Source organism: Peromyscus californicus, unplaced genomic scaffold (assembly GCF_007827085.1).
Source record: "Peromyscus californicus insignis strain IS unplaced genomic scaffold, ASM782708v3 Scaffold_7__1_contigs__length_154581171, whole genome shotgun sequence".
Taxonomy (NCBI): Eukaryota; Metazoa; Chordata; class Mammalia; order Rodentia; family Cricetidae; genus Peromyscus; species Peromyscus californicus.
Window position 1 is genome coordinate 141,314,452 of NW_026294595.1, and position 60,948 is coordinate 141,375,399.

Below are 60,948 nucleotides of genomic sequence, written 5' to 3' on the forward strand. Positions count from 1 at the left end.
TGGAAGATTCTTACAGCTGCTTTTCCTGTCAGGAATGAGCCTGTCAATCTGTGGGTCACAGAGGTGCTCTGAGCCCCATCTGCAGATCAGTTAATCACTAACAAATGAGGGTGAGTTTTCACCCAGCACAGACCACAGGCCCCGTCACAGACACTCTGCCAAGCCATTTTGGAGCTGTAAGCATCTGGCCTGGTTCCAAGCTGAGTCTGTTCTGGCACACAGTAACCATGAGCCTTTGCAAGGCTCTGACTCCTAAGCTGAGAATGGGTTCATGGGGGACCATAAGCCATGAGGAGGACGGACGGACTAAGACTCGGGATGAAGGACTCCAGTTGTCACTGACCTTCATAATGACTTCTGCACCTCCAGAGGTGGGAATCGGGGTTTTCAAAGTGCCTTCTTCATTCGCTGGGCATTTTGCTTGGTGGGAGTGACACTGGTCATTTTGTCTGCCCCCATTTCCACGAGGTTAGTCCCAGGCATGGCAGGGTAGGAGACACCAACACACCAAAGAAGAAAAGCGACAGCTCATTTCTAAGTCCTTTCGTGATTCACTGATGCAGGGATGGGAAGATGTCGAGGAAACCCTGCCCAGCAGTGGCAGGAACTCACCTTCAGACAGACGTGAATTGCCATGACACCAGTCATGATGACTGGGACACCATGTCAGCACCTTCTGGTGCCCACACCCAGGTAAGTGTTAATGACGAGAAGAAGACCACCACCACAATTCGAGCTAAATTTGAAACAAGCTTAATTCTTTTGTTGGGGTTCACCCAAGAGCTGGCCAGCGACTGCCTCCCATTAAAGAGAGCAGCCCCAAATCTGTTACTTGGGCTCCTTTTAAGAAGTCAAATCCAGAGTAATTGTAAAGCAGGTTTACAGAAGAGAGACAATGGGGCGATATGGAAATACAGAAAAAAAAAATCTTAAAAAAAAACAAACCATCATGTGGTTGTAACTAGAGTTTTCCTGCCTGGCCCACAGTCAGGACAAATCTTTGTCACCCGCCAGTCCCACAGCCGCTCAGACCCAAACAAGTAAACACAGAGATTTATATTGTTTACAAACTGTATGGCCATGGCAGGCTTCTTGCTAACTGTTCTTATATCTTAAATTAATCCATTTCTATAAATCTATACCTTGCCACGTGGCTCGTGGCTTACCGGCATCTTCACATGCTGCTTATCATGGCGGCGACTGGCAGTGTCTCCTTCCGCCTTCCTATTCTTTCTTTTCTCCTCTCTGTTAGTCCCGCCTATACTTCCTGCTTAGCCACTGGCCAATCAGTGTTTTATTTATTGACCAATCAGAGCAATTTGACATACAGACCATCCCACAGCATGTGGTCACCATGTGGTCAGGAGGGTCAGGGAGGCCAAGGATATTCTCAAAAACAAGTCAAGGTTATGGGTTGGGGAAGGTCAGGTTCCAGGAAACAGAGAGCAATTCAGCTCTTACAGTAACTAGAAACTTATTTTTAACCATACAGCATAATGGCTCCTGCCTTCAAAATGGAGTCAGGCAGGTTTCTCATAAGTGCTCTCCTTCCCCCACAGTTCATGTGTCAGGGTAAAGTGGAACATGTGACCCACTCTAGCCAACCACCTGGAAAGTCCCCCTGACCTGGAAGTAGATCAGGTGAGCAGACGACAGGAGTTGGTTCAAGCAAGTGAATGTGACTCTTGAGCAGAAGGGCTTGAGTGGTGCCCTGGGGCAGGCGAGGTTGGATGTCCCTTGGCTGAGGGACAGTTTCCTGCTTCCTGTCCTTTACAATGAGCTCATTCCAGTCAGTAGAACCAGAAGAGCATCTGCTGAGGTGTGAGGAGTTCTGGGAAGATGAGAGGTGGGCCTGGCCAGTTGCCTTCCCTGGATGCTGCCATGTGTCCTGTGTTCTCAAGATACTACTGCCATGTGTCCTGTGTTCTCAGGATACTGTTATGTGTCCTGAGGATATTGTTATATGTCCTGTGGTCCCTGGATGCTGTCATGGTCATGGGTGGCAGTCATTTTTCATAAGCAAGAAGCCTCCTCAGAGTGTGACCTTTAAGTTACTAAATTACTCTCGGAGCCAACTACCTTCAGACTTCCTGTGGGGGGTAAATAAGTTTCATAATCACGTTACTTTTTGACAAGATTTTTTAGTTACACTCAGTCTCATAACCAGAGCCCCTGGGAACCTTGCTGCCAGCCCTCCGAGTGACACCCTCCTGAAGATGAGCAGAGCCCAGACAGTGCCCTGGTGGCTCTGTGGAAGCCCCTAAATGCTCCTGCCCGTGAAGCCTTGTCTCTGGCCTGTTCAGTCCCATGATTAGGCAGGAGGTTAGCATGGGACAGAGTGACCAATGGACCCCCCAAAACAGGACATAAGGAACAAAAGGTGGCAGTGGACTCTCTGGCAGGGCCAACTCAGGGACCCACAAACCAGGATATAAAGAGCAATAAGTGGTAGTGGTCGACTCCAGCTGGGTCCAGTTTTAGGGACTTTCCTCCCCAGAGGAGCAGACACTGAGGGCTGTCACCTTTCCCCTAGTGAATTATGCAAATTCAGGGGTACTTGGTTCCTATATATTCTTGCACCTGATACATTTATTTATAACAAACTAAATTCTAGGCTAAATGGAACTTCATGCAAGTATGCCCCTGTCCTGGAAGTGCCCACCCTAAGAGAGGCACAGGCAGGGGACCACAGGGAGAGGAGGAACTGAAGCCCTGTGCCTGCCAGGAACAGGGTCACTGCTGCTGGCCCCGGCCGCTCTTTAGACATTTCGAAGCTGTTCTTGCTTCGCGGCTTGCTCTAACTGGGCCTTTGACTGTTCACTCTACTCCTGTGTCCCATCTGAATTCTCTTTTGAAAGCAGAAGAATGGAGACAGCTGATGGGGTCGAGACCGGAGGAAACCGGAGACCTCCCCACTGCACCACAGCCTGGTCCACCGCCTCCCTCCGGTTCTTTGGGGTTAGCTTTCTTTCTTACATCAAAACTTCTAACTTCTGCCTGACAAAGGACACCGCCCATGAGGAGAAGGTGGGACTGACTGGCTAGTTCCAGCCTAACAAAGGAAAGATTTAAAACGTTGCAAGGCAATAAGAAAAAGATCTGTCAGTCGATAGAAAAGTGGATAAAGAATATGAATGGGTAGTCTTCAAATAAGAAATGCAAACAACCAATAAGCATAAGAAAAGATGAAAATGTGGTTTTTAATTAGACAAGCGAAAATGGCTATTAGATTCGCTTATCAGATTGGCAAGGCAAAGCGTGCCAGGCTGAGAGGAAACAGACGCTCCCAGGGGTCCTAGCTAAACAGGTGCAGACTCTCCGGCAGGCCCTTGGCAGCAGCTACCAAACTATCACAAGAGTGCTTTGCCTTTCACGTAAGTCGGCACCAGGCAGGAAAGAGAAAACTGCTCAGCTCGACAAAGAAGCAACCGAACGCAAGTCCACCCTGACTGACAGAAGGGTGGGGCCAGGAGCAGGTGCTGAGGTAAACCGAGGCAGAGGGACCACACCAGCGACTCTGGTGACTGGGAGACAACGGAGCAAAGTGAGAAAGATGTAGGCGGTCTGGGCTTTGGTGGCTCTGTCTTTCCTGGGTGACCCCAGCAGTCAAGGAAAAGGACAAAGACAGTGTTCTGATGTCACATCCAGGAAGATGGCACAGACACACGTCCCCTGCTCTTGCTATAATACAGCGCAATAGATATGCTGATTGTGAGGGATTATCTGGAGTAGGTTAACTGAGATGGGAAGATCGACTTTGGCTGTGGTTGCCACCATCTCATGACCCGGGGGCCCTGACTGAATAGTAGGAGAAAATGAGCTGTGAGCAAGAGCAATCATCTCTCTCCTGCTTCCTGACTGCAGGTGAGATGTGGCCAGCCCCCTCACACTCCTGCCATCGTGACTCCCCCACCATGATAGACAACACTCTCAATCCATAAGCCAAATAAACCTACCTTTCTTCCTTCCTTCTTTCTGTCTGTCTATCTGTTTGTTTTGCTTTCGAGATAGGGTTTCTCTGTGTGGCCCTGGCTGTTCTGGAACTCGCTCTGTAGACCATGCTGGCCTCGAACTCAGAGATCTGACTGCCTCTGCCTCCCAAGTGCTGGGATTAAAGGCATGCACCACCATACCCAGCTAAACCCATTTCTTAAGTTGCTTTAGTCAGAGTGTTTTGTCACAACAACAAGAAAACTAAGTAATACAAGCTAAGTCCCCTGAAAATGAGGCTCTGGGGAGCGGGGGGCACGAGACAACAATACTCAGAAAGTGAGAAGAAGGCAGGCTGGCAGGGATCTTAGGCAGGAGCCCATATCCAAGCAAGGCCTAAAACTACTAGATAATACCATGTGCTTATGGTCAACACACAGAAGGCCACGGTCCTGTGCACCCACTCCAGGAAAGCCCAAGGAAGGAACCTGGACTTCTCTCTCTACCTTGTAGCAGCAAAGCACCCAAGAAGCCACCAGGATGATGGCAGGGAGATCGGGTGGGGAGCCAGGTGGGTATCCTGGCTGTGTATCAACTGAGGCCAGGAATGGAGTCCTAAGGAAGCACACCTGACCCTCCCGCCATCAGCTATCCACAGAGACACAGACGAAGCTGAGTCCCCAGTTCTGCTCCACAGCACTCAGGGACTCCTGGCCCTCAGTGGAGCCACAGGAGAAACCAGGACCTCATCCCGGCAATGCCTGGGCATTGTCACCCTTCTCCACAGCATGACACAGAAGGAGTAACAACACTAGAGGTCTCCCGTGAGCCCCAGGCCCTGCCCCAGCCCAACGTCTATCACATGAAGGAAACATTGAAAACAATTCATCTTTCCAAGCACCAGGAAAACAGGAGCATGCATGGAAACAACCCTCCAAAGAGGCCAACACAAACACAGGCATCACGTGATCTCACCAATCCTTCCATCAGCATCGGCCACACTGGAATTAAATGACAGAGTAGTCTCTCTCAGCAAAGAAATGGGAAGTTCAGCAAGAAATAGAAAGCACAGTACTAGGGAGATAGCTGAGCTGACAAATTACCTTCATACAAGCATGAGGACCCGAGTTTGGGTCCCACCATCTATGTTACTGGGTAGAGAGTGCTCCCAAGGGGCCCAGGCAGTGTGGACAACATCTGCTTCACTTCTGCAGCACCCACGACTCTCTAGAGAGTCTCCTTCTTAGTCTCCTCTGTCCCCATCACTAGACATCCCTAAGTTCTCTCCGCCTGTAACCGCCTCTCAGCACATCCACTCAGGAAGAGGATGGTTTCCTGTCTTCCTTGGCAACACCCTGGGGAAGCACTGCTTCCGTCTCTGCCCCAGAGCTGGACCTGGAGATTTCCCACATACTCTTTGTCCTGGGGCCTCTGTCCTGAGTCTAGGATTCCACAGTGTTCTCTTCTCTGTCTCATTTAGGACAACTTCTCCTCCCACGGCTTACTGAGAAAGGCCTCTGCCCCTCTTCAGGTCTGCAGTGAACACACCCCCCCCCCCCCCCCCCCGACCTCCAGCAGGCTCTGCAGTCTACTAAGAAGCATGAGCTTTGCTCACTTCCGGCTTCCGGCTTGTCCTGTCAGCTCTGGTCCTGGTTTGAGCCCAGCTCCTTCTCTCTAGAGCTGCCAGCATTTTTCCAGTTCCCCCAGATCCTCATGAGATCATGGTGACATTCCCAGAGCTGCATCTTTCAATTTTAATTATTTAAGGATTTTAAGGCACCCAGAATGTGCATCCCCCTGTGAGTGATGTAATGAAACTTAGTTACAAAATTCCAAAACTGGCAGGAAGGAAGAGCCACCCATGCTATCCCACTGTTTGCTGAAAGAGAAGTCAAGTGAAGAGAAGTCCGCATGGCAGGGTCACCGTCCTGGATGGGACTCGGGACCTAGGACCACTGTGCTGAGAGCTCTCTCAATGCTCCTCCAACCCCAGCAGGCTCCCAGGAGACTCTCAGAACCCTGGGTCTGTCACCTGCACAGTGTGAGGTAGGCCAGGCCAGCACTACCCGGGCACTGAGGTTTCTGCCTGAGCTGACCTCACTGGAGCAGCCCTGGGGACCTGGAAGCAGAGCCAGCCCCTCAACTGTCACAGAAGGAGCTCACAGCCCCCACAGGCCTTGCACCCCTTCTGCCTGGGAACACCCCTGTTTTCCCTTCACTGCCGAGGACAGGGAGCCCTCCAGCAGCCCGGAGCCAGGACCAACTGACTGCTGCCATCTCTGAAACCACAGCCTCCCTGGGACAGACTGCCATGTGCCTTCTGTGTTCAGCAGGAGTTGGCCCCAGCAGGGCCTCAGGAGCCGGGTGTCCTAGGTGACCTGGAGTCCTCAGATCCATCGGCAACATCAGCTGCTTCTCCTGCAGCCTCAGGCCTGGCTTGAACTTTCTTTCCTTGAGCTGCAGAGCTGAGTAAACACAGTGTGTGTGGATGGATCCCTGATCCAGTTAGTCTGAGCACCATTTGCCAAGATCTACAGAGCTAAGATGCAGGAGAGCCAGGACCTCTACCAGGACGACTGGATAGAGCAGAGGTCGCTCACTGAAGATATTTATTTTACAATTTCTTACATTGTATTAACCACCTGGTTGCTGAGCTCTGGGCTCACACCCTTTGCCCTCCGTGGGATAGGCTATTGTCACTCAAAGACAGGTCTGGAGCTTTCTAAACATGCAGATTGTCAGGGCTGGGGAGATGGCTCAGTTGGTACAATCAAACACTGGGACCTGAGTTCGAACCCCAGCACCCACATAAAAGCCAAGTGGAGCGGTGCATGCCTATGATCCCACCACTGGGAAGGTGGAAGCAAGAAGACCCAGGGCCTTGCCGTCCAGGCGGAGTAGTCGATCACTGAGCTCAGGTTTCAGTGAGAGACCCAGGGCCTCTCTGTACAGGTAGCATAGTCGATCACTGAGCTCCATTTTCAGTGAGAGACCCAGGGCCTTTCCGTCTAGACAGTGTAGTCAATCGGTGAGGTCTCAAAAAATAAGGAAGAAAGAGATTAGAGAAGATACTTGATGTCAACCTCTGATCTTAAAAAAAAAAGTTACCACTTTCACAATCAAAGGGTTTTTTGATTCCTTAAAATTATTTAGCCTGGATATTGTATTATTTATGTCAAATAATTTGACTCTCTATATAATAGTACTATAGCCAAAGCTAATTTTTATTGCTGATTCAGGTATTCATGTTTAAATTTCCCATATACACATGACACATGCATGCACAAACACACATACCCATATATGCATGCCACACACACACCATATGTGTACACACAGAACATATATACACCAAAAACACACAGAGAGAACACATACACACCGATGCACACACACACATACATACATACCCCCCACACACACTTACATACATACATACCACACACACACACCCTTTCTATTCATTTATTACACATCATCTCATTGACAACCCTTTCTCCTTCTGCCAAAAAGCTCCATTTACTGTTTATTTATGCAAATCTGCTGGCTATGAATGTTCTAGTTTTGCTAATATGAAAGCATTTATTTCTAATTCGCTCTCAGATGAGATTGGAGGAGAGTTGCGGGTGGGTGTGCTTATGGAGCCCGAAGGTCAGTCATGGGTCTCATTCTTCAAAGCGTCTCAGGCTGTCTGAGATCTTGGTCAGCAAGTCCTGGCAGCCTAAGGCACTCTCCATTGCTTTCAAATAGGTCCTCTCTCCCCCACCCCAGCATGGTTATAATTATCCTGTCAGTCTTCCTTGGAGATGTGACTCTTTTTCAAAGCCGCCATCACGCCTAGCTCAAACACTAAATCCCCTCATTATTAGAGACTCCTGGAAGCACACAATGGGGACCCCCCAGGAAGCTAGCCTTGGAGCAGTGGTTCTCAACCTTCCTAATGCTGCAGTCCTTTAATACGGTTCCCATGTTGTGGTGACCCCCAACCATGAAATAATTTTCATTGCTACTTCATAACTGTCATTTTGCTACTGTTTTAAATCATAATGTAAATATCTGTGTTTTCGAATGGTCTACGGTGACCCCTGTGAAAGGGTCACTTTACCCCCCCCCAAAGGGGTAGAGACTCATGGGTTGAGAACTGCTGCCTTAGACCTTTGTTGAGCCTCCAGATTTTCAGCATGCGAGCTGTATGATTGCATAGTGTTTTAAACTCGGGCACCTAATTGCTTTTGAAACGATGCTTGAAAAGTGCAGAAGAATGCCAGAGTGTAGCTCGGGTGGTAGAATGCTCACCTAATGCGCAGGCCCTGAGTTCCAAAAAAAAAGAGAATCAGAAGCTCATGACCATGTTAGGCCACATAGTAAGTTTGAGGCCAGTTCAGGCCAGAGACCCTGTCTCAAAAAGAAAGGAAGGGTGGAAAGGAGGAAGGGAGGTACAGGGGGAGAGAGGAAAGAAGGAGAGAGAAAGAAAAAGAAAACTGGATTATTAAGGAACGTAGCAGAGATGTTAAAGCATACACTCTGAATCAGACATGCTGAATTCAAATCCTACCATTGCTCCCACCCAGCAGGCAGCCCTTTGTAAGTTATCTGGCATGCCTTGGCCAGAGTTTCCCCATCTGTAAAGTGGGAACGGTGAGGTCGCCTGTCCCATAGGACAGTTGAGAAAATCTGACAGTTATGTCCATATGAGACACAGACTTTGCTCTCACATGCCTGGAAAAGCATTTGTTCAATACAAACCAGTTGGCAACACAGGATCCTCCTTCAACCTGATTCAGCCCACAGTCAACATGTCTAAATGTCCATCTGGTCAACCTGCCTTATGCTGCTTGTGAAGTGCAGAAGTGGGTGGGGCCTGCTCAGGCACACAGGCAGCCTGGTGGATGTGAGGAGGCAGGCAGAAGGTGGAAGCTCCCTCTGATTATAGAGAATGTTGCTGTAATTGGCTCCCAGCTCTGACTTCCCCATAGTCATTAGCAAAGCCCCTCATGCTCTGCCCGTGAGGGGAGAGGACATCCTGACATACCATCCCTCATCTAAATGTTTAATAATGCCCCATCCTCAGCTCATAGGGTAACCAAACCCAAGCCAGCGGATCCTCAAAGCCACAGACTAACGAGGCCATGAAAGGGAAGCTGTTTCTGTAATGAAAATTTCATCAATGCAGACTTCACATTGAATACCAGGGTCTCAGCATGAGGACAGCATCAGAGTGGGCGCTGTTGTGACATTGACCTTCATCCCTGGAGACAAGAGCAGAGTCAGGCAGCTTCGATCTTCTGTGACAACACAGCCACAGGGAAGGAGGCTCTGGGGTGGGGGAGTCAGCGAGGCCCCACCCTGTTCCTTCTGAAGGGGTCTCTGCTGTTTGCGTCTTGGCCCCTCCCCCTGTCCTGTCTGCTCCTCCTGGGTGCCCCCACCCTCCATAAGGAGACCTGGGTTCTTGCTGCTGATCAAATCGCTAGGCATCCTCCCTGCCTACACAATTGTCCACAATCTCCTTTCTATCTGAATTCATTATTTTTGTCATGGCTGTGACAAAATGCCTGAGGAGACGCAGTTAAGGGCAGAGAAGGTTTTATTTGGCAGTTAAAAGGGGATGGTGGAGAAGGCATGTAGAAGTGTGAAGCTGCTGCTCCCATTGTGTCCACTCAGTCCCTACCTTAGGGCATCTCCCCCTCTGTCTTAGAAAGGGTACCATCCTGTTCTCACACGTAAGGCCCTCACCGCTTCCCTGGTGAAGAGTGTAATATGCACGGCCATATCTTTCCTGTGATCTGCACGCCCAAGGACTGGTTTGTTCCTCCAAGGAGAAAAAGTGTAAACTGATGACGGGCCTGTCATTTGTATATTTCAAGGTCACTGGGAGAAGGAGAGGTGAACGATTTTTCTCTTTAAGCATACTCTTAGTTCCCGGTAGCAAGTGGTGAGACATTATAACTGGAGGAGAAGGAAAATCACCCGCTTTTACAAAAGTCTGTAAACAATAAGAGCACACAGAGTGTGTTTATGGATTCTGAGTCTCACCAACTGGAAACAACACAGGAGGAACATTGTCAAGTGGCGCGGAATCCTTGAAGCGTCTTGTTCAGCTGGCTCTAGATGAGGGACCCCATGGACTTAAAGCCAGTCTTGAAAAAAGACATAAAAGCTGGCCTAGGCTTAACTTTGGATCTCACAGTAACGGAGAAAGGATTTGGAGGGTTTTCACTCACTTGTTTGTTTGTTAAGACCAAGACTGTGTGGTGGTGCACACCTGTCCCAGTCCAGGAGAGCCTGAGGCAGGAGGATTGGGAATTCAAGGCCAGACTCTGCTACAGATGCAGTCTTTGTCTCAAAAAAAAAAAAAAAAAACCCAAACAATAGAGTCTAGACAAAACAATATCCATGTTCAAGTCCCAAACAATGCCATTTCTGTGTCTTTTGCCAAATAGTAATAACTAAACACATAATGTTTACTATATGCATATTATATTAATAACCATATGCACAGTATTTATTTTTTTGTCTTCTAGGACACGATGAATGAGGATGAGACTAATAACTTGCAGGTGTGGTCCAGCTTCTGGAGTCTCCATAGTCACAGTGGGGCATTAATACAGATTTCTGCAAAGTCAGATGGTTGTCTACCTCACCGTCATCCAGACTACAGTCCAGAGTCAGCATCCAGACTACAGTCTGCAGACATGAGAGCACCCCCAAGACGAGGCACTCTCAGTCCCAGTGAAGAGACAGTGTTTTGTTCTGAGCAGAGCAGATGTTCTCTGTGGGGACTTCATGCTGGACTCTTTCATTAGCATCAGTGGACACATCTCAGACCTTTACTGAAGTAATCATCGTTGTAATCGATCCATCCTGATTACAACTGACAGACAAAATAAAAATTACTAGGAAGAAAGGATGGAAGGAAGAACCGGTATTTTGTGTGGTTAAGAAGTCCGAAGGTAAGGCACAGAAGGACCCAGGCATTCAAAAGACAGTATCAAGAAGCAAACCCTCCCCACCCCTCCCACCCCCCAGCCCTGCCCTCAGTGGTTCCCCCTCACAGGTTAGTTCGTCTGGTCTTGTACCTGTTTGCATTTTCAGGAGCCCTGGGAGAAAGGCATTTTTTTCCTACCCCAGAGTTTAAACCTAAGTCCCAAATATGAGTCCTACACGTTTGTCCCTAACCCAGTCTCTGAAGCCAAGGGTATGGCATCTGCCAAGGGCTCAAGCTCTCAGCTGTTGTTGAGAGAAAACCCAAATTCAAACTCTCGAAACACACGGTCTAGAAGGAGGAGGGAGGAGAGACAGCCGACCAGGTTCCATGTGCCCTTTGATGTCCTAGCCTTGGAGGTGACGTGGGCCACACAGATTTAAGGAAAGAAGACACATGCCCCTTTCACGGGCCACATATCAAAAGCCATTCTCTAAAATCACAGTCCGTGGTGGTCAGCTCAGAGCACGTCCTGATTGGCTCTTCGGTTTGCTCCCTTTCAGGCAGGATTTGTACTGGTTCACGATCTCCGCAGACATCCTGGCAGGAAAGGCGTGGTGGGACCCGTCTCCGGTGGGACCCTCGAGGCTCCTCACACGCGGCTGGTTCAGATGGAGATGAGTTCTAGGCTGAGAACTCTTTGCTTCTGCTTTGTCATTTGGAAAGCGAAGGAACCCACGGGGGCCGAGCTCCGGCAACCCACGTGCCCTCTGTTTTTCTTCCCAGGGCTGCTGCCCCGCTCATCATGGATTCCCCAGACATTCAAATCCTCTGGACCCGGCGCCATTTGGAAGAGCTTTTTAATTACTTTTAACTCTCTCAATTTTCTGATCCAACAGCATGTGTGGAAGAAAGGTGAGAATACCCCCCTCTTTTTACTGGGCTTCATAATCCCCCCATTCCCACTCAGCTGGCTCTGGTTTCACTCAAATCCTCCTGCATCTGAGCGGGCCCCATTAAAAGGAAGTTCCCTAGGAGACTGGATTGGCTGTCTGGGTTGTGAGTCACTCTGTCCCTACCCACCTCAACCATGTGACATCAGCACTGGAGGTCAAACCGCACACTGGTTTCTTTCAAAGCCCTGGCCGGTGACAGGGGTCATTCCGGGGGCCCTGGTTTTTCTCTCTTTTCTGAAAGATTCAGTCAATGACGTTTTCACCCTCAGGGACGATGAGCTTACTTGAAATCTCTGCTGACTTAGAAATGACTTTAAAAACACCCTTTGGTGGATTTAGCATGTCTTATTCAGGAGAAACAATTTTTCGTAAGTTAGTGATCATGTTATCACCACCCCACCCCACCCCACTCCCATCACAAAGACCCCAAGAATTCCCAAGTGGACAGCTAAGGACAGATATATGGTCACTGTGCTAGTTAGACTACACCACAGCCTCTGAATGGCCCTGTGGGTTGAGAGGGTCAACAGTCTTCACGTCAACAAGATGAAGCGTATTGTCCGTGTGAAGGAGAAGGCGCATCCTCCGTGTGAACCCGGCTTGTTCTTAGTCTAGAGACCCTCTGAGTGCATGTGGTGTCTTCACCCATTTTGCCCTCCTAATTTCCTCTGAGGAAGGGCCTGTTCTTATCCACCACAAGCACCTACAGAGAAACTGAGTCCCAGAAATCGCATGTCACTGGCCAGAGTGTAACCTCACCTTGAGCTCCCGCCATGCAACTCCGAACAGAACGGGACTGAATGAAATGGAGAAGGCAAGCCAGACACCAGCATTCACTTCTATCTGCTCTCTGACTGCAGATGCAACGTGACCAGCCACCTCACACCCCACTGCCGCCATGCCTTCCCACAGTGATGGCTGCATCCTCACACCCCACTGCCGCCATGCCCTCCCACAGTGACGGCTGCATCCTCACATCCTGCCACCATGCCTTCCCACAGTGATGGCTGCATCCTCACACACCGCCGCTGCCATGCCCTCCCCAGGGTGATGGCTGCATCCTCACACCCCACCGCTGCCATGCCCTCCTCAGGGTGATGGCTGCATCCTCACACCCTGCCACCATGCCTTCCCACGGTGATGGCTGCATCCTCACACCCTGCCACCATGCCTTCCCACGGTGATGGCTGCATCCTCACACATCGCTGCCGCCATGCCCTCCCCAGGGTGATGGCTGCATCCTCACACCCCGCCGCTGCCATGCCCTCCCCAGGGTGATAGGCTGCATCCTCACACCCTGCCGCTGCCATGCCCTCCCCAGGGTGATGGCTGCATCCTCAAGCCCTTCCTTCCTTATGAATCTTCTTATCAGGTGTTTTTGTCACAGCAATGAGAAAATTAACCAACACCACATGCGGCTGACATGGTTACCCTGAAACCAAGCAAGACCAAGGACAGAAGGCCCAGCTTGGAACTCATAGATACTTCTGGGAGGAAAATGGTGGCCATGGGCCTGTGAGGAGGGCTCTGGACACTCAGTCCATGCCATATGTTCTTAGAGTTCAGGAAGGAGATCCAAAAGCTGCCTCAAAACTTTTGCCTTATTCATGCTTTTTGTGTGCTAATTTACTTAAATTTTTTCTTTGACTTTTTTTTTACATAAAAAAAGTCTTCAAACAGAAAACTTGACTACCATCTGTGCAAACTAAGACTAATATGTCACAGTGGACGGGCAATGTGCTTCAGAGAATGTTGATTAAAAAAAGATGTGGGGTAAAGTAATCCATGCTAATGGTTATAAAATATGCTTTCTACATTTTAATATCATCTGGCTATAATTTTAACTCCTGAGTTATTTTTAAGTACTGACTTAAAGTCTTGGTGCTGGGGATGGCACCCAGGGGATGGTATCCAGGACCTTAAACTCGGCTAGGCAAGATCCCCTAAGCTACACCCCTACTCTTAGGGGTTTTTGAGACTAAGACTCACTATGTAGCCCAGGCTGGCCCGAACTCATGGTCCTATGCCTCTGTCTCTCAAACACCGGTAGTGCAAGGTAGTGTACCCTCATGCTCATCTTCCTAAAATTTTAATTTAAAAGATTTAACCTGCTGGAAACACCCAAATACAGACCAGCCCTCCTGACAAACGGATGTGGTACTCACATCTCTGCTGGGTTCTTGTTGATGGGTGCCTCAGGCATGGTGCCCACAACATGTCTAGGAGAGCATGCTGCTTTCTGGGACGTCACCACAAGGCTCATTTATGACTATATTTGGGAAAAATCACTTCCTGGTTGAAGACACATATGGGCATGGGGGTCTGTGGTCTAACAGATCATTGGTCCTGATGGTGCATTGTGTGATACATTTGTAGGCTGACCCCTTCTACCTGGGCCCCCACAGGGCAGAACGGACATCCTGCCCACTCACTGTGAGGTTGCTTTGACCAGTGGGAAGACTCAGAACAGGAGAGCAGTGTGTCTACACCACAGCAGGACCTTGGGATCAGGCCTGCACGGATGTGCATCCTGGCCGCTGCAGCTCCTCCAGACAGGACCTGGGCACGGCTGAGAGCCCGAGTGAGCCCACCCCATTGCTGGAGCTGAGCCCAGCCGCTCTCCACCCCAGGCACAGCGGACCAGTCAAGGCCAGTGAGGATCTGCTGGCCCACAGCGTGCACTAAAGACCCTGGAGTGTGACAGTAAGTGCTTGTTGTTCTTGTCATTCCAGGCTGGTCTGTGACATCAGCACAGTGACAAAACCAAATACGAGCTCCTCACTCAGATTCTCACCCTTTTCTTGTCTAATGGAAGACTGGCTGGCTCCCAGGAACAGACAAGTGCTGAGTCAGGGGAGTGCGGCGAAGATTTCCTCTGGCTATCAAAAGGAGAGATCGGTGCTGGGGAGATGGCTCACTGGGTAAGGGGCTTGTGGGCAAGCCTGGTGAGCCGAGTTTAATCCCCAGAGCACACACAATAGGAGAGAACTGGCTACCAAAAGTTGTCCTCGACCCTTCTCTCTCATTGCTATGCCACTGACACATGCACACACACACACACACACACACACACACACACACACACACACACGCACACGCACACGCACACGCACACGCACACACACACACACACAGAGATACCAAATGAAATTTTCTTTTTAAAAAACAAAGGGGTGGGGTGTGGAGAAAATAAATACAAAGAAAAAAATGAAAATGAAAAAAGAGAAACCACAGATGTGTTCGTTATTTAACTTGTTGCTGTGACCTGACGAGCAGTTACTTGAGAATGGAAGGGTTATTTTAGCTCACAGTGTGAGTGGGTGCCATCTACCATGGCAGGGAAGGCATGATGGCCCTATCACAAGGCAGTAGGTGGATTGCTTATACAGTTAGAAAGCAGGAAGTGGGGCCAAGGTATAATCTTCAGACCCACCCTAAAGCAACCCACTTCCTCCAACCAGGCTCTCCCTCCTGAACATTCCGCCCTGTCCCAAAACAGTGCCTCCAACTGGAGACCAAATGTTCAGACATCCAAGCCATTCAAATTGCGGCAACGAGTCTTTCTGGGTTTCTTAGCTATTTGGGTCTACATCAAAGCCATCCACTCAAGTCCACAGACCACGTCCCTTGAGGCAGACAGTGTCCAGCAGCCTGCCCCTAGGTGGACGACCCACATCAGAGAAGACGGAGGAAGGGCAGGGTCCTCCTGCTCACTCCTTCCATCTCCCTGCTCTTAGATTTCAGAATAAATAACTCATGAACACTTTCATCTGGGTTGCCTGAGACGAGGTGGAGAGGAGGGTGGAAAGAAAATATCGACCAGACACCGTTAGTTCGCACGGCTTCTCTTCTGCGGAGGCTGCAAGGAGGGCCCTGACCGTGAAGTCAGAGGAATACTAAATACAGCTGCATCCTCTGGCGTCAGAATGATTTCCCAAATAACCCCAAAGGAAATGAATCTTCGATGACACATTTTCTGATTGGCAGCTCCTACCTCCAGTTTCCAGCTAATTTCCATTCTAGAATTTTCTCTCTCTCTCCCTCTTTTCCTTCCCTGTGGCAAGGTGTGCTTGCTGCTCACCTTCCCCCATGCTGAGTTGTCTCTTTTGCATTGGGCAGTTAATTTTAAAGCCAGAATCGATGAGTTCTTCCTTGCTGAGTCACTGCAAAGGGAGCAGCCACGTTTTCAGCTTACCGGGGACAGAGGCTGGTGGCTGTAACTAGGAGAAAGGTACTCAGCACACCCCTGCGAGGCTGACAGCACACAGACTTGTGATTCAGTGGTCTTGGGTCAACTTTCTCCTGTGTAGCTTTCTCTGAGAGCAGAGACTGAGCATTTCTGGCCACCTTTCAAAATCTGGAGGAGCCAAAAAACACTTAACACGTGTCCTGGGAACATTTCGGGGAGTTTGGAAGAAACACAAGGAAAAAAATCTCTCTCCTTGGGGCGCTTGTATGATTTAGACACAGACAAGATTTTGAAACGTGGGAAAGATGTGGTATCCTGGGCCAGATGAACATGTTGAAGTTTCAGATTCCTCTGTACGAGCTCCAGTCGTAAATTACGCGTTCTAATGAAGTATCCTAGCTTCCCCCATGGAGGCCATGAATCCACTCTCATCTACAGAAGTCTCAGCAGCATCTACTGATGGGGGTAAGAACCCCGGAGAACGTCTAATTGACAACTTCACGACTCTAGGAAGCCAAGGAAGAAAGATGGAGAATTAGAGAGACGAAGAGCTGGGCTGGAGAGACGGTTCGGGGTTAAAGAGCACTTGTTACCATTGCAGAGGACCTGGGTTCGGTTCCCAGCCTCCGTCTGTGACTTCGGTCCATCGAGGATCTAACGCCATCTTCTGACCTCTTCAGGCCCCAGGTACACACGAGGTGCACACATACACATTCGGACAAAGCACTTGTACACATAAAACAATAGAAATAAATCTAAAGAGAGAGAAGGAAGGAAAACCTTTGCTCTGTGGGAATCACAGTGTTCTGTTCCAATGCCGCACCGATCAACATTGAGAAGGCTGGCAACACGGTGTGGAAGAGTTTCCTAAAGTCACAAACAGGAAGGGAGAATGTATTGAGACATATAGCAAGGGTCGGCAGGTGAGTCCCAGAGCTGGGCTGGAGAGACGGCTTCCAGAGGGCAGGTCTGCTAATATTCTTTGAAGGGGAAAGTACTTGGTCCTAGAGGAACATTGAAGGGAGAATGCCAGTTTTCCCTCCCTCCGTAGGAATGTTAAGGGATCGTATCAATCTTAACACCAGTCACCCGAGGACGTCCTTACATGTCCATCAGCCATAAAACTTGTTTGTGAAACTGAGCAAGGTCATGGAAGCTCAGGCCCAAATGAATGTTCTTTGTTTTAAGGCTCCTCACACGAGGACCAGGTTTCCTCAGACAACAATGTTCTCCATGAGCCAACAAGTGAAATGTGATAAATGTCTGGTGTCAAAACCAAGAGTGACTCGAATATAAACTTGAGCTCAGCTTTCAGTCTGCCCCTGGCCACGAGGAGCTGCCTGCAGCTGGCCAGTTCCTAATTGTCTGACGTGATTTGTGACCCCACAGAGGGAAGCCTGTGGGGATACGGTAATGCTGAGCTTTGGATGAACCACAGGCTCCTGGACGTTCTCCACACTGAGTGGATCAGAGCAGAGATCCCTATCACACTGTGGAAACAAATAATAAATGCTCCACAGCTGGCTGGGCAACACACAAGCACCCCAGGCATTTGGTACCAAACAGAACCAAGAATAAAAGCTGATGTCCAAAAATCTAGATTTGAGCCAGGCATCGTGACATATGCCTTTAATCCCAGCACTCTGGAGGCAGAGGCAGGCGGATCTCTGTGAGTTCGAGGATAGCTTGGTCTACAAAGAGAGTTCCAGGACAGCCACAGCTGTTACACAGAGAAACCCTGTCTCAAAAAAAAACAAAAAAAACAAAACCTAGATTTAAACACTAGATTATTAAAAAGAATCTGCCATGTTCACACTGAATGGTACCAGTGCAGCAGATCTAAGTCATAGCCCCCCTCTTCCACTGCCTCAATCACAGCTCCCAGACACACAACCTGCCTCCTCTCCACCAGGCTTCCTTCCCACTCACTCCTCCTGGTATTTTCTCCCCATATTCCTAAGGCTTGGGCCGGGCATGGAAGAAAAGCTGTTCCTAGACACAGTGAAGAAGAAAGCATAGGTCATTCTCTAGCCTCTATCCCCACCAAGGTTTCTTCTCTACTGGTCTCTATTCAGGACCTGGCACCAATGCCCTGAGAACTGACTCCTGGCCTCCAGCTGACTTAACCCCGGAAGGAAGTCAGGGAAGGAGGAGACACTGCTGTGCCTCAGCCCCCTCCCTTGGCTGTGTTCTCTATGGTCCTCCAGCCTGCATTCTGAATCACCCCTGAACTCTCCAAAAGTTCTCTTTTCACACCTAGCCACCCAGTTCCGAGGCTGCAGCACCTCCCCACTCTTGCTGCTCCCCTGACGCTGCCATCTTTTTATTCCTTTTATCTTCTAACAGCATGGACCTCACTTCTGCCTCCTGCTAGAGCTGCATCTGATAGATAATACTCAATTCTGAGGACCGGAAACGATTTACAGTGATTATGAGGAGCAAAAACCAGGGGGTTTCTAAACTCAAAATTTTGCAAGCAAAGAAACAAAGTTGAAACTCATAGCTAGGGAGGGTGTGATTGCTAAAGAGATTAGCATCCCCCAAAATAAGCCAAGAGCTTTGCACAGGGACAATGGTAAAGAAGATTTGAAGGCACTTCAGGAATTGGCCAATTCACTCTTCACAGGCTCAAGGGCATGAAAGCGTAAACCCCTTTCAAAGACTGGCAAGAGACCCAGGATGCCCTGCTGGCTCTGGGATCATTTCCTTGGTGTTTATTTGACTGTGTTCAACTATCCAAACACTCAGAGGTCATGGTAGCCATCATCCAAACACATCTGGCTACTGCTGCAACTGATGGGAACCTTGATATCACTCATGTACTGACTGGCTTTGCAGGATGGCGGATGCTAGTTGTCCTGGAGTCAGGGAGGCTTCCACCAAGATTTCCAAGAAGGTCAGGCAGTTTGTTGTAGGGACAAGTTCCCTTTGGGTAGCCCCTGAGAAGAGGATGGGTAAAGCTGTGAGGGTGAAGTCTAAGAGACCTTGGGATGCTGGAGATGCCAGGAAAACCAGAGTGGTAAGGAGAGTCAGTCTAAGGGAGACACCATGTGGACTGCAGCCATCAGGACACGTCACGACACAGCCACTGCGAGACCCAGATGCCAGACTCGGAGCTGTAAAAATTTAAATCCATCCGTTGGGTTTGGGTTTTGCTTTTTAAGCTCTTGTGCCTCCCTGTTTAAACAGAAACATTTGTCCTGTGTCTGTCTAACCATGGAGGATGGAAATGTGTAACCTGGTTCTTTATTTGAGTTGCCTTAACTCCCCATGGAGATTTTGACTTGAACTTTTACAATGCAGGAACTGTTAAGAGAGGGGTCTTGGTAATGGGCTGAGTGCATTTGCATGATGAGCTAGCTACGCACTGGGATGTGGAGGTTAAGGGTAGGATATTATGACCTGGACATGAACTGCTTCCTGAAAGACTTGTGTGCTGAAGCTTAGTCCCAAGGCAGACTGTGCAGAGGTGGGGCCTTGATAGTCACTGGATCTTAGGGGTGCTAACCTCATCAAAGGATTAATCCATTGATAAGTTCACAGATAAATAGGTTATTGGAAAACACACACACACACACACACACACACACACACACACACATGCACGCACGCACGCACACACGCTCACATGCACACACTTTTGAGTTTCCTGTGGGTTTGTCATGTTATTGAGTTGGGAAAACTCTCACAAGGCGTGTAGGTTAGTCCTCTGCCTATAGAAGGATTTCCCTTTCAAGACGCAGGCAGCCTCTCATGTGCCCTCTCTCTGACCCCACTAGGAAGAAGTAGGAGGATGTCGCTTAGAATACGCAGGGTTGCCAGCAGCAACACAAAAGCCAAGCTGAACTAAGAAGTAAAGGAGTATATTAGCTTTTGTATCTGGGGAGGACTCCAGGCGTGTATTCAGTCAGCAGTGCGTTTTATACTTCTTTGTGGCCCTTATGTCCCTGACACTAGACCCTTCATACCTATTCACTTTCCTCATGGTCTCATAACAGTCAATGCTGCCACAGAATGTTGTCTGTAACCTCCACTCTCCTAAAGAGAGAAGGCATTTCTATTACTCAGCTGTGTTAGGGTCCTCTAGAGTAACAGAACTTATAGAATGGATATCGATAGATAGATGATAGAAAGCTAGATAGATAGAGAGACACAGAGACAGAGATAAAGATAAAGATGGATAGATAAAAAAGGATTATTAGAATGACTTACAGGCTGCGGTCTAGCTAATCCAACAATGGCTAGCTATGAATGGAAAGCCCAAGAATCCAGTAGTTGCTCAGTCCACAGGCTGCTCAGCTGGTCTTCAGTGTATGCTGGAATCCCAAAGCAGGCTCTAATGCCAGTGAAGGAATGGACTTGTTAGCAAGGCGAGAGCAAGCAGGCAAAGAGAGAACGTCTTTCTTCCATGTCATTATATAGGCTTCCAGCAGCGGGTGTGGCCCAGGTTAGAAGTGGGTTTTCCCAGCTCAAAAGATCTGGATTAAAAGTGTGTCTTCCGGATGGGAAGTGGTGGCACACCACTTTAATCCCAGCACTTGGGAGGCAGAGGCAGGCAAATCTCAGTGAGTTCAAGGCCAGCCTGGTCTACAAAGTGAGTTCCAGGACAGCCAGGACTGTTGCACAGAGAAACCCTGTCTCGAAAAACAAAAACAAACCAAAAAAGTGTGTCTTCCCAACTCAATATCCAGATTAAAGGCATGCCTTCCTACCGCAAAGATCTGGATTAGATCTTCCCTCTTCAAATTAAGCAAAAATCCCTCACAGGTGCGCCCTCCATTTGGGGTTTTTAGTTAATTCCAGTTGTAGTTAACAACCAAAAGTAGCCATCACACCTGCCGAGTGTTTTCTGTGACCATACCCTTGGGTGTGATGGAGTGTGAGTACATAAGATACAGTTCACTTCTGTGACACAAATCCCAGCACCCTCTTCCCTGAACCCAAGAAGGCTGCTAGACTCTGAAAGACACGCTGAGACACAAGTCTCTCCCCCACAGGGGAAACTGAGTCAAGTTGGAAAGATCCAGAGCTCTGGGCAGCAAAAAGGCAGGCATGCCTAAGCATCCAGCAAATCATGCACCACTTGGAGAGGTGGTGTCTTAGGAGAATGGGCTAGGCAATGCCTTGGACGACAGGCCCCTCAGGACAAAGCCTCTTACTCTCTGCGAGTGAGCACATTCTGTGTCTCAGTTTCCTGGGCTGTGTAAATAACCCTGACACCTAATGGTAGACCGTCTTAGCTGCCCCCTCGGCTCTCTCCCAGAGATCAAGCCACACCCCTCACTGCAGTCTCTCTCCCTAGAGATGATAAGAAAGCCTGCCAAGCTATGGCCTTGCAGGGCTCTCTCCCCTTTGCAGCTACAGGGTGAGTTTGGGGTCATGTCTAACACCTGTTGCCATGATCCTTGACAAGTAGGCTAGGCCATTCTAAGTCACGTGCTACGGAACCCGCCCCCTGAAAGCCTTAAGACCCTGGAAGCCACATGGTCCTATGGAACTGAAGGCTTACTCTCTCCCCTCAATCCCCCATCATGCTGCCTCTGCTATGATGCCCTTGCTTGTGAGGCTCATCCGAAGGGTAATTTTGTCTTAGATTCCTTTCTGTGGATGTACTTTCTTTTATAAATTGTAACATCTATCATGGGGGTTGAACAGTGTGTGTGAAGAGCTCCTGGGATAGGAGCTGAGGACTCGGAGGGTGCCAGGGGAGACACAGGCTGTCACAGAAGGCTATGCTGAGATTCTCTTGTGCCCAACAGCCATCAAACACAGGAGTGTCTGCAAAGAACTAAGCTCGGAACTGGCTGAGCTGAGGAACAAATGTCGCTGCAGCAGGCCTCCCTGGGACGGAGGAAAAGTCGAGCATGCTGCGGGGCAGTACAAGCGCAGCCCAAGCAGGAGCTGTTACCTACATAGTGTAGACCAAGGTAGAGACACCGCCTGATTGGCTGGGGCGGGGGCCTGCCTCTTTGGGGCATTGTGTAATGAGGTAGATGCCTGGGATTGGCTGAAAGTCGGCTCTGTGTTACAAAAACCACACTCCTGAGTTTGGTTTCAGTTTATTTACTACATTAGGCTGTGAGTTGTTGCTTAGCAGCCATGCGGCAAGAGGTCCAATCCGGTCCTGTCCCAGGGATGTGGGCTCCGCATGCAGACACAACACAAGTGTGAGGTGTGTGGCTTCTCTGCACTGAACTGTCCCTTCACTATGAAGGACACTCGATGTCGAGTAGCCACTCTCCCAGCTGGTTCCGATTAGTCTGTGAGAGGGGTTCATGTTGAAAGAAGCAGAAATGAAAAGCCAAATGCTAAAATGCATTACGTTGCTATGGCAATAAACCATGGTGATATCGGTACAAAAGAGGCATGACCCTCAACCTGAGGCATGTTTTCTATCCAGGGGACACTGGCTATTGTTTATAGACATTCTGGTTGTCACAGCTGGAGGTGAGTGTTCCCAATATTAACGAGGTAAAAACCAGAGGCAGAACATCCGGCAAAGCCCAGCTGCTCCCCTACAGGCGAACTCTGAACCAGCTCCCATAACAAAGGCTGTGGTGGTGGGGGCCATGACACTGGTGCTCATGGGGAGGTGGGTGAACGGTGTTTACACTCAGTCTGGAAGGATGTTTGAGTTGAAGAAGCAGAATGCAGTCTTGGGGGCAGCAGTCACCTCATGCAGAGGGGGAGGAGGGAGAGAAGGCTGTATACAGCAGCAGCCCGCTTAGATGGCAGTGTGACATTCTTCTGCTGGCCTTGTTCCTTCCTCTGCTTCTCAGGGACTCACAGACAGGCTCCACTCTGTCCCTGTGGTCACCACAGGACTTACAAACTCTAGCACCTGCCCCCAGAGTTTACATGCCAGCAACACAGGCCAATCCCAACCAAATCACAGACAGCGACACAAGGGCCCGAAGGCAGAAGTATCAGCTCTATGCCTCTAGAGAACCCTGACTAATACGCAGTGCTGCCATACTCCTACCCGCCTGATGCAACACTAGGCCCCAGTGAAAGTCTCTCCGGAGTGAATGCTCTTTCACTGCCTAGCTGTAGTCTTCATTGCAGAGTTCAGCAGGCCAATCTAGGAACATGAAGAGCAGACAAAACCCTGAGCTTCCAGCCCCAATACCCAGCAGCAGCAACCAGATGGCTAGAAATGACCCCTAAGGCCATGAACACTTAGGAATCCCTGTGCTCTCAAGTCTTCAGGTCACTCAACATCCAGGAGTCAGCTGAGGAGTTCCAGAGAGTAGCCAGGAGCAAGGATGGTGGAGACTGTGAAGGGCCACAGCACACTATTCTCTGGAACTTCTAGAAGCTTCTTGAAGTCCATGTCCTCTGCCTCTTGATAACTAATGTGGTCTCCTTGACTTCTAATACACTGGGAAGATTTTTGTTCTCCTCCAAAGACATATATGACAATGATAATGATAGAATGTTGATGGTGATGATGGTGTAACGTTGATGGTGATGATGAGAGTGATAATGATGATGGCGACAATGATAAAATGGTGATGGTGATAATGTTGATGGTGATGATGATGGTGATAATGTTAATTGTGATGATGATGGTGATGACGTTGATGGTGATGATGAGAGTGATAATGTTGACGGTGATGATGATGGTGATAATGTTAATTGTGATGATGAAGGTGGTAACGTTGATGGTGATGATGATAATGATGATGGTGACAATGATAAAATGGTGATGGTGATAATGTTGATGGTGATGATGGTTACTTAGTGATAAACCCCACAGCACAGTCATTGGCAAGGGACACAAGTGAATGGTCTCCAGCAAAGGTGTTGTAAACAAAATCAGCTTGCTCTTTTTTGTCTTAATTTGGCAAATAGAGAAAGGAAGGCCGAAAAATGGAGGGCAAGCCAACATGCCGACATCCAACATGCCGACATCCAACGGGCTTTCTCTACACCAGAGACCACAGTGAGTCCTTCACTGTCTAATGACAGAAAAACAAAACAAAAACACATACAAACTCTACCCAGGCACCAGAGTTCAGCCCCTGAGCACAGGCTTTTGGCCTAAACCCATGGGAACCTGTGCCCAAGGGAACTGTTGCCAGGGTGAGCAATTGAAGTGTGGGAACAGAGTCCCGATGAGCTGAACCATAGTTCTCAGGAAGAGAAAACAGGAAATAGTCCCTGGCCCTGGTTAAAGTAACTTGGAGGCTTTTGTGTGTTGTTTTTGCCTGATTCCACAAAGCAAAGCCACACCGACTTTGGTGCCGAAATCCCACCCTTGTAGCCAATGCGTCGGCCTCTCTGGTCAGTGTTCCCAGTGTGTCACAGATGGGCTACGACAGAAACAAGATGGACACACACCTTTCCATGATGTCCAAGGTATGTAGAGTATCAGTAAGTTCAGAAGCTGTGACAATTCGTTGTCTGCAATTCACCAAGCCTCCCACCTTCACTTGGTAGACCTGGCCTCGCTAGCTTCAGTGACCATATCAACGCTTAGCTCACACACAGGCTTACTGCTGTCAACTGCAGAATGGGCCAGCCATTTTGAGTGTCATTTTGAGGTAGGCTGTGTGTCCTCAGCATGGAAAACTATACTTGTGCTGGAGCTTGGGGGCAGACGTGGAGGTCTTTTCCCAAGACAATTTTTCCAGACTAAGAGTAACCAAGTGATGGCTTAGTGGCCTACCACGTCTCAGTGTTGGGGTGCTCCCAGCATGAGGGTTTACATCTGGTACGACTAAGCTCACAGACCTGGTGTTTCTGGTGTGGTTTCAATATGCCCACGTGTCTGTGTGTTCCTGATTTGACTTGGTAAGCTCGCAGGTGGTAAAATTTTATCCGTGTAAATAAATTATGTGCCATTCAGTACTCCACGGTTTGTACTGAACAGATGGCAGCTGTTGTTCTTAATTTTTTATTACATTTTTATTTATTGATTCATTGTGTGTGTGTGTGTGTGTGTGTGTGTGTGTGTGTGTGTGTGTTGGGAAAGGAAGAACGTGGAAGTCAGAGGACAATTTAAGAGAGCTTCTTTCCTTCCGATCCTGGGAATCAAACTCAGGTCATCAGGATTGGCAGCAAGTGCCCTTACCCAATGAGCCCTCTTGTTGGCCCCGATGAAGACTGTTGACTTGTTATTCTGTCTCAGGATTTGCACTCAGAATGAAGCAAGCTGCTGCTTTACAAAATGGAGTCACTTAAGGCAGGGCCCAAACTGATCACCACTAAGGGCAATGCCTGGCTGCTCTGCTCCTGTCGGCTAGTGATGGTGCCACCATCTCAATGCTTCCCATGGGGCACGTTCAGAATGTGTGGGCTAGGTTCCTGACCCCCTCAAATACCGTTCTGGAAGCCCCTCAGTGCTCAGCCATTACCTCAGGAACTGGTGGCTAGGCTGGCTGAAGGAGTGATCCAGGGGCCTGAGACCTGCCTGTGACGGCCCAATGAGATCCTAGCACGTTAAATCAGCAGCCTCAGTGACATTAAGGAAGCTTCTGGTAGGGCTGTGATGTTTGGTAAAGGGATCATTAGCTGCTGGCAAACACCATGTGCTGAGGAACGGCCTCAGGCTCTGACAAATGATAAATGAGAAAATTAGAGGCTTGGAGAAAATGTAAATATCATCCTTTGTAAGTCTGTCCCTTGGCAGGGAGAGAGAAGATGTTTCCTCAGAGCGCTGAGTCGGTTCTTCTGTTCTCTCCTGCAGCGGGAAGACGCCGTGGCTTTTTAACAGACTTACACACTGTGATCCGTCTTCTCCATCCCAGCAAAGACTTCACACTATGTGGAGAAAAGGGATGTCATTTCAGCCAATTTCCCTCTCACTCGGTGTTTCTCAGCCTTTGCTTAAAGAGCACCCCCAAGAGTCTGGCCAGTCTGCTTCCAGCCTATCCAGGCTCAAGCCAGCCTGGGCTGCATATTTTAGCTAAGGCCAAACTGGCCAAAACCTTCCAAAGTAGTCCAAAAGCCCTGCAGGTCACTCTTGCTGTACAGATGGGACCTGTCCAGGCAAAGAATGATTTCAACCACAGAGGCCACCTTTGCTGAGGCCCTGGAGGCTAGTCCTGGGACATGTGGCTTCATTCTTACCCTGGTTTCAAGAACCACAATGCCCAGGCTTCAGTTCTGCATATAAGTGTCTTCATCACTCTGCCCAGCTGCCCCTCCCCACGATAGCAACAAGGCCCTTCATCACAGCGTAGTGCCTCATGGCACAGGACAGAACGTAAGTGAAATGCAGAGCGTGTAGAATAGTACCCAGGACATGGCGAAGGACCTGCCATGTCAGCCCTGCCCCCCTGTGAAGAGGATGCAGTCTGCTCTTCCAGCTCTCTATGCTCAAGCCTCACCTCTGAGGCCGAGGGTCCTTCTCAGGGTGAACTTGGCCTAGCCCATCCCTGACAAAATCAGTTGTTCGTTAGTTTCCTTCCATTGATGAACACTCCAGGGAGAGCAGTCTGAAGTCAAATGTCCCTTTCTGGAGAGAATGTGTCAGCATCCGGGGAGGTTTCCAGTGCCCACCCTACATCCTCCACGCGCGTCTACAACATGGGACAGCCCTCTTACAATTTGGAATGTTAGGAAATTGGAGTCTACCCAGATATCCTGAGACAAGATGGGGTACGAAGTACATAGGATTCTCCTGAAGAATGCTAGCACAGGGGAGGAGGCAGTCTTGTGTGCACAGACCTGGACAGGGTATGGCCATGTGCACACAGACACATGCATGTTCAGTGTAAGGCCCACACTAGAGGCCATGTGGCCATGCCTTAGCTGTAGTGAGACACACCCGTATACACACAGTTGCCCAAGTGTCTCTCCGGTCTACTTGGACCCAGCAGGTACCGACATGCTGGGTGTTCTCTGACCCTCGGTATTCCCGTGTGCTCCACACACCCACTGTCACATACATGCTGTGACTTGGGGACTTGAACTCATCCTTTGATGGCTTTGCTACAGAGGGATACACTTGTGTAATGAAACTTTAATTTTAATTAAAAATTCAATTTTGTGCAATACTGGTTTCACAATGTTGCGAGAGGATATTTTAGTTTGTTTAATTGAGATATTGGACACCGGGTGCTCTGTCATCCTGAAAGAACCAACTTCACTTTAATAACTTTTGGGGTGTTGAACCTCACAGCAATTATCACACTGTCCCTCCACCTACAGCTGTCAGCTTTATGATTCAGAACACTGAATCTCCTGCCTCTTCTGACCCTCAGGACAACACAGCAGAACTGTGGGAAGTGTCGTGATGTCACTTCCCATTTGGCCAAGTGAGGTCGTGTGTCTCCCCCCGCACTTTTCCTTCCCCCCTTGCTGTGGGCACCTGATCCTTCTCCACCTCCCCACCCAGCAGTCCCTGGGGCTGACTACACCTCCAGCCTCAGGAGCAGGCTATGATTGGCCTGATGCACCCAGCAAACCCCATTTCTCACTGTTACTGGCTCCTAGTGTTGAGACATCCTGGGCTTCACATCCTCACTCCACAGTAAACTTCCAAATGGGCTGAAAAACCGCTCTGTGAGGAAAATTCCCTTCCGCAGCAGCAGAGCCTAATCACAACCCCGACTGGTCACCTAGAGTTACAGCTTTTCTCTGCTGAAGCAGAGGGCTTTGGGGACATTATAATTATTTGATCCCACCACCTTCAAAGAGAGTTGTCACACACACCCATCTTGACAGGATCAGGCGTGGAGCCGAGCTCATCAACACACATCTGACCGTCCCCGGCTGTCCCATCCCCCAGAGTCCTGTTCTGGGTTCTCTCTGTGGTCCTCTCTCCCCACCTCTGAGACAAGGACACGTGGGCACTGATGTCATCGTCCTGGCCCCAAAGCCTGACCAGGAGAGATAGAGCCATGGTGGAATTCTGCAGTGTGTTGCCTGTCCAAGCCTGGCTGGCCTGGCTCAGGGTCTCCACACAAGGAGACATTCCATCTTCAGTGGCACCCGGTAGCCTCCCTTCCCAGGTGACAGCAAACACTTCAGGCCTGTGACGCTCTCGGGCAAAGGTCATGCTGGAACCAAGAAAATAGCTGCAGTGTGAGGCCACCGTAAAGTGCTTTCTGGTTTCCGCTGGGCTATTAGCGGTAAGAGCTCGAGTGATGGACACTTGGCATTGACTCTTTCCACAGCCGTGGGGGCAGTGACAGTCTCTCACATCTGCTCAGTAGGGACAGGCTAACACAAGCTGGGGTCCTTGGAGAAGAATTCATCTAAACCTACTTTTCCTTAATGAGACAGTGATGAAAAATGGCCTCCGAGGGAAACCGTGAGAGCGACCACCACGCAGCTGCGGGTGAAGCCGGGGAGCTTTCAAGTCCCGAAGATCTGCGTTCAAATCCGGTTCTGCCTTATACCTTTCATATGACCCTGCAGAAGGCACTCAGCTGAGGACATCCCAAACCTGACAATGTCACACACCCGAAAGGTCAGTTAGAGGTCATTCACCCCACCCCACCCAGGGGATTCTCTTATCTGAAGGGTCCCTTGGGAAGACCGAATCCTTTCAGGGACCTCACCACTCCCTCCAGCAGAAGGAGAACCTGGAGCCAACCCCTTCTAGAATCATCCCCATGAGGCAGCTGCAGGGATATTCACATCTTACAGGAGTCAGCACCCTTAGGAGCTCCCAGGACAGTCACAGTTTCTATCTCAGAGGAGAGTGATGACGTGAGCAGCCGGAAGCTGGCTGAGGGGCCGGAATGACTGACAGCCCTTACCCCTGCTATCAGTGCTCCATCCTGAGCAGGACCCTTGGGGTTCAAGAGCAACTAAGAGAACCTTCTCCTCTCGGGGCCATTCTCTTCCTCCTGAGACAGGCTGTGTAGAAATGGAACTACCCAGGCCAGTGCGCTGACTGAAGAGACATGGCCTGCAATAGCGGTTAGCAGTGGGGGGTCAGGTGGCCGGGCACTCACAGGCAGTGCTATCGGCAGTGACCCAGGACACCCCACAACATGCCCTGTCACCTGCCAAAGCCAATTTGAAGAGCTGATCCTTTGAGTGTCAACATGCCCAGCTACTTTAATTGAAACTGTCACCCCTTTCCAGGGCCACTCAGTGCTCACCTGTCCTTCCAAGGGGAAGCAATTAGCGGGTGACAGACACCATGACACAGCAAAGGGGTGGTTCCAGATGTGACTGTCTCCTACAGACTGAATGTTGAGCAGCGCTTACCAAACTTCTGGAAAAGCAGCCAGTGAAAGGCATGTGGCAGCTGTCAGGGGCTCTCCAAGCACTAGAGGTCATCGGGATCTTGCAGAGGTCTAAGAAGATATTGCCGGAGCTCTGGGATCCACTTTCAAACAGGTCCTCAGAGACTAGGGAGAGAGCGGTGAGACCAGTCCTGTGGGCCGCTGATTCCAGGTTGTGGGTGCATGTGGGTCATTGTGTTCTTCCGGCTGGAACAGCCACTCTGGGTATTTGATGTGCTCAGCTTATTTTCTGAGGCTGTATTTTATTTCTGGAGGAAGTATCTGTGGACACTGTAACAGAGCATGGAATGCACACCCTGCCCACCCAGCTGTCTGCACCATAACCCGCAGGTCAGGGCATCTCAGATGGTCTGAATCCACCACTGTGAATGACACCACACCTTGTGTGTCCAAGATTCTCCTGACACCTGGGCCAAGACTACACATAGGGCAGGGATTTTATATGCACTCATCCAAAGCTACAACTCGCTCATTACAGCATCACCAGGTGATATGCATGGCTGAGCAAAGGCAGTGGGACCTGTCACTAGCCCTATGTGAAGAACCCAGGGCTGTTTCTGAGCAGAAATAACAGTCACTGTGGCTCCTACAGAATGGCAATTTCTTTCCTGAATGGCCTCCAAACTGCTGGAGATGGTGGTGGGCTCCAGACAGGGCTTGTGACACCTCAGCAAGTCTGCACATGGTAACTATTGAGGCTCCACAGGCTGAAGATGCCTGGAATTGGGGTGATGGGGTTGGGTACCTCAAATGAGCTAACTCAGGTGCTGTTAGGAGGCTGTGTATAGACAGTAGAGATTCGGGGAGGTTTCTGAGGGATATACTGGCTGCTCAGGTTAACCCAAGCCCAGGTGGAATCTTTGGGATGGGAGCCTATAAAATGGCCTCCATCACTCAGCACAGCTGTCTGGGGAGATGGGCACCATGGTCCTCTACTAACAGCGTGTCAGCCAGATCATTAGACTGTGGCAGATACTGCCATGTCCTGTCCCACGTGCCCTTGCTCCCTACCAACAAGACCATGATGGACGTGGCTCTGTGTGTACTGTCCAGGCTCCTTGCTCTGCTAAGTCATGTGACACAGCTCTAGCCAATGGTGGAAGCAGACGGCTGCTTCTGGAAAAATAGGCTTCCCTCCTTAGCCTCTTCCTCCTCTCTCTCCTCCTCCTTCCTTCTTGATGGAGGCCGACAAAAGGCCAAGGGCCTCGGAAGTGGAGGTCACAGGCGACACCAAGAGCCAGCAGCTTGGGATGGGGTAGATGTGGGAAGGCCTGGGTCTGACTGGCGTCACAGGCCTCCCCCATCGGTGCCATTCCTGTCTTGCTCTCTAACTTCCTTCACTGTCTGCCACAGTTTGAGGCCTGTCCAGACTCCCAGCTCTCGTCCTGTCACCTGTAACAGAATGAGACCCAGCCTCCACTTCACGACAACATCCATGACTGCCTTAGTGTGCTTCGAAGTCAAGGACGTCCCGAGACCACAGAACCAGTCTGAGCTTCTGGCCCAGCAGCACGCTTGCAGGTGACCCTTTCCTAGACCAAGGTCACAAACACTCAGGCGTGGCTAGGAGAGGTGAGGGAGGGGCTTCACTGACTCCCAGGCCACAGTTGCATGCTGGTCCCTCTCCAGGGATGGGGGATAGTTCAGAGGGTAGGTGGAGTCAGGGGGGTTGGGAGTTTTCAAGCAAAGACTGACAAAAGAACTCAGGTCTTGTGGGCAGAGGAGACACAGAGGCCAAGCCTGCAACCGGGCCCCATCCACCGGGACCCAACGCTGCAGTTCCAAGAATCTGGGGACAGGCCCTGCCTGAGGCTCCACCCTCCTGGAATGTTGTTCTCACCCAGGTGGCATAAAGTAGGCTCCCCGGCAGAGTCACACTCCCACCAGCAGGAAGAAGATGGACAAAGAGACTCTCCTGTAGAAGGGCACAACCTGGAAGTCAGACCGTCCCTTCTCTTCCTACTGACCAGAATGCAGCCATGTGACCAACTCAAACCATGGACATGTGAGAAGGTGAGTTTTATGCTGGGAAACCTGAGGTTCTGTTAATATGACAGCAGATAAGGGGACACCAAGGGGTATCTGGATGGTTCTGTTCAGAAACATTAAGCAGGATAAGCAATCTCACTACTGGGCCACCTAGGTCTTGCCAAGTTCAAGGAGAACATTGCCCCATGGAGGGTCCAGTGTCCTAGGTCCTATCCCAGAGGGGCCAGGCAGAAGGCAGTTCTTCAAGGACTCTAGAACTTGTCTTGGTGCGTACCTATGAGGGAAGTGTCTGCTTATGCACCAGGAGGCCATGCTTTCTAGTTCGAATGATCTCTTGCTGAGGAAAAAAATGCTTTTGGGCAGTTCCCCCAAGACCCCGAAGTCCTGGCTGGATGAAGAGGCAGAGACACACTTCCCACGCACCTTCGTCTGCAGGCTGTAAGGTATCCTGTTATGACTATGCACTTGTTCTCTGCAGAGTGAGTGTCCAACCATGTGGGTTCTGGGCCAGCTCCTCAGGTTCACCGTGTGATCACTGAACGTCTCCTTAATCTTGCTCTCCTCCTCTGTGGAATGGGGCCAATGATGGTCACAGATGAGAATCAATCGGGGCATTTATCTGATAGCTTCAGAGCAGAGCCTGGTATGGAATAATCATCAACTAGTGTTCATAGGGCCTAAGTGATCATTTATAAGTGATCTCTGTCTCTGTCTCTCTGTCTGTGTGTGTTTGTGTGTGCGCACACACGCACACGCATGCATGTCTGTCTGTCTGTGTGCCTCCGGTCCCATTCCTTGGGCTACAACAGGACAGCACAAGACCTCTGGCCCCCTGCTGTGTGTCTAGACAATGTTTGACTTTGCATCTCAAAAGGCTCCCTGTGATGACAGAGGTGCCATGAATCATAGTGACAGCTCCCCCGGTATCCAAGAGACCTCCCCTGGCTGCTAAGTCACCATCCCCCCCCCACACCCCCTGTGAGAACCAGTCACTGTGCTGAGCATCAGCTAAAAGGCCTGGATTCCACATGGAATGACCCACATTGTGTCCCGCTAAGGACCAGTCAGCCTCTGGCTGATTTCCTGCTTCTTGGCGTCCTGGGAACCCGTGCTATTTGCTCCTGCTGGAGCCTCTGTGGCTGTGCTGAGCACTGGCTGCTCTGGCCAGGGTTTCCACAGCCGCCTCCGGGCTCTGGGACCAGGCTGCTGCAGACTGTGAATGAGGCCTCCCCTCTGCCCTCTGTGTGTCCTGCCATCTGCAGGACTGAGCTCCCCTGCCCTGCTCTTTCCTGTTGACGTCGCTCTGTCTCCTGCAGAGGGACAAATTATTTGCCCACTGACAGTGGCCTAAACTTGGCAGCGGTCTCAGGAGCGTCTGTAATAAACGGGAGCCAGGTCGCCACACTTGATGGGGACAATTCCAGGGGTGTTTCAACAGCCCGAGGATGTAAGGATAAAAATTACACCAGCCTCCGGCAGTGGCCGTAAGAGGAGTCTTGGCAGAGGAGGAATTGCCAGATAAGAAGAAAATCAAGGAGCTCATGCTATGAAAACCTGACTCGATTTAGCAAAAGCACTCAAAAAGCCCCTTCAAATGAGGTCGCAGGCTCCCTGGGGAAAGAGCTACAACTGTATCTTAGGAAGCTGCTCTCAGCCCTAACAGTCCCCAAGCTGCTTTAGAAACAATTTCAAAAATTCCTTTTCACTTTAGTCAAAATTTGAAATGAAAGTCGTATAGTATAATCTATATACTTTTTAAGATTTATTATTTTGTGTGTGTGTCTGCCTGCCAGTAGGGGGCAGCAGATCTTCTGGAAATGTAGTTACCGACCTTTGTGAACCACTCAATGTGGGTGCTGGGATCCGAATTCCAGTCCTCTCGGTCATCACTCTGGCCCCATACTTGATTTTTTTGGGGGGGGTTGTTTTCTTAATTTGATGTCCAAACTATAACATAAAAAGCAAACTAGGGAAAACGGTAGAGGTGGAGTAATTTGCAGTTTGACAAGGCTCTCCCCACAGGCAAGTGCTTAGTCAGGCACAAGTGCCCATGAAGAACAGGTCAACTTTCTAACCACAACTCGTGACCAGTGTGTGGAGTGGGTACCCCAGATGCCACAAGACGCACGGCTGCTGATATCACCATTAGCAGAGTTTTGAGCAAAACAAATACGAACTCCCCCTTGACCACGTTGTTGAGAATCCCTGGAAGGCAGCTGTGTCTGCAGAACTGACTGGTTAGCACTGAGCTGGCGCGGAGAGGTTGGAACGTGACAGGTTCAGAAGCTAATTACCTTATCTCGGGCTGGTCCTCGTCCTCTGCAGCAGCCGTTCCTTGCCCGCCTCTGTGTGTGAACTAACAACGTAGGACTAACAGATGACTGGAATCTAACTCAGCTTCCACCAACCCCAAAGCTAGGAATGTCATCAGACAGCATCGGAGGCCTGTAGAAAAGCTTCCCCATCTCTCTGCAGCCGCCTTTCTGTTGTTCCCACCCATGTACTCTAAACCTGCCTTGATTCATGACTTTCTCTGTTCTGTAAAGCTATAAAAACGTCATGAAACTGCTTCCACTTTGGAACATGGAATTTAGGGTAACCTAAATCTGCATTCCCTGGCGAGGGTCACTCAAAATGGCTACAGAATAAACTGCCTCTTATCCCCTTTAGGGTAAGAGTTGTCATTTTGGTTTGGTGTTTTGCCTTGAGAGTTAACGCCATGGCCACCGCCCATCTGCTTCCTGGTCCCCTGCCATGTGAGTGGCCTCCACTCCACACCACTGCTACCATGCCCAGGGCTGCTCCCCCCTCCACCACCACCCCGAGCCTTGTCGCTGTGATGGACTGAAATTCTCTGAGACCATGAGGCAGAGATTCTTTCCTCCCCCAAGTTTCTCCATCAGGCTTTTTAGGTACAGCAATTCAAAAGTCACCAACACACCAGGAAAGCGAGGAACTGTCTAAACTGGGCCATCGCTGGTCCCACGTAAAGTGGAGCTTCCATTGGGATTGATGATATAAAATAGCAATTCTGCTTTGAAGAAGGAAGGAAACCGTTTGTTGTAAGCCACAGATGAGCAGCCCTGAGCCAGAACACTGATCCAGCCGAACCTGATTGCTCTGCCAGCTTTAGAGCCACGGGTAAAGGAAAGTTATGAACAAGTCAAGGTGTTTGTCAATACATTGGAGGGGAAGGAGCATAAGGAGGCGGGGAAACTGGGGCCAGGACCTGAGAAGAGAGAGATGCCCTCACTCTGGGATCCTGCTGAAGCCTTCTCCAGCAGTGAAGCGGGAATTCTGCAACAGTAACCAATGACTCCAGGGCCTTCTCCCTTCCCACGATGCACCTGCAGACTTCCAGAGATCTCTCTAGAAACCCTGTTTGCAGAGAGAGAAGAGGTGGGATGGAGAGGTTTCTTAGCAACTGCTGAGATGTAACTTGAGAACCTCTCTCTCTCTCTCTCTCTCTCTCTCTCTCTCTCTCTCTCTGTCTCTCTCTGTCTCTCTCTCTCTCTCTGAAAAGCCCATCCCCACCTAGGGCAGGTCTTACTTTCCCTTCTCCTCTTGGGAAGCCCATCCTCCACCATGAATGTCTTAGTCTCTTCTAAGCACCTCTTTCTTCTCCTAACCCCCACACTCAAGGCCATGTTAAATATCTCTAATAAAATCACCAATTCTAGTTCACCACACTGCTGAGTCTGGAATTCTTTTCAGTGCAGAAGCTATGAAGCCTAGTCTGGCCTGGGGAATACCTCAGGCAGCTGACAGTGACAGTGTCTAACTGCATCTCTGTCCCCTTGCTGCTAATCACGGAAGCATCAGGCAGATGGCTATTACAATCCAGGAAGCCATCTTCTACCGGATGGCGAATCCCAGGATCTTCATTTTTAGTCACAGGGAGACAGGTTGGATGCAGAGCTTGGCAGTCGTGGCTGCTAGAAACATCCCCCACAGGCTCACACGTCGAGTTGGTGGAGCTAATTGGGAAGGTTCCAGAAATTTGAGGAGGTGGGACCTAGCTGGTGAAGTAGCTCACTGCAGGTGGATCCTCCTAGCTGGTGAAGTAGCTCACTGTGGGTGGATCCTCCTAGCTGGTGAAGTAGCTCACTGTGGGTGGATCCTCCTAGCTGGTGAAGTAGCTCACTGTGGGTGGATCCTCCTAGCTGGTGAAGTAGCTCACTGTGGGTGGATCCTCATCCTAGCTGGTGAAGTAGCTCTCTGTAAGTGGATCCTCCTCCTAGCTGGTGAAGTAGATCACTGCAGGTAGATCCTCCTAGCTGGTGAAGTAGATCACTGCAGGTGGATCCTCCTAGCTGGTGAAGTCGATCACTGCGGGTGGACCTTCAGGGTTATCTGATCCTTAGTCCCCTCTACTCTGTGCTCCTTGTGAATGGAGACACCCTCTACTGCACATGCCCAGTATCACATTGTTCCCCCAGGCATGTGGAGCCGTGACCCTTGACTGAATTCTCTGAAGCCATGAGACAAAATAGTAACTTTTTAATGATAAAATATTTAATGGGGGAACAATTTGTTTTAGCTCATGGCTAAAGACAGCTCAAGATAACTTTAGCTCTCTGTCAGCAAATTCCATCTCTCCACAATCTGATGTTTTATTTAGCCAAGGTCAAACGGTCTACAGGATCCTCAGTATAGTTGTGGCTTCTTCAGAGAACTTCAATTCCAGGGCTCAGACCACGGCAAGTGAGGTTTACCGACTGCCAGAAGCAGCTGGCGGCGAGTCATTCCAAACTAGAGCCGGGTGCAAGCCTGCCCGGGGTGCAAGCCTGCCCGGTGTGGGCCTGTCCCGTGCACAGGTCTGTCACCCAGCAACTCCAGCTCCTCCTACCGACTGCAGGCGGCACCCTGCTCCATCACTGCGCCTCTCCAGAGGTGACAGTCCGCTAACATCCTCCCACCCCCCACCCGCTACCCCCACATGGCTGTACAGTTCCAGAGGCTGAGGTCTTCTGATGCCTGTCTGCTCGTCTGAGTTCCTCTTACCCAGTGCCTTTCCCTGAGTAGTTCTCCCCTGCCCGGGATGAGGTGAGACACCTAGAACACAGAGGCTTGCTGGGGCTTCCTGCCCCTTGCTCAGGTGAAGAGGAACAGAATCTTCATTCCCTGAGTGAGCCAGCCTCCCCATGTCCGAAGGCTACACATATGTGTGCACACACACATACACCACTCACACACACGCACACCACACTCATATGTGTATACCACACTCATGCACACATACATGCTGTATACACACACATACCGCACACACATACATGAACACACACATGCATAAACACACACACGCACTCATGCATGTTGGGTGATTCCTGATTCTATTCCTCTTTTTCAGGAACCCCTCTGAGCTGACAGATGTCAGTCTTCAAGGGTCTTCAGGTTCTCCACTAGAAGCTGCTTCCTGGATATTTAACTGTGTGTCTGAGTGTGTCGATGTGTGTGCATGCTCATGTTCACATGTGTGTAGATGGCTTATTGTTATGTTATTAAAATACACCAAGACGACAATATGAGTCAAGATAAAAAAACAAAATTGGCAGCCCCACCTCATCTCACTGACCCAGCGCATTCTTATGGTCATTCAGTGGCGCACACATGTGCCAGGGTGGTTCCTAAAGACGGCATTGTCTAGAGACAGTGCAGCATCAATACACACTGTGCCGATGACAGCAACATCGTTCAATGGCGGTGCAGCGCTTCGAAATATTCTCAGGTTCTATAATCAACTATAATCAACCATGATCAGCATTGGAATAAATACCTTTGAATATTTATTATCCACAGCATATGCATGCATATATATGCGCATATATATGAGCCTTGGTTTCTATGGGACGCTCTCCTAAAAATAGGACTCTTTGGTGGAGGAATATGCATATGTTTAAGATAGAGGTTGATGGCTTCTGCCTGGGGCAAGACAAGTCAGGGTTCTGGGTGAAGGAGCCGTCTAAGACTGTTGTGAAGGAACGAGGAGAGCCTGCAGGCCGAGGAAGGGGTCCTGGGAGGGGCCTGCTGAGGGGACAGGTTAGAAAGAGAAGCTGCAAAGGTCCGGCAGGATCAGGGGACCATATTGACCACAACCTCCCATAACAATCTAATCATAGTAATAACAACAAGAACAATAGGAGCTGGGGCTGCGGGGTTAGCTCAGCCGGTAAAGCACTTGCCAGGAGAGTATGAGGACCTGAGTTCAAATCCCAAAACCCATGGAAAAATAAGAATAAAAACCGGGCATGGTGTCCACACTTGTAATCCAGGGTCGGGAGGTGACAGACGGCGGCATGCGGAGCAGAAACAGGGGGAAATGTGCAGTTGGGTGAGGAAGGATTATGACAGTGAGGCCTAGGGTTGTTTCATTAGAGGTGTGCAGCAGCCAGGCCTGTCCGGTGAGCACCAGGCTACTGAAACCGTCTCAAAAGAGCAAAGTGGGCAGCCTTTCTGAGGACAACATCTGAGTTTGTCTGTGGCCTCTACGTGTACATAAGTGCACATGTGAGCTTGCACACACACAAACCAAGTCCACCCACATACATTGGAACATGTGTACACACAGAGAGAGAGAGAGAGAGAGAGAGAGAGAGAGAGAGAGAGAGAGAGAGAGAGGGAGGGAGGGAGGGAGGGAGGGAGGGAGGGAGGGAGACAGAGACAGAGACAGAGAGCTGCTGATGCACTATGGCGCTGACTTGGCCCTGGCAGAGTCCCAAGCACTGGAGCACAGCTGATCTCAGCAGCCTCCCCATTTCCAGAGAAGGAAGACGAGGCATGGAAAGGTGGCACACCAGGTTGAGGTTTCTGTCAGCCTGGGCCCCTCCCTCTGCCCTTGATGGGGACCCCTGGGGAAAGGAGCCTCACCTCTGAGTCACCCAAGACCCCCACATGCAGCTGTGCCTGGAGGACATACAGACCTGGGGCAGTATGACAGGAATGTGCCCAGTGCCAGCCCTGAGCCAGCCCTGAGCCAGCCCTGAGCCAGCCCTGAGCCAGCCCTGAGCCAGCCCTGAGCCAGAGTTTCACACAGATTCTTCACAGCAGCCCTACAAGATGTCGGCTGACTGTCACCGTGGGGCAGAGGAGGACACAGACACCAAGGGGTTAAGTCATCAGCGAGGTCATGGGCTAGTGAGTGGCTGAGCCTGACTTCAAATCCTGGTCACCTGAATCCAGGCCCCTGCTCTTCTGTAACATACATGTACACATCAGCATACTCCTAACAGAATGTCCCTGCTCATGTGTGCCAACATCTGTGCACACATTACAAGCATGCATGTGCCTTGGTCACTTATGTGCAGGCACTCAGAGAGAAGGGTGTTCGAACCTGAGGTGTGTTGTGGGATAGTTGTACACTGTGTGAAAGTGTATTGCTGTGATTGGCGCAATAAAAAGCTGAACGGTGAATAGTTAGGCGTGAGGTACAGGCCGGATTTCCAGGGGGAGAAAGGAAGAGGTGGAGGAATCTAGTCCATGGAGAGAAGCCAGGAGACAGAGAGGAAAGAGGAGGTGCAAGATGGAAGAGAGGTAACACCACGTGATAGAACGCAGATTAATATAAATGGGTTAAGTTAAGTTATAAGAGCTCATTAGGACCAGCTAAGCTATAGGCTGAGCTTTCATAGTTCTCCGTGTCATTATTTGGGAGCTGGCTGGCGGGACAGAAAAAGACTCATTACAGAGGTGTGCTCGGCGGCTTTAGCAGGGAGCAAGGACCTCACAGAGGGTCTATCAGTTAGCTTTCCAATTGGAGCAGATGAGCACCATGAACCATGTGTTAAAATCACAGAGCTCAGGATCCCGTGCTGCTCAGGGGCTGCCTTGGTTCTGTCCACACCTGTGGGTCCCCCTTCTGTGAACCCAGCAGCTTTGTAACCCCTCTGCATGGCTGTGAGGGACACTGTAAGGTGTCACTGTGAACCACTGCCAGCCATGCCAGGCACACAGTAAGTGCTCAGTAAGCACAGAATTAGTGAGTTCCCGTGAGCACAGGGTTCCCCTGACTCCCAGCACCAGGCGGACTCTATGAGCTCCTGTATGTCGTCCACCACTGGCCCTTGTTTCAAAGTCGCACTAATCCAGGCATCCAATGAAATGTCACCATCAGCTAGAAGTCACCTGCCTGTTATTTCCCCCGTGCTGACTGATTCTATCAGAGACCTCATAATCACGTCCTTTGTCCCTCCTGTCCCTTCTCTGTGGGTGTTGACACGGAGTGACAGCTGCACCTGGGCTTGTGTTTAATCACCCAGGAATGCACAGGAAATTGTACGGCTTGGGGATGTGGCCTCAGAGAGGCAAGGCGTTCATGAGGACAGGCCGAGAGGAAGGCCAAGGAGCAGGAGAGAGATGCATCAAAAAAGCTTCCGAAGTCCAAGTGAAGTTAAATGTGTGTGTGTGTGGGGGGGGGGGGGGTTTGTTCCTGTGGGACATTTCCTAATAATCATGAAAGAGAGGCCGGCCTCTCCCAGCCGTGAGTTGAAGATGAGCGATGGAGCCCATTGTGTCTCAGGACAGAATTACTCCACCCCCCAGGGCCTTGCAGACCCTGAGTCTCAGCCTCACCTTCCCCTCACACATGACTCCCTATTCCCTGTCATGTCGCCCTGACCTCTCTGCGTCTAAAGCATGCCCATGAGGACATCTTCCTACAGCCACCCACTGGCTGCACCCTGCCCTGATACACTCCACACGCCTGTCTGCCCAATCCAGGGGTCAGAAAGCCTTCTCCTGGGCCAATGTGTCAAGGTCTGGGTCCATCCATGGACTCCAGCTGTGATTGTTAACTTCCCTTGTCAACTTGACTGGCTCTAGAGGTACAAGTCAGACACACTCAGAGGCATGTCTCCAGGAAGGTTTACCTGAGGGGAAAAAACCTCTTTCTCTGCCTCCAGATGTGACGCCGTGCTACCATGCCGTCCCACGGTGATGGGCCATGCCTCGTCTCAACCCCTTACTAAAATAAAGCCTGTTTCCTGGAGTCATTTCTGTCAGTGACAGGAAAGGAACTAAGTCGGTGCTGAGGGGTGGGGCCGTGGGGTCGTTGCTATGGTAAATGAGCCACACCGTGTGTAGCCTTTGGGCCTGGTTTATGGAGGAAGGTGAGCCCGAGAAGCCCTGCAAGGAGCTTAACAGAGAGAACACTTCTGGGGAGTGTGGAAGACCAGGCTTCTGAGGAAAAGTGGGCAGTAAAGACTGGTTCACAAGGCTTCATGGGGGAGCAGGTCGCCATCAGGAACTGGGCTAGAAGCCATCTATGTGTCCTGAAAATGTGAGTGAGGCTGAGTTCAAAAGCAGTGGACTGACCTGACCAAGGAAACTTCGAGGCGGCACAGTGTCCAGACCGTGGCATGGGGACTGCCTGCTGCTCTTAAAGTGAGAGGCGCACACAGCAGTGTTGGTTTTAAATGCAGTGTTTTTACTCTGTGAGGAAAGGTCACAAGGCACAACAAAACCCAGTATCAGAGCTTTCCTGGGGGTGGGGGGACAGAAGAGAGTGTGGCCAGGCCTGTTGGAAAGACACATAATGAGAAGGGGGGGGGGGAGCAGGAGAGAGAGGAGGAGTCTGTGACCGACTTTTTAAGGATTCCCCTGCACATGCGCACGTGGGCTTATGGAGCTGCGCCATGCATGGACAGATTGTGCAATCACGCAGCACACAGATGACGTAGGACGTAAGACCCTTTGCTTTAGCTACTGAACTTCGCGTGTGCGGTCTTATAGCTGGAGGAGTGGCTGGAATCCTAACAAGCAGCACACAGAGCAGAAACCTGAGACGATGGCACTGAGGTGAGGAAATGCCTACGATGGCCAGGTTTTTCATTTTGAGGGGTACGGATGCAAAGTGTATTGTTTATGAATGGCACTTTGGAAGGGTCCGGGGTCATCAAAGCCTGGGACTGAGTGCTAGGGTTGAGACCATGTGTCCACAGAGCCCTGTCACAGGCTTTTACAGTAAACCCAGCTCCAGGCTTGTCTGCATCTTGCTTTGGGGAACAGAAGACGCCTTACCTTTTACAGGTAGCCACAGATGAAATGTGCCATGTTTAGTTTCCCTCAGACAGATGTAAGGACGGGGCAGAACCCAGTGAGAGCTGGTTGCAGCCGGTGTTCGGGTGTGGGGTGGGCTGTTTGACAGGGGCCTGGCTTTCATGACCTCATTCTCATTGTATCCATGTGTGTTTGAAATTTTCTGAAACTGTGAAATGAAACTGTTGCAAGACTGGACCCCTAAGTCTAAGCACAAAGTCAAAGCTGACTCCTCCAGGCAGCATACACCATCCACGCAGCCACGTCAGCTGAGAGGCCGCATTTCTGAGCAAGCCCACCAGGGTCCTGACCAGGACTGCTCCCGCGACCCGGAAGCCCGGTTATGTGTCCTCTCTGTGCCTCAGTTTCCTCCTTTTCAAAAGGAAAGGTAACCGCTTCTACACCGTAGCGGTGTCCGTTTGCTGAGGCTGCTGTAACAGGCTGTCACAGACAATGACTAAACAACACCCGCTCATTGTCACAGCCCTGGAGAGACTTCGAAAGGTCCAAACAGCTCTCCTCCTGGAGGGCCCAGCCCCCCTTTTCCAGCTTCCAGAGGCCAGCAGCATTTGTTGACTCCACCTCCCCCACCTTCAAAGTCGTAGGCACAGAGTCTTGCCTGACCTCTGACCTCCTGCCTCCCTCACATGAGGACTCCTCGGACTGCAGTGAGTCCACCAGGGTAATCAGGGGTGACATCACCAACCGAGATCCTTAGGCCACTCACCACCACAGCGTAGCTTTCACCATGCTAAGGAACAGTCACAGGTTTAAGGGACTGGATGAGGACATCTAGGGGACATTATTTAGCCTCTGTGAGGTCATTGTGAGGACTGAGTGGGGAGCACTTACAATTGTCCCTGGGTGGTGGTCATTTTTCTTGTTGCTATGACAATAAGCAGTTTAAAGAAGGGTCTGTTCTACTCAGTTTGATGTGATATTCCATCATGGTTGGGAAGGCATGGTGGCACAGGCAGGAGGCTGGTTGGTCACGTTGCATCTGCAATCTGTCTAAAAGCAGAGAAAAAAACGGAAGTGAGACTGGGCTGAGCAAGGCTCCACCCCCTGGAGGTTCCCTGACCACACAGGGAAATGAGCATTCAAGCACATGAGCCTGTGAGGGACCTTTCACATCGAAACCACAACCATCTGCATGGGAGTAACCAGTAGTTACCAACGTCTGATATTGTAATCGTCATTACCATGTGTAGTGTTAATAAGTCTTCAAACACTGGATGCAGCAGAACAAAGTGTGGTTTGCGAGCCATCTGGGAATTGAACTCAGGTCCTCTGGAAGAACAGCCAGTGCTCTTAACCACTGAGCCATCTCTCCAGCCCCCACAAGTGTGGTTTGTAACTGGAGTCATGGTGGAATTTTCCTAAAAAAAAAAAAATCTGTCTACTGTATTCCTTTATGCCATTTGACTTCAACTCTTCCTAGTTCCTGCTGGCGGGAGCGCAGGTGTAATGACTGGAGCTGGGGCTACTATTTTGTACCATGAGGTACCCAAAAGACAGAGGCCACTCATGTCAGGGGAATCCTCATGAAGAAATGGATGGACACATCCCTCTTCTCAGCACTGGACCACCCACCCCAGCCTGTCACAGGACAGAGTAAACTCACACTCTCCTTCAGCCCCTGTTTTCTGAGCCTGGGTCACTCACAGCAGGATGTAATCCCACTGATACTTGAACTTTAATCTGTTTTTCATAAATCATAAGAGATGTCAAGTGTGGGAAGAGGCCTCGAAACGAGAAAGCAACCGGTGTCCGCAGGGCTTCACTGTCCTTCCACAGCCCTCAGTGAGCGGCTGGCACAGTCACCCTGCTCATCCCGACGGGGTCTCAGTTGCTTTTCACCTTCTTAAAAAAAAAAAAAATCCTATTTTTAAACGTCACAGTCTCTGATGTGGCAGATGAAAGTCGAGCGACAAAGCCGTGTCGGGGAGGAGCTGGCCGTCCGGCAGGAGGGCTCCATGACCGCTTTCCCCCACCCCAGCGGCTCTGTCTCTTCTCTGTCCACCCGACAGCTCTTCAGCTGCCCCGGTCCCCTGAGAGTCCTGTCCTTTACCGTCCGAGGTTCCCTATTTTGAGGCCAACGTCGACAACATCTCGGTAGACACAGTAGTCTGTGGGGCTCTCCCTACTCAGGCATGAGACAGGAGGTGCGTGTGGCCTGGTCCTTACACGCCTAGTTGCCATGACTGAGTTGATGGTTGTCACGTGGCCTGAACTGGTTCAGTCTGGGTGAATTGATTTTCTTCCTTTCCTAAAGTTTTTTTTATCAGCATAGATTAATCATGGGTATTAATGGGCTCATTCTGGTATTTTCACACACGTGTGTAATGTGTCTCGTCTATGTTTCCCCGGTTGCTCTCTTGTTCCCTTCCACTCTCACTAATTCCCGTCCTCTTCCCAACTTTCATGATGTGCATCATGTGCATGTGTATGTGTGTGTGTGTGCTCCAGTGTGTGTGTGTGTATGTGTGTGTATGCATGTGCATATGTGTGTGTGCTCCAGTGTGTGTGTGTGCTCCAGTGTGTGTGTGTATATGCATATGTGTACATGTGTGCATGTGCATGTGCGTGTGTGTGTATATGTGCATATGTGTGTGTGCTCCAGTGTGTGTGTGTGTGTGTGTGTATGTGTGTGTGCTCCAGTGTGTGTGTGTGTGTGTGTGTGTATGCATGTGCATATGTGTGTGTGTGCTCCAGTGTGTGTGTGTGTGTGTGTGTGTGTGTGTGTGCTCCAGTGTGTGTGTGTATGCATGTGCATATGTGTGTGTGCTCCAGTGTGCGTGTGTGTGTGTGTGCTCCAGTGTGTGTGTGTATGCATGTGCATATGTGTGTGTGCTCCAGTGTGTGTGTGTGTGTGTATGTGTGCATGCATGTGTGTACATGTGTGCGTGTACATGTGTGCGTGTGTGTCTGTGTTCCAAAGAGTTGCATGAGTGTCTACACACTGAAGAAAAATGTCTACCCCTTACCCATCCACCACTATCCTCAGAGAGAGGTGGGACCCTATGAGCCCCTTCTTGGCAGGTAATCCCCACTGCATGCCTGGCAGTGAGCGTTTCACACTGCTCCCTTCCCTGCTCTGGTTCTCACCTCCTCTCCACCTCTTCTGAAACGTTCCCTGAGCCCTGGCCGAAGACAAAAGAAAAAACTGGGAACGTGCCTGGCTGATCTGAGCCTGATGCAAGTGGGGTCCCGGATCCAACTCAGTCCGAAGCCAGTTCCTCGCCACTTCCGTACTTAAATCTGTTAAATTCCCTGTTCCTGAGAGGGAGAATCAAGCCAGAGGCTCTAACCCAGACCCAGGACAAGGGAGTGATAAGACGGAGTCATCTGGAAGCTGATGCTAGAGACACCAGTGGGGGAGTGAGGCAGGAGGGGAGGCGAGGGAACCCCCAAACGATGAGCACAGGCATGCAGGGCTGGAGCCTTTTGCCATAAATCCCCATCCCTTGCTGGTTAGGGGCTGTATTCTGGTGGGAGAACTGCCTGGTGTTGCCTAGCCCACCAAGGCTGAGCAGGTTCCAGCAGCCTGGCTGAGGTCTTGGTCACCAGTCACCAGCCTGGTAGAAGGACACGCTTGAGTACATGGGACCCAAGAATCTGAGAACCAGGTGCAGGGCGCTGATCCTGCGGCCGCTTCTCAGTGAGTCTTGAGTTTTCTAAGCCAGTGTGATTTTATCCGGGTGTCCTCGCTGTAGCAGCTGGAAGACTCTCCACAAGCATGTGCCACAGGGTCACAGGAATCCCTAGAGCAGTTTTAGGTTGCAGAAAAATGAAAGAGAAAGTGTGGGGTCCCTCTCCTCTGAATCGGAGATGGTTTTAGTTAGCGAAAGTTTGGAAGGCTCCGAAAGTCTGGACTGTTTATTTTATATTCTTCCCTTTGTGTATCTGTTCACACATCTAAACAGGAAACCTGTCCCAGACAGCACAGGCTGTCCCAGCCAACAAGCTCTCAAGACAGAATGGGGATTAGGGAAAGGCTATGTCACCATGGCGGCACGTGCCAGAGGTTGAAGCAGGAGGATCATAAGTTCAAAGCCAGCCTGGGCTATGTAGTGAAACCTCATCTTAAAAAAACAAGAGTTCAGTCAGTTGAGGCGGCGCAAGCCTTTAATCCTGGCATTCCAGAGGCAGAGGCAGGTGGATGGCTGTGATTTTGAGGCTAAGCAGGTCTACACAGCAAGACCTACCTCAAAAAAGCAAACAAGGGTTGGGCTTCAGCAGAAAATAAGAAGGAAATGGGGGGAGAGAAGAAAGGAAAGAAAGATACCCAATATCTAGCCCCCCAAAAGCTGATAAAGGGTAGCCTACTTCTGACTCATTTAATCCAACCCCCATTTCACTTATTTGACAAATATTTATTTAGCACCTACTGGATGTACAGATACACCCCATGACATTAATAGCCCAGAGGTGTACACGGGGAAGCTGGCACCAGGCGGTGCTTCCTATGTCTGGCACTGAGTTCCATCCCCTATACGTCTTCAGAGGGACCCTGCCCACACTGCTTGGAGCCCTGTGGAATTCTGGTAGCTCCACCAATGCCCAGGCTCACCAGGCTCACACTGATGTCCATGGTGTCAGGACAGCACTGTGATGGTACAAGTGGACAGGGTCATAGTGTCGCTCACAGCTCCATCTGTAACTGCCACCTCTTTCCCATCACAGGGTTTTGGGCTAGTTCAGGAACCTCTTGATCCCCAGTATCCTGTAACCTCTGGGAAGCTGGGCTGCTCCGGGCCAGGACTGCTCAAATTGTAAGCCCAGCTTCTAAATGACAATGCCCAGGACGGACACGTGACCCACCTACAGACAAGCACATAAGTGGCATTTTTCCAGGCATCCCTGAGCAGTGTCTTGCCCGCTTAGCTGGAAGAGTCTGAAAATGGTCCTGTGTCTCCTACTGGGAGAAGACAAAGAAGTTAACCAGGGAGAAGGCATCACCTGGATTATGAAAGATCCTGAGACATGTCCAGGGGGACTGCTGCCCACCTATCACCCCAGTCCACATGAGCCAACCAGTCCCATCAGCAATGAAGCCATAAGAATTTGGCTTCTGAGAATGCAGGAAAAAGGACAAGAATCCATTACTCATCACGGCGGGATTGGGGACCAAGCAATGAGGAGCGGGCCGGGTTTCTGCGGGTCTCACCACTAGTTCTAGCCTGCGTGTTCTTGCAGCAGGCAATATTTGTGATGTTTGTAGGGCTCCCCACACCCCATCATTCTCTGGGTGTCCCAGCAGGGAGAAGAAAAATTTGGTTCCCACACAGGTGATTTTTTGTTTGTTTTTTTTTTTTTTTTTTTTTTTTTTTGAGACGGGGTTTCTCTGTGTAGCTCTGGCTATCCTGGAACTCTCTCTGTAGATCAGGCTGGCCTCAAACTCACAGAGATCCACCTGCCTTTGCCACCCAAGTGCTGGGATTAAAGGTGTGTGCCACCACTGCCCAGCCACAGAGGTGATTTTTAATCAAGAATGAGTTGGGTTTTTTAAATTTTTTATTACATTTAAATTTTTATTGGGGAGGACACATGCCATGATGTGCACACAGAGGTCAGAGGGCAACTTCCTGAGTCTGTTCTGACCTTTCACCATGTTGGTTCTGGGGACTGAACTCAGGTCATGTGACTTGGGGGCAGACACCTCTACCCACTGAGCCATCCCATCAGCCCATGAGTTGGATTTTGATGAATGTCACTAAAAGTGAATGAATAAAAAGCGCCATATTGGGGCTGCAGACACAGTTCAATGATTACAAATGCTTTCTGCCCTATCAGATGATGAGAGATCAGTTCCCAGCGCCCAGGTCTTGCAGGTCACAACTGACTATAACTCTGGTTCCAAAGGACACACTGACCTCTGAAGACATCAGCCGTGTGTGCAAACACATACACATAATTCATCATAATGCTCGATAGCATGAGCGTAGGCCTAGAACTGGAGGTTAAGGAGGCCAGTTCTTCCACATGCACCTGGTCTGAGCAGAACGGAGAAGTTCCTAAAAACAGTATCAGGACTGGGCTTCCCAAGAGCTGCAGTAGACCACAACATAAACCGGAGTGAAGGAGCGAAGGAGGCAGGCAGGAAGCCCACATGGTGTCCCTCACACCAATGACATCATCGTCGGGGCAGAGTCAGGGAGGAGGGCGAATTTGTGAGAAAGCCAGCCTTGCTGGGGTTTGCAGGCGTTTTGTTGCTGTTATTTTGTCATGGAAAGAACCAGAGAGGCATACAGGCAAGTGCACTGAATGGAAAGAGAGGTTCTGTGAGGAGCGAGGTGTCACACAAACAAACAACCAACTAGAAATCATACCAGAGATAGAAGGCGGCCAGTCCTCACTGTCAAGGACCCTGCTTCCTATAGAGAAAACAGGCTTCCTTTACTTGTTTTTAAATATTAAACTTGTAGCTCAATGGCTTACCTCTTTAAAAAAAAAAGATTTATTTTTATTTTATGTGTATGGGTCTTTTGCCCGTATATATGTCTGTGTACCTCCTGTGAGCCCAATGCCTGAGGAGGCCAGAAGAGGGTATTGGATCATCTGGAACTGGGATTATGGACAGTTGTGAGCCACCTTGTGAGTGCTGGGAATCGAATCCCAGTCCTTTGGAAGAGCAACCTGCTCTTAACCTGCGAGCATTGATGGTTTGTCTCGTTACCACAGAGAAGGAACATGCGGTCCGTGTTACACACATGACTAGCCACATTTCCTCTGAAGCTAACTCGCTCATTAAACCTGCCCTCTGATTCGGGACTTGGCTGCTAATGCTCAAATGGGTCTGTAACTGGCCACAGAGGACAAGACTCAGCAAGAGAGGGAAGTGAAGAGAGAGAACTGTGTGTTCAAAGGGACTCTCCTTTCTCCTGCTAAGAATGTGGCTTGTGCTACAAATCCCTTTCTCACCGGGAACCACAGACAAAATAAAAGCTTACAAACAGTGTAATCGGCTATGGTTAAGGGGCCCTGTACAATAATGGATCTTGTAAAAGCATGAACATGAGCCAGGAACTGAACAGAATATTGTTATAATCTGTGGACTTGAAGCAGCCGAACGAACACCCCAGTACACCTCAGTCTAGCTGCCCTCAATGCCCCCCAGGAACGGGACAGGATGGCCCTTCTGACCACAGAGACAAGGGCGGTGAAGACAGCAGAGCTGGAACTCTCCTGAGATCATGCCTGGGCTTCTGACTGCAGTCAGCCTCCAAGCCCACAGGGTCCTGCCACAGCAGCTGCTGCCAGGGCTAAGCCTCACCAGCCATCACCGTCACCAGCACCAGCATGTGCCTACGCCATGGAGTCACCACCTACATCTCAAACATGTCTGCAATCAAGGCAACAGGGAGGCTAGTGGCCCCGTTAGGCTACAGGGAGCAGTTAGCTGAAGAATGTCAGGGGATGATAAGCATGGTCAGCCATTATCAGGGTCCACAGGGGGCTGGGGCAGGAGTCTAGGAAAACAAGTCTCTTTAGTCTCAGGAATGCAGAACTCAGAGCCTGCCACCTGGCCCGGTTCCCACAGCCTGGTCATCCCTGAGACTCCTGGGTGACCCCAGTAGCCCCTCACCTCTTCAAGGAAAGTCTGACATCTCTTTACCAGGTAAAGGGCCAGACTGATGAAATCCCTTCAGCTAATTCATGCAGATCAGCTGCGTGTGTGTGTGTGTGTGTGTGTGTGTGTGTGTGTGTGTGTGACTGTGTATATGTGGAAGTATGTGTGTATATGTGTGTATGAGTGTGTGAGTGTGTGATTCTGAGTATATGAGTGTTGTGTACATGATTGTGTGTGTCTGTGTGTGCACATTGTTGTGTGTATATACGTAAATGTGTGTGTGTCAGTTTATGTGTGTTTGTGTAAGTATTTATGAGTGTTTGTGTTAAGTATGTGACTGTATATGAGTGTGTACTTCTGATTGTGTTTATGAATATATGTATGTCTGTGTGCATATGTGCATGTGTGTATACCACTTCCCCACACACACACACACACACACACACACACACACACACACAGAATGAATTAACATGAGAGATCACGTTAGCTCAGAGCCTTTAAACCAACACACAGGTGTCAGGCTAGCTGTCATGGAGAAGGTCCCACGAGGCTCTCTGAGGAGGCCCAGGAGTAATAGGCATTTTAATGGTGGCTGACATGCCTGCCTCTGAGGAAGGGTGAGTGTGTGGTGTGTGTATGTACAGATCAGGATGTATATTGTGGACGTGTGTGTGTGAGTGTGTGTGTGTGTGTGTGTGTGTGTGTGTGTGTGTGTGTGTGTGATAGTTAATCTCGGTTGTCAACCTCGGCAGGAGGTCTGGAATCACCTGGGAGACCTGTTGCTGGGCGTGTTTGGGGGGATTATCTTGATTGTACATACTGAGGTGGGAAGACCCGCCCACTGTGGAAGGGAAAGAGATGGAGGTAGAAGGCAGGTTAAGGGTAAAGGTGCAGGGGAAGGGGAATGGGAAACTGAGAGAAAACGCTGCCCTCTTCCCTTGGCTGCAGGATGGTGAGCAGGGAGTGAGGCTGCGGTAGAGCAGGAGCTGGGGCCCGGCCCTGAATTACAGGCACGTGACTGGTGCTTATGACGAGCACCACCGAGCTTCCACAGGACTTTTAAAATAGCTGCATCTTATCTGTACCATGGCCTCATCAAAATGCATCTGAAACCAATTACTTACTTTGCAGAAATAAAGTTTTAAGGGAAATCTGATGATCTTGTTCTGCAAATGAAAGAAAAAAAATCGATGTTACTTGCCATAAATAGAAGGGCCAAAACAAAGAAGCCGCAGAAGTCACTTCACCAGCCGGAGCCATTGAGGACCCAAGCCGTTGAGGACCCAAGCCAAGACGGCTCGGCTCCGCTTTGCCAAGGGCCGGAAGCCTGAGCGGGCAAGTCAAGGCAGCCCCCAACGGAGTTTCTCTGTCCGAAGTCCAAAAGATAGACTCATGAGACACCATGTGTCTTCCTGCTGGCTCAGGAGCACCCCAAGTCATCTCACGTCCCTTAGAGGCACCCCAGCCACTCTCATCAGTGAGTTTCAAAACACATTTTCGGTTTGCTGGTCAAGGGTCAAGGTGCACAGAGGTCTCAGCACCAGGTGGCAAAAGCTTCGAATTTCTTGTTGCTTTGGAAGCTAGACAGGAAGTACACATGGGTGTTTTCTGAACTGGGCTGAGTATGGATTTTCTGTTTACACACTTGCTCAACAAATGGCCATACAGTAAAAGAGAGGCAGCCTGGCTGTGAGGACCTCCACACATGGAAGGCTGAGACAGGAGGATCAAAAGTTCTGAGACCAGCCTGGTTACAGACATGATAAGTCCAGCCTGGGCTACACAGTGAGTTCCAAGTCAATCCGAGCTATGACTCCCTGCCTCTAATAATAACAATAATGGATAGATGGATGGATGGATGGATGGATGGATGGATGGATGGATGGGTGAATGAATGGGCGGATGGATGGGTAGGTGGGTGGATGGATGGATGGATGGATGGATGGGGGATGAATGGGTGGATGGATGGATGGGTGGGTGGATGAATGAGTGGATGGATGGATGGGTGGGTGGATGGATGGATGGGTGGGTGGATGGATGGATGGGTGGGTGGGTGGGTGGATGGGTGGGTGGGTGGATGGGTGGATGAGTGGATGGGTGGATGGACAGGTGGATGGGTGGGTGAGTGGATGGGTGGATGGATGGATGGATGGGTAGGTGGGTGGATGGATGGATGGATGGATGGATGGATGGATGGATGGATGGATGGGTGGGTGGATGAATGGGTGGATGGATGGATGGGTGGGTGGATGAATGGGTGGATGGATGGATGGATGGATGGATGGATGGGTGGATGGATGGGTGAGTGGGTGGGTGAATGGGTGGATGGATGGATGGGTGGATGGATGAAATCACAGTGTGCCTGGCCTCATGGCCCCTCCTGATCACTTGCCCCTATTATAATGTCTGTTGTGAATGCTGCTGCTCAAGGTTACTGTAGAGAGACAAGAGGTGGGAGGGAGCTGAACTGGACAGTCACATCTATCTTGTGGCCACAGTAAAGGAAGAAACAGATGGCATGGGACTCAAAGGACCAGGCCTGCTCCCAGGTGAGAAACTCCAGGGGCACCCCTCTTTGCTGCTGGCGTCTCAGACCTTCCCACTTCTATTTAGGACTCTGTAAGACAGACATCAGAGGTGCAGGCTCTGGTCTGCTGAACAGAACTTTAGGATTATTTAGATCCACTTTTGTCCTACCAACAGGGAAACTGAGGCCCAGAGAGGAAGCTATCTACCCATGCATGACCTCAGGACAAGGCAAGTTCCCTGAACATTCTCCTTGGTCAGTGTGGCCCAAATTGTTTTGTTCATCTTTCAAGACTCAGACCGGCTCTTCATTCATGCATCCATCCATTCATTCATACATGTATACATACATACATACATGTATCCACCCACCCACCTACCCACCCACCCATCCATGCATTCATTCATTCATCCATGCATCCGTCCGTTCATTTTATTCATGCTCCTGGACTCCTTGGTAGGTGGGTCAGGAGTCTGCCAGGAGAACTCTTTATTCTCACTGAGCTGAAACCACATCAGCACAGAGAGCATCCATGCTCATAGCCCAGTCTTCCCTGGGCAGCCCAGTCTCCGTCGATCTTAGAAATACCTGTTATGGGCCATTTGCTGACCCTCTTTCTGCACTCCTGGTGTAATAAATGGTCCCCACAGGTTGCCTGTTTGAACAACTGGCCCCCAGCTGTCGGTGGCTCTGTTTAGAAGGCTGTGGAACCTTTAGAGGGTGGAGCCTCGATAGAGAAAACGGATCCCTGGGGATCAGGTGTTGACGCCTCATAGCCCATCCCCTCTTCCTGTTCGCTTTCTGCTCCCTGAGTGTGGATACAATGTCACCAGCCAGCCTCCTGTCTCTGCCACCACGCTTCCCTGTGGCCTCCTTCCATGTCCTCCCTTGCCATGAGGGACCACCCTCAGGAATCATAAACTGGAATACACTGTTTGTCCTTACAGTTGATTTTGTCAGAGTGTTTATGACCCTAACAGGAAAAAAAAGAACAGACAAACCCCAACTCACATGAGACTCACGGGTGTGTTTCTTCTTCTAGGGAGGATATTGAAGCTGAGGGGAGAAAGACTGATCTGGAGAGGAGAAAAAGGCCCTCAGGGGACAGGTGCTAGGCTGTGGCATAGCTCTGGGCCCACAGCCTGCAGTCCCCCTGCTGGACAGCAGTCTCATCCTCCCTGGCTGGTGAGGTCCCTGGTGGGAGATGTCATGACTTGGATATAAAATGGCCCCCACCACTCGCGTGTTTGAATACTTGATCCACAGCTGGTGGTACTGTTCTGTGGTGCTCTGGGAACTTTAGGAGATGGGGCGCCGATGGAGAGATTAGGCTGCTTGGGTCTTGAGAATTATAGTAGTCCTGTGGTGGTCTGAATGAGAATGGTCCCCATAGGTTTGTATGTTTGAATGCTTGGTTCCCAGTTAGTGGAACTGTTTGGGAAGGATTAGGAGGTGTGGCCTTGTTGGAAAGGATGTGTTCCTGGGGGTGGACTTTGAGGTTTCGAAAGTCCACCCCAGTCCCAGGCTCTTTTTCTCAGCCTGCAACTTGCAGATCATGTGAGTTCTCAGCTGCCACTCCGGCACCATGCCTGCCTGCCACCAAACTCCACACTGGAATGGATGATCACAGACCCTGAAACCGTAAGCAAGCCCCAATTAAATGCTTTTCTTTTTAAAGTTGACTTGGTCATGGTGTCTCTAGAACAATGAACAGTGACTCAGACAGACCCTGTCCTAAGTTGTTTTTTTGGTTTTTGGTTTTTTAATTTTGTTTTGTTTTTCCTGTTGCTTTAATAAGTACTCTAACAAAAACAATTTACAGGAGACAGTTTCTTCTGGTATGCAGCCCCTGCGGGATATAGATTACTGTGGCAGTGAGGGCCACAGCAGAAGCATCCACACTCAGCAAACAGAAAGTGAGCAGGAAGTTGGGTGGGGCTAAAAAGCCTCAAGGCCCATCCCCAGTGACCCACTTCCTGAAGTGAGGCTCCACCTTTTAAAGGTTCCACAACCTTCTCAAACATCACCAACAGCTGGGGATCAAGTGTCCAAACTGGTGTGCCCACGGGGGGACATGTCACACTCAAGCTACAATAAGCCCAGCCAGTTTCCTGATCTGAGGAGATGTGAAGACTACAGCCTTGAACACCATGTCATGCCTTCTCTATCATGATGGACCACACCCTCTTATGCTGTGAGCCAGAATAAAGCCTACCTCACAGAGACAAGAAAAATAACTAGAGGCTGGAAAGATGGTTCAGAGGTTGAGAGCACTGGCTGTTCTTCCAGAGGTCCTGAGTTCAATTCCTGGCACCCACATGGTGGCTCACAACCATCTGTAATGAGATCTGGTGCCCTCTTCTGGCATGTAGGCATACATGTAGGCAGAACACTGTATACATAATAAATAAATAAATCTTTAAAAAAAAGAAAAGAAAAACAACTATACAGGACCAAGGGAACAGATTTCCTTTGAGGGCTCTGTCTTTACACAGACTAGGGAAACCCAGTGACACCCCCGCTTCCAGGGGCCTCCCTTCCCCACTGCCCTCACTCTGACGTTGCCACACAACCAAGCAGCATGTTCTTACACAGCATCTTCTGAGACCTCAGTAAACAGCCCATCAGCTCTGTCCCCTGGGGAGCATGGACTCAGACACCATATGTTGTTTCTGTCACTCCATGTCATTTCCCAAGTAAAGGTTGCTCCAAGGCCCCTCACCTCTGGGTCACAACCAGCTCTGTGACAGACTTTTCCATCCACTGGCATCTCCTGCAGGAAAAGGCCATTTGACAGGTTGAAGCTCCGCCCACCCCCGCCCAACTCACACACCTGTCTTTCTCTGATGTTGGTTTGTGCTTATTTTAGGGTCCTGGGTAGGAGAGGGAATATAAGGCAAAGTTGGTATTTAGGCGTAAGGAGCCGATTGTCATCTGGGGTGTGGTGTGGGGGTGTGTGTGTGTGTGTGTGTGTGTGTGTGTGTGTGTGTGTGTGGTATGTGTGGAGGTCAATAGGCAACTTCACATCTTTCTCAGTTGCTCGCCACTTTATTTTTTGAGGTAGTGTCTCATCAAACTTCCGGCTCGCTCACAGGATAAATTGGCAAGTCAATGAGCATCAGGGATCTGCCTGTCTCTGCCACCATCACTGCCAGCCGAATTCTGTGGTTACCGACATGGGCCACTGGGCCCAGCTTTCACATAGGTTCTGGGGATCCAAACTCTTCAGGCTTCACAGCATCTCCCCAACTTCAACACTTCCTTTTGAGAGAGGGAGAGAGCATGGTTCCTGGCAGAGTTGTGGGAAAGTTGGACCAACAGATTCTGAAAGGGGACATTGGTCTGCCTATGTCTCCTGCTAGGACACAGCTGTCCATTTCCTCTGGCATCTGAATTCACCTGGTGCACCTGAGTTCCTAGAAATAGAACTCCTGCTCCAACTGCTGCCTCTGTAACTAGCGAGGCCTGGGGCTTCTGCTCCTCATCTCTGCTTGCACTGCCTTTCCCTGCCTCAGGACTGAATGTGGATTCTGTTACTGGCCACAACCCAAGCAATGCCCCAGACTTATGAGTTCTGCCCTCCTGGAGCAGGGAGTGTTGGCAGTTGGGTTGATTTGCATATCTGCCTGCAAGGTCTCTGGGGCTGACAAATCAGCTGCAGAAAGCATCTCTCCTAGCCTAGCTCACACAGGCACTTGGCTCTATCCACAGGAAAGCCATCTCAGAGGAGGCTAGAATCCCTGATTCCGTGGGGTCATGTCACACATCAGTTCCCTGAAAAGAGGCAGGGAGGGTCAGGCCCCTGCCCTCCTGAGCAGTCACTAGGATCCCACTGTTGCGGGGGGGGGGGGGGGGGGGATGAACAGGCTGTAATCAGAATGGTAAATTGCAGCCGATACAGAACCCAGCCTTGGGATACTTGGGAAAACCATGGTGGGGGTGTTGCAAAGCTGGTAACGAGGTAGAGACAAAGTGGGGCCATCAAAGAGACAGTGCCGTAAACATGCGTGGGCCTGCAGCACCCCACACTCAGGAGGCGGCCACAGTGAGTCTGCGACAACCAGGAGCCAGATGCTAGCCACCTGCCATCTCAGACTCGGTCCCAAAATTTTTGGGAGTCAAAGACCAACTCCTGAGTCCCTGAGCAGAGCCTTGCTTGGGTTTGGCACAGAGCAGCTGTAGCCACCACATCTAGAATGCACTGCCGGGGTGCCTGTCACATCCTTTATTTTGGTGGCCTCAAGGCAAGTCCTTTTCTGGTCCTGAAGAGGTGACACAAGGGGCTACTCTCTGCAACGGGATCTCCGAACCTGAACTACAAAACATGTCCAATTAGATTTGCTTAGATCTTTTCAGCAAATACTGTGTGTGCCCTGAGGATTTGGTGGCAGGTGCACAGGATGCCCACCAGTGAGGTCACAAGACTGATGTCTCCAAAAGCCATTTGGCAAACGACATGGACATGCTTGCTCCCCAAAGCACTGGCTGAGCATGCAGGAATTGTCTTAGGGAAGTGTCCACGAGCACAAAGGTGTAGCATGCTCATTGCAGTATGAGTTGTGATCTGGACCAGCAGGTTGTCCTTCAGTGACAGGGTCCTAAGAGGGAGGGCCATGAGATGAGAATATAAAGAGGATGGGGAAGCTGAGGTCAGGAGATCTTGCATAAGCTGATGGTTTATACTAAGCAAGTTTATTAAGAGGTACAGTATATTATATACTACTTGTGGGGGAAATGGGACAGGGGCAGAGGCAAGCTAACCAAGCAATGTTGAACAGAATGTCTCAAGGGCATCACAGAGTGAGCACATAGCAACCTTGGGACTGATAACCACAGACCCCTATGGTGGGCAGAGTAAGTATCTCGGGATCCAAAGCCACAGTTCCCTCAAGGTCCCGGCTCCAGGCCATTACTGGCTCTGCCAAGCATATTCCTGGCTTTAGAGAAGGAGTTCTGCTCCTCCTCCATACATCAGGGCCTCTGGGGAAGCCTCAGGTCACTCTGCCCTCAACAAGATGTAACCAAGAAGCTTAGACACTCTGCAGGCTGCAGATGTCCAACCATTCAGGACCGAAGCACAAGGCAGGGACACTTCAGATGAAGGGACATTGGAAGAAACCTTTGAAGACCCTAACATGAATTTGTCAACATCACAGAAAATGCTGGTATTTTAAGAAGTGGAGGAGTTGGGGATTTAGCTCAGTGGTAGAGTGCTTGCCTAGAAAGCACAAGGCCCTGGGTTCGGTCCTCAGCTCCAGAAAATTAAAAAAAAAAAAAAAAGTGGACAAAATACCACGGAATGCACTCCCATCATAGACCAGAGAGCTGGTGAGCAACATTCCAATAGAGCTGAACTTAGTGCTGGTCACTGTGATACCACGTGGGAGCCAAGGTAAGTCAAGACTACACAGTGAGACTTCGTCTCAAAAGGAAAACAAGGAAATCCAGCAGCAATCATGCAGAGTGGAGCCATCACAGACGTTCTTCATTTTCTTCCCTCTAACCATTGGCATGTTTCCAGATCATACAAATATGATGGAGTCGTCCCAAATCAGGAGCAAAGAGTTGCTCAAAGTTACCCACAGCCACCTGCCGTGGCTATTCTTGGTTGTCAATGTGACTACTTCTGGAAGTAACTAAAACCCAGGCGGCTGGGAACACCTGTGAGGGATTTTGCTCTTTGCCTGCTTGCTCTCGCTCTCCCTGGCAAGTCCATTCCTTCACTGGCATTAGAGCCTACTTCTTCGAGAGTCCGGTGTACACTGAAAACCAGCTGAGACATCCAGCCTCCTAGACTGAAAGACTGCTGGATTCTTGGACCTTCCACTGGTAGACAGCCATTGTTGGACTAGCTGGACCACGGCCTGTAAGCCACTCTAATAAACCCCTCCATATATACATGGAGTGGGGGTTGGTATTCATCCTATCAATTCTGTTCCTCTAAAGAACCCTGACTAATATACCACTCCACTGAAAAGCATGGTAGTCTCCAGCAATTTCTGCAAAATGGAGGAGACTTCATAAAAGAGACAGGCTCTTCCTTTAATGGCAAATGTTTTATTTTCAACAAAAAGTCTGACGTTGAAGCTTATAAGACAAGTTAAGGGAAGGATGCTTAAAGAATTCATTGCTGTGTGGAAATCAGCTGCTTGTTCTTAACTCAGTGTCTCTCTTGTTTCAAGATGCTTGGGAAGGTTTTCTGCTTCTTGTCCACCTGAAAATTCATCAGTTTCACAAATCGGAGAAATAAGTGTATCACTTTGAAAATGTACCCTTTTAAAAAATAGTGTTGAGTACTTTGCGATTTTAGCGCAGGATGATTGAATTTGCCCTGTCCCTGAGTTCCCAGCCCAGTTTACTCAGAGTCCCTTGGTCTCTGTTGACCTCCACCTGTTAGTCCCCTCCAGGGACCTATGATGTCCTCGCCTCCCACCCACTGTGTTCTTGTCTTGTTGCTGTGATGTTTGGAGGTCACTGGCCTGTGATGCTAGAAAGACCTCTGAGAGGATTAAAGCAAATCATTTATCCAGCTTGGGTGTGGTGGCACATGCCTGTAACCTGGGCTCTTGGGGGTCGAGGCAGGAGGACCAGAAGTTCCAAGGTCATCCTCAGCTACAAATTGAATATAAAACCAGCCTGGGCTACGTGAGAACTTCTCTCAAAAACAAAAAGAAAGAAAGGAAAAGGTGTGTGTGGGGGGGTGGGGGGTTGAAGATGGAGAGGACAAGAAGGAAGGGGAGGGAAGGAAATATAAAAAACAAAGCATTTGGATATATATTTCGCCTCTTCTGTATTCCTAACACTGACACCTGGGACGGGGGGGGGGGGGGGGGGGGGGGGGGGGGGGGGGGGGGGGGGGGGGGTACACGACACGTGTTTCAGACCACTTTGTGCTAAGGTTTCTGACCTTTGAAAGGGATGTCAATCCTAACCACCAGGGAACACATGCACTCAGACTGTGGCAGTGGTGGGGACCTCCAGTGGATATCCTGTGCTGTCCAGCACGCCAGCCCAGTCCATCCTCACTGCGGTGGTCACAGCACTTTCCCTATGAAGACACTGTGACACTGCTGAGTGAACTGGCCCCAGTCAGAGCAGCAAATGGCAGGGCTGGGCACAGAGCCCATGTGGTCTGACTCGGGAGCCAGGGTGCTCACCTCTGCAGCCCGGGAGTCATGCTCACATGGATGTTCATGCACCACAGTGCTGGTTTTCTGCCGGCACAGCGACTGCACCGGACTCCACTGCTGTTTCAGGCAATGACTGAGGCTTCTCAGGCAGCAGCCTCACAGGACTTCTACCTCCTGCTGGATCCACCTCCTGCTGCTGCCACCAAATGTAATTTTTAACAAAATCTCTATCGTTCCATTTATCAATAAGACTCAGGAGTCAGAGGTTGGGGCGAAAACCTGCTAGCTCAGAGAGGTTGAGGATCAACTAGCTGACCTTCCCTCTTCACAGGTGTCTCTCAAAGAGAGTGTCCTTCTGCTCTGCCCAACCAAAAATGACCACAACACTCAAAGCCCCTCCCTACTACTTCCTGTGTGTCTCTCTATCCATCTTCTAGATTACTTCTGACTCTATGATCACTTTCTGTCAACTAGTCACTGGCTCTACTTCCTAGCCCAAAGTTGATTTTATCTAATGACCACAAATTCAAACTTGGGATTCACAGTGTGATAGAATATCCCACAACATCACAGCTGTGTGGGGTCAGCCTAACCCTTCTCACCCTAAAATGTTCTTTGGTTTTTCAAAGAGAATGGGGGAGAGCAACTCCCATCATACTTTTAAAAGTGTCTCCCCCTCCCAGGAATGGTAAGTAAGAAAAGTCTGGGTCAAGGAAGGATGAAGAGCTACTCTGGAGAGTTGGAGAAGATTCCCAGGACCCCAATCTTAAACCCTGGGGAAGGATTTTTCAGAACCAGCCTCCCAGTGGCTGCATTGAGTCCTCCAGAACAGAGGAGGCACCAGAGAGAGATCCAGCCTGAAAGTAGGTCAACCGGTGTAAAGGAAGAGCCTGGAGAGAGAGAGACACACCCATTTGGTTCCAATGATGGTATTTGAGCCTTCTGATGTATCAATGCCTGAATTCCAATTGCCTTTGAACTCTTCGGTTAGGTGAAGCTTTTGAAGTTTTCCTTGCTTGTTTTGTGTTTTCACTCAAGCCAATTGTAACTGGGACTCTTCCTTTCATCGAGAGAACTCTGGCTAAGACAGGCTGAGAAACTCATGGAATTTAATCATGCAATTTCTTTTTTAAATCATGAAAATCTTCCCTGACCTTATGAACTTTATAATTCACTGGGGGACAGAGGCAGATGACACTCTAGAGAGTGAGGGACAAAAGACAAGAGAGGTCACCACTAATACCAGTCTCCAGGCAGCACAGGGCTCAAAGGGAAATTCACAGCGTCATCGCACATACTAGACTTTTCTATCTGAGGGGGTTGGGGAAAAAAGACACTCACTCTCTTGATGGTTTCCTTCTTTATTTGGAGGCATGGACAGGTTTCAGCCTCTTCTGATAGACTGACTGGATTGGGCTAACTGAGTCAAGGGTGGTACAGCCATACAAAAGCATATTTATAGATTGTTACATAAAGTATTTCCTCAGACCAAGGTCCCTAACCTTAATTTACATGTCTTACTGAAGGAGACCATCATATGCCTCCATGACTCTAGTCCTTTATGATGCATTGTGTGCAATACACAATAATACAAGAGCCCCAGGTATGCCTGAGGTGTCTTGTGACCAAAGTCATGGGATGGCCACAAGGACCCCTCAGCAAAACAAATATTGTTTTCAAGAAGGATTCTTCAAGGTCAAGATATTTCTAAAAAAAAATATCTGTTCATTCTAATACCTATCCCATACAATGATTCTGCTATGTTCCTACAGAGTACAGGTAAAGACATGTTTTTCATCTCCCTTACATGATTAAAAATAAAGTCATCCCAATATCTCATATACATTTACGTCTAAGTAACTTATTACAGATAAACAGAACACAAGCAGAGAGAAAGTATTTTTTCACAGTCAACTTTTTTGTTGGCAGGCTGCATACCGTGGATATAAAGAATCAGTCATTTTACTGTTTATCTTGAAAGTTAATCATATAAGGAATCTTTTGTATGTAAAAGATAGTCAGTCAGCTATACTTTAGATCTTTAGGGTGTATACCCATTTATCAATAGTTTCTTGTATCAGGAATTGAGGACAGGAATGGGTACAAGAAGTTAATCATCACCTTTGATCATCAACCAACCTTAACAGTTGGGCTGCTTTGTTTTTACATCAGCTATATGTCCTTGTGGACATTAAATTGTTTTGTATGGTTTTTTCATCTTGAAGCTATTGTCAAAACATCTGATCTAACCTAAGTTATTATAAGGCTTTGTTTCAGCTAATGATGCACACCAAAACCTGTGACTGCATCTTTTTAGCATTAAGAGAATTAGGCTCCCAGAAAATTCAACTGTTTTCTTTTATCATTAACCTGAGCTGTGATCTAAAGTAGCTCCTTAGGTGGAACTCACAGGCCTTAGCTGTAAAACACATCCTTGTATATACTTTTATTCATCAAAGCTCTGTATAAACTAACATTATTATCAA

The 60,948-nt window shown here is 49.7% G+C and overlaps 2 long non-coding RNA genes across 3 annotated transcripts; both read left to right on the plus strand.

Moving 5' to 3' along the window:
* The first annotated feature begins 24,227 nt into the window (after positions 1-24,227).
* Positions 24,228-34,834, plus strand: LOC128101340 (uncharacterized). The gene is made up of 5 exons (XR_008215069.1): positions 24,228-24,358; positions 28,232-28,418; positions 30,559-30,726; positions 31,050-31,218; positions 33,217-34,834. It is a non-coding gene; the product is annotated as an uncharacterized LOC128101340 (long non-coding RNA).
* A 6,003-nt stretch (positions 34,835-40,837) lies between these two features.
* On the plus strand, positions 40,838-55,181 carry LOC128101530 (uncharacterized). 2 transcript variants are annotated; one of them, XR_008215121.1, is made up of 3 exons: positions 40,838-40,989; positions 52,375-52,973; positions 54,397-55,181. It is a non-coding gene; the product is annotated as an uncharacterized LOC128101530 (long non-coding RNA). The 2 variants fall into 2 exon arrangements; XR_008215120.1 differs by having other exon boundaries at positions 52,375-52,517; positions 52,871-55,181.
* The last annotated feature ends 5,767 nt before the right edge of the window (positions 55,182-60,948 follow it).